At 51.8% G+C, this 69,169-nt stretch overlaps 3 protein-coding genes and 1 pseudogene across 3 annotated transcripts; 2 read left to right on the top strand and 2 right to left on the bottom strand.

The window, feature by feature from the left end:
- Positions 1–21,332: 21,332 nt before the first annotated feature.
- On the bottom strand, positions 21,333–35,619 carry LOC133101683 (N6-adenosine-methyltransferase TMT1A-like). The gene is made up of 5 exons (XM_061206657.1): positions 35,512–35,619; positions 34,518–34,561; positions 33,605–34,200; positions 26,321–26,422; positions 21,333–21,364 (listed from the first exon to the last, which is right to left on the bottom strand). Exons 1-5 carry the CDS (start codon positions 35,617–35,619, stop codon positions 21,333–21,335), a joined length of 882 nt encoding a protein of 293 aa, XP_061062640.1.
- Positions 35,620–39,930: 4,311 nt separating this feature from the next.
- KRT7 (keratin 7) lies at positions 39,931–52,964 on the top strand. Its single transcript, XM_061206405.1, has 9 exons — positions 39,931–40,333; positions 41,746–41,957; positions 44,053–44,113; positions 45,322–45,417; positions 46,858–47,022; positions 48,132–48,257; positions 50,520–50,740; positions 52,233–52,267; positions 52,638–52,964. The coding sequence occupies exons 1-9, from the start codon at positions 40,004–40,006 to the stop codon at positions 52,793–52,795; spliced, it is 1,404 nt and encodes a 467-aa protein (XP_061062388.1). The 5' UTR covers positions 39,931–40,003; the 3' UTR covers positions 52,796–52,964.
- On the bottom strand, positions 51,753–59,194 carry LOC133101526 (keratin, type II microfibrillar, component 7C-like; annotated as a pseudogene).
- On the top strand, positions 57,515–66,287 carry LOC133101525 (putative keratin-87 protein). The gene is given in 8 exon segments (XM_061206408.1): positions 57,515–57,666; positions 61,766–61,971; positions 62,598–62,658; positions 63,037–63,132; positions 63,367–63,531; positions 63,772–63,856; positions 63,859–63,896; positions 64,134–66,287. Coding segments are annotated over 8 exon segments (1,167 nt in total). The 5' UTR covers positions 57,515–57,549; the 3' UTR covers positions 64,533–66,287.
- The last annotated feature ends 2,882 nt before the right edge of the window (positions 66,288–69,169 follow it).

Below are 69,169 nucleotides of genomic sequence, written 5' to 3'. Positions count from 1 at the left end.
AGAGGAAATAGAAGGTCAAGGTCAAGAGCCCGTGGCTTTGGACAAGTGAGACTTGGTTCAAGACTCAGCATGGGGACTTCCCTGGTGGTGCAGTGGGTAAGACTCCGTGCTCCCAATGCAGGGGGCCCAGGCCAGGGAACTAGATCCCACATGCATGCCGCAACTAAGAGTTCGCATCCCACAACTAAGGAGCCTGCCTGCCGCAACTAAGACCCTGCGCAACCAGATAAACAAACAAACAAATAAATAAAAACAAAAAGTCATCTCTGCCCAAACCTAAAAAAAAAAAAAAAAAGACTCAGCCTGGCTGCTCACCACTGGTGTGGCCTCTGGCATGTTCCTTGACTTCTGTCCTAACGTGTAAAATCGGGATGAAGATACCAACCCCACAGGAGGCGGTATATGCAGAGAACTTGGGAGAGGGCTGGGTACCAAGCCCTCCATGGATGGTGGCTGAGACCTGAGCCCACCTTCCGGGATCTGAGCCTGAGGGGGAGATGGCCAGGGTCAAGTGCAACTCTGCCTCAAGGGCTATGAGAAGGTGCCCCTGCCTCCTTCCTCCCCCTTCTTCCCATTCCTCCTGCCCCTCTTCTCCTTCTCCTGCCCTGGTTTCATCTTAAATATGAAGTGTAAATAGAAAAGACACTGATTTGCTCCCGCAGAGCCTCTGATGGAGTAGCAGAGGATTCGGCCAGCCCAGCGCACTCCCTCCTGCCTTCCTGAAGTTCTGGAGGCCCCACTCTTCCACTTCCAGGGACTTCCCAGCTCTCCTGAGCCTGTCTCTTCCTTCCTCCCTGGCCTGATGTCCCTGGGTGCTCTCGCCCTGGCTGGATGGCTCTGTGTGCCCTCCCTGGACCTGGCGCACCACCCTAGGTGGTGGGGCTACAGCAGAGAGAGGAGCGTGTCTGGGAGAGACTCCGGTGGTCAGGGGTGGAGAGATCTCTGGGACTGGAGGGGGAGACAGGCTGGAGATGGGAGCTCCTGCCCGGGTCACATCGCCCCTTCCAGGCCTCCTGCCTCCCAGGCCAGACCTCCGTCCTACACAGTGGGCATTTCTGGCCCCACTGGGGCACAGGAATCTGCCCCGAGGGCACGAGTCTATCCTGAGGCTGGATACCAGGCTCTGATGCTGGGGGTGGGCTGCTGAGATACTTCTGGTCACTGCAGGGGTGTCTGTGCAGTGTCTCTGGGGTAAGTTCGGGTACCTGGGCAGTCTCCCAACCCCTCCTGACACGTGCTTCCCTTCCCCCATGCAGCGCCCACCTGCACGGCCCACCCAGCCTCCCTGACCTGATATCTGAATAACATGTGGTGGAACTCAGCACCCTGCCCGCCCCAACCCTGGCCACCCCCGTGTGCTCTGCGGGGAGGGGGGAGATCAGACAAAGGCATATGGGCTCTGCTGGGGCCAAAATAGCAGCAGACATATCATGTATGTCCCCAGTGCTTTACATGGATTAGCTCCTCTAATCCTCACGACACTCATCCTTTGTAGATGCTTTAATTCTCATCAGCCCCTGTTTACAGAGGAGGAAGCTGAGGCTCGGAGGGGTTGAGTGTCTGGTCTGTTGATAGCAATTTATAAGTAATGGATTTGAACCCAGACAATTGGAATTATGAGTCCTTCCTCTTGTCTTAGCCTCTAAGCCAGCCCTTCCCAGTCTACTCTCAGCTTCCCAGTCCCCAGTTCTGGGGCCCTCAGAAATTCTTTCCACCAAGCCACGGGTTGCACAAAGAGAGAGGGCACTGACCCAGGCGAGGGCATAGGTGTGGGTGTGCATTTTGGAGAGAGGAGGAGAGAGGGGCAGAAAACCTAAGCAGGTTCATCTGGGAAGCTTCCTGGAGAAGTGGCCCGGCCTTCCCATCATGCCCTGTGGTGAGGCTAAGAGTCTTCCTTGCCGGAGTCCCTGTCTGTCTCGCCCAGAGCCACGTCCCGCCCCAGAGCCTCAGGCAGGCTAAGATGTGCTCACTGGCACATTCATCCAGCAACTATGCATTGCTGTTCTGCATTATACCAGGCCTTCCTGGGCCAAATGGGGAAGAGGCACAGACGAGGCACTGAAACTGTGACACGGGCGTGCCATTCCCGTAACGCCATCCAGGTGGGCTGCAGGGCCAGGATGCCTCTCCTATCCCAGGGCTGAGAGATGGAGGAGCCCTGGACCAGGACTCTCCCAGAGGGACAGGCAGGCAGGGAGGCAAGAAACAAGAGGCGGATGGGAGTGAGCAGGAGATACATCAGCTGTTGGGGGGTAGTGACCTGGAGAGAGAAGCAGAAGGAAGGAGGAAGTAGAGAAAATAAGAAAACTCCCCCTTGCTTCTCTGAGGACTAATTTCAGGGGCCCAAGCCTCCCCCATTCTTACCTCTGGCCAGCCCCTGTCCCTCTTCCACCTTTTCTCGGCCTCCTGGATGACGAGGATTGCCTCCTGTCGCCAGTTACAGGGGACCAGGGGCAAAGGAGGTGGACTCGAGGTGCAAGGTGGGGGATGGAGATTTCTGTCCCTGGACTATGTAAGGATCAACCAGGACAGGGCTCCAGAATCCCAAAGGGGCACAAGACGCTGTCTCCAGCTGGGGTCACCCAAGCTCATGCCCCACCAGAAGCCCCAAGAAGGTTCGTCTGTGAGTAGATCCAGGAGGGGTTGGGAGACTTCCCAGGTACCCAAACATACCCCAGAGAGACTGAAATTTTCGCCCACCCTCCATCTTCCCTCTCCTAACCCCTGCCAGGCTTCCTGCTCCCTGGGGGCCTGAACCCCTAAGAAGTTTGGGCTCCATATCAAGGCCAGGAGAGGGTTATGTCAGGTCCTCAGTTAGGGTGGAAAGTCAGAGGTCTGTACAGTGGACCCCCAGGGATGCTAATTCAGGGGTGGAGGGAGGCATGGGTGAAGCTAGGGTAGGGAAGGAGAAGGGGAGGAAGGTGGGTCTGGGTGCTTCCATGGAGTTATGTTTGGAGCTTTTTTGCTGCACATCTTGTTCAGCAGCCAGAGCTGTGACAGCCAAAGACACCTCTATGACTGCACCCAAGGAAGCCTTCTGGGCCAGAGAGGAAGCAGCAGGTGGGACCACATCCCTCTCCCCACACGCAGCGTCCAAGGTTAGCGTGCCCTCCATGCCTCCAAGAAGCCAGGCCACCCGCAAGGAAGGCCACCCAGTGCTCGGACCCCAGAGACCGCCCTGCAAGGCCAGCCTCGAAGCCAGGGACAGTGACTTGTCAAAACACAGGGGCTGACGGAGGTCAGCAGGAGTCAGCAAGAAGTAGCAGACTTGAGTTGCCCAAAGGTGCTCTGGAGAATTGAGCATCCAACTTAAAGACAGTTAGGTGGGATCGAGCCCCAGATGGTAAGAAGACAGCTTCCTTTTCTGGCCCACTGCCCTTCCTTTCTGTCCCACTGCCAAGAAAGGGGGACCAATAGCAAGGATGGAGACATTAAGAATGGTGCCTGTGAAGCTCCCTCCACGTGCCAGGCAGGCTGCGGAGACACGGGAGAGGCACTGACCCGGGCGAAGGTGTTTGGGGCAGTGAGCAAAGGCTGGGAGGAAGAGGAAGACGTGTCCAGGAAGGGTGTGGGGAGGTTCTTTCAGGCTAAGATGGCAGCAAACTGTTCGTGTGGGACGGTGACGATGACGGGAGCCAGTGTGACTGGGGTGTCAGAGGTGCTACGGAGCTCAGAGGAGCAGCAGCCTCCTTGGGGACCCAGGAAGGCTGCAATGCAGGCATCTCATCACTTGGCATAAAGTCCTTCAGTGGCTCTCCATGGATTAAGGTCTAGAAGATTCCTTGGAATGTCAAACAAGATCCTTTGCACCTGCTGCCCTTCTTCCTCTCTGTGTTTCATCTCCTCACACTCTCCTTCTCTCCACAGGCCCTGCCCATTCCCACCCCCACCAAACTGGCCCCGCTTACCTGAACCTGACGAGCGACGTCATGTGTCCGTGCTGGCGCAGATACAGAACATTTCCATCGCCGCGTACAATTCTATCAGCCAGTGCTGATCTGCAAAGAAGGCATCTGAGATGGGCCAGGAGGCTGCAGAGCCCTGGAGGCTGTGAACTGGTCCAGGATAGACTAGGGGTCAGCATGGGGTGGTGGCAGAGCTGGTTTCTGGTCTGGGCTCTGCTACTCACCAGCTGTGTGGTTTGGGGCCAAATGCCTGGCCTCTCTGGGCCTTAGTAGCTTGTAAAATTAGATTGTACTGGATGATTTGAATTTTTTTAATTAAAAATTTTTTTTTCCAGTTTGGTTCGACAAATGTTCCTCTCAGTGTGGTCAATCCCCTTGTTATGCCAGGTACTCAGTGGTTTCCAGTGTGATCCAAGGTCTCTAGCCAAGCAGTGTTCTGGGGAGGTCAGGCAGGTATGGGCATTCTGTACTGAGGGCAGGCCTCTGGGGTCAGGGAGAGGTAAGCATAGGCTAATTACACTTTCCTGTCCTCACAGCACTTAGCCCAACTTGTGATGATTTGTTGTTGGTTGTTTACTTGTGCCTGCTTACCCTGTCAAGCTCTGTGAGCCCGGGGACCACATAATGGTTTTATGCCTTGAGGTTCCAGGGCCTGGCACAGTGCCTGGCACATAGTAGGTTCTTGATTACTATTTCCTTCTGGAATGAGTAAAAGGCCACCCTTCCACACCGGGCACTTGTTATATGATATTGCAACACAGGATACAACACCAAGAGCTTCAGATGGTGTAGAGCGACAGAGCCCAGGTGGGTCGTGGAGCAAGACGCCGAGTCCTCTGCTTGGGGTGTCACGCGCCCACTGGTGGACTCCCGGAGGCCTGGCCTCCCGCTCCTTTGGCTCCTGCTTAGCACAGGGTGGGAACTCTGATGCCCTCCTGTCATGGCCAGGTGCCTCAGGTGGGCGAGAAGATTCATGGTCCTTCTTGCAAAAGAAAGAGGCAGGAGGAAGCCTCCCTAAGCTGGCAGAAGCCCCATTAGGCTTAGACTTTGGTCAGGCATGCATTTGGGGCAGGGCAGGGACTGAGCCATAAGCTGCCCAGGTCCCTCTCCTTCCATGTAGGGTACCTCAGCCCCTGCCCAGCTGTGTGGGTGCTGGGCTCATGCCAGTGACATCCGGCGGGGTTGCCAGGCCTGCTTCTGGGTGGAGGGGGCAGGAAAGAGGATTGCACAAAGGGAAACTGGCAGGAGGCCCCGCTTCCGCCGGCTGCTCCTAGGGAGGGCCCTGCGGCATCCCCGGGAAATGCTGCACCTTCTCACCTCCTTCCTCCCCAGGAGGAAATGCCAGGTCCCAGCAACAGGGGACTCCTAGTGGCCTCCTGCCCACTCTCCATCCACCCACTGTGGCTGCTCAAACCACGAGGATGGTTCCTCCCAACAGCCGTCATTTCTCAGGCCTTAAACACTCAGCTTTCTTCTTCCCTCCCCCACGGCCCTCCCTCCCGGCTGCCTCTGAGCTTTCATGCTGGCCACTCAGCCAGCCTGCCTGCCCCCTTCCTCCAGGAAGTCTTCCCAGATATCCCCCTTACTTGTCTTTGATGGGGAGAGCTCTCAAAAGCAGCCTCTGTGGTGGTGGGACTTTGTTTTACCCACTGTTCCATCACCGCTGGCATATAGTAGGTGCGCACGGAAATAGTTGTTGAGTTAAAACATGGTGTGTCCTCTATTATTTAGCACTTGTTTCCATGGCTCTCTTAGGCAAAGGTCTCTTTCCTCCAGCACCCTCCCCCATTAGACAGGATGTGGGGACCCAGTTTCCCCTCCGGTGAGTCCCCCCACACCTGGAATCCTGGTCACTGGAGAAATCGCCAACCTTAACTACCGCGGCCAACTGTGCCTTCATTCAGGAAATGCTTTCTGCACTTCTCCTGGGCGCCTATCCCTGTGCCGAGCAGCGGGGCACATACAAAGATCAGGGTGGCAGGGTGGTGACTTGGGTGTTCTCCCCACATTACCGACCCCTCTGCTTCCCCGTCCAGCTCTTTCTGAACTCTGGAATCTCTTTCCATCCAGCCGCTGCCTCCAGGCCAGCTGCCCGGCTGGTTCCAGCCTCCTCACCCTTCCATTCCTGACACTGCATGCAGCTATTTAGGAGGGTCCTCCTCCCTCGGGCTGCTTTCAGCGAGGAACAAAGAGGGACTGGAAGGCCAGGGTAGCTGACAAAGGCAGGATGGGGGCGTGGTAGGGCATCTGGAGATGCTTATTTGTAAGCCCAGACTGCTCCCTGAGCTTCAGCTGCTGCTTTATCTGCCCTGATAATAGACCGAAACCATATTCTGCTCCCTGCGGAGCCATCAGTGCCTGGCCTGTGCGAGCTTGCGAGGATGGCAGTAGCCCAGGGTGGTGCTGGGCACTGCGCCAGCTGACACAGGCTGGACGGCCCCGGGAGGCTGCGGCCCTGTGGGTAGCCACCAACCCGCAGACCACCCCCCAGTGCAGGGATGTCCCACTCATCCAGTGCTCCTCAGTGCCCATACCGGGCACACGGGAGACCCTCAGGATGGATCTTGAGAACTGACGTTTGAGCGATGGTGGTTTGTGGTTCATTCATCTTTGTATCCGTAGCACTGAGCACAATGCCGGGCATACAGTAGGAGCTCAGGGGTTGAACATTATGCACTCAACATCTATTTATCAGGACCTACCACGTGCAGGCAGCTGTGTCCTCTCTCTCTCCATCCTTCTTTTTTAAACAAATTTATTTTATTTTATTTTTTACTTTTGCCTGCGCCACACGGCATGTGGGATATTAGTTCCCCGACCAGGAATCGAACGCTTGCCCCCTGCTGTGGAAGTGCGGAGTCTTAACCACTGGACCACCAGGGAAGTCCCTTTCTTTCTGTTCTTTTTTAAAAAAATTGAAGATCTAATTGGTTTTATTAGTGATTCATGAATTGGGCAGCATCCCCTCTAGGAATTAGAAGAGCGCTCCCTCCCTCTCCATCCTTCCATCTCTTTCCTCCAGCACCTGCTGGGGATCTCCTGATGCAGTGAGGTGGGGGGAGTCTCCAAGACAGCTGTCTATGAAAGGTCAATCCAAGGCCAGCCCTGCCCACTGTGTCTCTGGGAGAAAAGGAGGAGGAAGTCCTTCCATATGTCCCCATAACTCAGCTTAGTACCCAGGCTTACAAAAAGCGCTCCAACAGGTGACCCAATTTCATCTCCCCAACACTGCTTGGCAGGCCAGGCATCCCTGCCCCCTCATCGTGCAGAGCTGTGGGATTGGCACCTGGAACTTCTGCCTCTAAATGCAGCCCTCAGCCCAGGCTTCCTCCTGTTGATTGGAGTCTTTTTTTTTTTTTTTTAATAAATTTATTTTATTTATTTTTATTTTTGGCTGTGGTGTGTCTTTGTTGCTGCGCGCGGGCTTTCTCTAGTTGCAGAGAGCGGGGGCTACTCTTTGCTGCGGTGCGCGGGCTTCTCATTGCAGTGGCTTCTCTTTTTGCGGAGCACGGGCTCTAGGTGCACGGGCTTCAATAGTTGTGGTGTGCAGGCTCAGTAGTTGTGGTGCACGGGCTTAGTTGCTCCGCGGCATGTGGGATCTTCCTGCACCAGGGATCGAACCCATGTCCCCTGCATTGGCAGGGAGATTCTCAACCACTGCGCCACCAGGGAAGTCCTGATTGGAGTCTTAGTTCCTGAGTTAAGCTCTGAGGTTCTGGGGGAAGCTGGGAGGAGCTGGGGGCTGGGAGAGGCGGGGATGAGCCGGGCTGGGGATGGACCAGGCAGGGGTAGGGAAGGGAAGTTGGGGCGAGGAGCAAAGGCAGCAGGGTGCAGGGCTGGACCCCTACCATGGCCTGGGCTGCTGGATGGAGCAGGACCGGCCAGTGGGAATCTGATGCCCTCAGCTCCTCTCTGAGGTGGCCTGTTGCCTCTTGAGTGGGCAGACAGCGCTGGGCGAGATTGGGGCCTAATCAGTGTTTTGTAGCGGGCAATTCCTCTATGTGGGGTTTATCTTCCTGGGTCATTGTTCTGCACTCTGAACTTAGCAGGGTAATAGCAGCCTGGACTGGGGCTCCTGCCTGCCCGCTGGCCCCAGAGCCCTGCAAACAGATGGTGGCAGATGAGGGAGAGGAAGGCAGGAACAGGCAGGAGTGGCACGCCTGCTGCCCCATCCCGGGTCACTGCAGGTATGTGTGTCCGTAGCCGTGTGGGGTGGCTGCCCTCCAGGCAGGGCCTCACAGCTGCCCAGATCCCGGGACCCTCACAGACCCCCGTACCTCCTCCCAGTCCTGCCTGAGCCCCCAGAGACCCACCCCCTCGCTAGCCTCTGAGATCCCTTACCCAGCTTTCTCTGCAGCTTGCTCTTCTTCCCCTATCCTCAGGAAGCCCAAAAGGGAGAGGGCAGCGCTGCTGGCCCAGGACACCCCCCGTCCCCGGTGTGAGGCACAGAGCTTCCTGTTCATGTGGCTTCTAAATCGCCATGACCACCCATGTGGCAGGAGCTATTTCTAGATTACAGTTGAAGATGCTGGGGCTCTGAGGGGTTAAAGGACTTGTCCAAGGTCACCCAGTGTGGTAGACAGAATAATGGACCCCCCAAATGTCTATGTCTTAACCTCCGGAGCCTGTGAATATGTTACCTTCCATGGCCACAGACTTTGCCAACATGAATAAGTTAAGGCTCTTGAGATGGAGAGATTACTCTGAATGATTACATTGGGCCCAATGTAATCACAAGGGTCCTTTAAATGTGGAAGAGGGTGCCAGGAGAGTGATGCTGTGAGAAAGACTCCTGTTGCTTTGAAGATGGAAGGGGACCAAGGAAGGTGGGTGGCCTCTAGAATCTGGAAAAGGTGGGGAAGTGATCTTCCTCTAGTACCTTTAGAAGGAGCGCAGCCCTGCTGGCACCTTGATTTTAACTTATGGAGACCCATTTTGGACTTCTGATCTCCAAACCATAAGACAATGAAATTGCATTATTTTAAGCCGCTAAGTTCATGGTTACAGCAGCAGCAGGAAATGAATACACCCAGCTGGTAGCAGAGCTTGGATCTGAACCCAGGACTCAGCCGGCCCCCTGCTCCCTTCCACCTGCTGGGGGGCTCAGAAAAGTGCTTAGAAACATACCTACAGTAGATCATTTCTTGGGGGTTCAAGTAAGGCAGGGCATGTGCTAGCCATTAGGGCTGGGGGTGTGGAGGGGGTTACAATGTTAAAACCAATGTGGTCCCCACCCTTAGGGCACGCGTAGCCTGCCTGCTTCTGCACTGTGCGTGGTTTCTCTGTCCTGGGTGCTGGTCCTTTGAAGCAGGGAGTGGGTGGGATGGGAGGGGGTGTCTGAAGTCTCTCTCCTCTGGGGCCCTTGGAGGTCTGTGTGTCCATCTCAAGTCAGGGGGCGATACCTGTGTGTCTGGGTACCTGGTTGTGGAAGGATCCAGGAACCCTGGCCTTCAGATGTGTGTGGAGGGACATCCCAGATCCTGTGGACCCTTCTGGGCAGTGTGTCTGTTCAGGCCCTTTGTGTGTGTGTGTTTGTGTGTGTGTGTGTGTGTGAACATGTGAGTGGGCAAGCGTGGGAGTGCGTGAACGTGTGCTTGGGGCAGTGTGGGCCTGCTTTCTCCTCGGTGTGTGTGCACAGGTGAGCGTGCGAGTGTGTGTGAGCTGCGCTGGGGGAGGGGCGGCTCCCTGCGCCTCGCCAGCATTGCCTCACCCGTGTGACACAGCCTCTAATGACTGTTTGCCATTGTCCATGTGGCAGTGGCATCACCTGCATTAATGATAGTCTCTCCTGCCTAATGACCTGGCTTCTGCCCCATCATTCAAGGGCCACAGGAGCGCTGGGCCCATGGCCAGAGAGATGTTGACGAGCTCAAAGCATTTCCCGCTGGGGTGTCAGTGGGGGTGGGGAGAAGCATAAATCCCACCCTCCCGCACAGTCCTCCGGGGTGCCCCGTGGGCTGGGAATGTCAGCTGGCTGATGTCATTCCTGGGCAGGAAGACCCAGGTCCGGGCCCTGCCCTCTGTCTCTGCCCGGGCAGGGCAGCTGCTGCCTGGACCCAACATTGCTTCCTGCTGCCCCTCCCCACAAGGTGCCCTTGACCCACATTAGCTCCCATAGACACGAGTCTGCCTTCCAGTCCCTCCTCACCTCTGCCAATGAAGAGAGCCTCTCTGAGCAAGCCTGTCTGTGCTCAAGAGGCGCTGGTCTGGAGCTGCCCCTGGGGAGTGGAGGGGGGCGTCTGGGGCAGCCCAGGAGTTTGCAGCATCCAGGGCAAGCTACCCCCTGGAGTCTCACTGCTGAAGCCTCATTGGCTGACTGTACCAAACTGTCTTTTATGATTGAAATGAAGTTAAAAGAGCCTTCTGGACTCAGAAGGAGATGCTGGGGAGGGGCTGCTGGTCCCTTTCTGTGAGCCCTTAGCAATTTGTTCATATTCTCTTATAGCTTTGAACCTGTTCCATCCTATTGATGCTTCCCACTCACAGGTCTGCCTCCTCCTACCATAAGTTTACCTAGATAAGCAGATAAACTTAGCCCTCTGCTCGGTTTCAGTAGGGACTCACTAAAGGGTTTCTGGGTTAATGAATGCACCCCTGGAACTAGCTGTGTGACCTTGAAGTGACTTGCAGCATCCTCCTCTGCAAAAGGTGGGACTTACCTCAGCCTGATTTACACATGTCAACTCCGTTTTACTGTTGTGCCCATTTTACAGGTAAGGAAATCAAGGTCCGGAGCACTGAAATAAGCCCTCACAATTAGTATAGATTCAATCCCATGTCAGTCTCTCCCTACATCCTACTGCAGTGTCTGAGGGACCCCAATGTGTTGGTGGGGACACTGCACTAGTTCTCAGCCTAGTTCCAGAGGCCAGGAAGAGGGAACCTGATCTGGGAAGGGTTCGCAGTGTTCCAAAGTGAGAAACTTCCCTTGAGGAAGAGCTGACCTCTTCTAGATACTCCCCAGAGATTCCTGCTGGGATACAGCATTATCGTTGGCAATCAAGGCAAGAACTTGGCCATGGGGAGAAGCTGCCCATTGTTGGGAGTGAGATGATGAAACTGCCCATTTCATCAGTGAGATTGCTTGATTATCAAGAGGAAAAAATTGCAGGAAGAGAGATGTGACTTAGATTTCAGAGTCTTTCTTGGCACTCCTTAAGGGCAGAAACTAATCCTCTAGCAAAATGGGCTGAATTAATACGGGGATCCACAACTAGTGATGACCATGAGATATATAGCTTTTAAAAAAATTTTTATTTATTTTATTTATTTATTTAATTTATTTATTTTTGGCTGTCTTGGGTCTTCGTTGCTGTGCGCGGGCTTTCTCTAGTTGCGGCGAGCGGGGGCTACTCTTTGTTGCGGTGCGTGGGCTTCTCATCGCGGTGGCTTCTCTTGTTGCGGAGCACGGGCTCTAGGCGCACCGGCTTCAGTAGTTGTGGCTCACAGGCTCAGTAGTTGTGGCTCGCGGGCTCTAGAGTGCAGGCTCAGTAGTTGTGGCGCACGGGCTTAGCTGCTCTGAGGCATGTGGGATCTTCCCAGACCAGGGCTCGAACCTGTGTCCCCTGCATTGGCAAGCGGATTCTTAACCACTGCACTACCAGGGATGTCCCGAGGTATATAGCTTTATGAGAACATTTGCAAAGCAGCACATAAACAAGGGCAACTGAATACACGGAAAACTTTGGACCTAAGTCACTAGGGAGCTGGGAATAAGTTGTGGCAAGAGCTGGGTGGGGTTGTCCAGGAAAGGCTTCCCAGAGCCGGGGGTTGTGGACCAGTTGAAGAAGGACAAGTCTTTCCTGGGGTAGGGGCAGGCAAGGGGGACAACAGGCACCTAGCATCCCAGTGACATCATCATTCTGGAGCCAGCCTGTCCCCAGGAGCCATGCCTCAGAGTGCTGGCTCAGTGACCTGGTACCCTGGGAATTTGCCCCACCTCCTGGGTGGGGATTGATCTGACACACATCCGCCCAGCCCACTTGGAGCCACTTAGAAATGACATAGAAATGTGGTGCGGGCTTGAGCCAGGTCCTCCCCTCCAGGAAGTTTGGCTGAGTTTTGGCCTGTGGACCGTCCAGGTGGCTTCTCTTGGGATGTCTGGGGAAAGAGATGAGGGAGGAGTGCGGGGCCTCTGGGAGACTGAGGGAGATTCTGAGAAGTGGAGGGAGGATGCTAATAAGGCCTCCTGCCTCCTTCTCAGGGGCCAGGGTACTGACAGTGATGACGATGACGGCAGACCTGCAGTCAGCCTGTCTCCATGCTTGGCTGCTTTGGGCCTGGGCCTAGGCTTGGGGCGGTGGAGAGAAACCTCAGATTCACAGAGCTCCTGAATGGGAGGGGCCCTTAGTCTACCCACTTCCTATACAGAGAGGGACCTGGAGGGCCAGGAGTTGGGAGGGGAGGATAGATTGTGTGGGTGGGGGACGGGGTAGGATAGACCCAGGATTTGAGGAAGAGGAACTGCTGTGGTTTTCGAGGCATTCCCTGCAGGGTGACCGGCACCTCCCAGGCTGCGGTCCAAGGTGGGAACAGCAGACGCGCCTCGGGCAGTAGTGTTGGGCAGTGGTTGAGGAGGGAGAGGGGCAAATCCCAGGTGGCGCCCTGTAGGAGGGTCGGCCATGAAGCAGGGCTGAGCAGCTAGAAGGGGTAGACTGGCTAGGGCTCCCTGGTGGGGAGAGGGAGGCATGCAGAGGGAGGCTGGCTGAGGTGAGAGTGCAATGGGGAGCAGACAGAGCATCCCGAGGGACAGAGCTGTCAGCCCAAACTGAGGGCTTCACCTTTGAATCAAGAGGCAAATGGAGCCTCTGATGGCCCAGCAGGGCTCTGACTGCAGTCCTCGGACACAGATGACTCTTCACTCTGAGGCCTGGGGTTTCCACCAGGTGTCCCCGTGCGGAGTCCAAGAGTGGCAGTTTATCAACTAGAGCTGCGTGGAGGGGTCTCTTGACCCCAGAGGTGGATATTGTGGTGGGTGGAGGGGAGCTCTTGTGGGGGGCATCCTCGGGAGGAAGAATTGAAGATCAAGACTCAGGAGAGCCTTGGGAACAGGGTTGACACCTCTGGGGACAGCCTGAACCAGGACAGAGGCAACTATTTAGGGATTCATAGTCACTTTTAACTGGCATTTAGATGCGTGCCTGCAGCATCCTCAAGAATGACAACATTTGACCATCCGTCTCCCGCCCAGCAAGCTCTCCATGCTTCGAAACAGTAGCATCCTGTTCAGGGCCAGCGATTTGGAGCAGAGAGAAGCCGAAAGAGATGCAAATGGAGAGACTGACCCTTGGGGACGAAGAGGGAGTCTCTCCTCCCCTTTTCTGTTGTCCTTTGGGGATGGGTGGGCAATCGGGGGGCCTGGGAAGAGGAGCCGAGATGGGGCGTCACTAGCCAAAGGTGGCACATGGAGGCTGGAGGGACCTCGCGTCTCAGCCCCGTGGAGACGGCTCTGTTGTTGTCCCTTGCAGCCTTCCCGCCTTCTTGTCCCTGGGCTCTGTGCCCAATCCTTGCTGTCAGCACCTGCTCCCTGAACCAGCGCCTGGCAAACGCAGCTATGAGATCATGGGGCAGGGTCAGTTGGCAGGCGCCCCCAACTCCGTAGGAGCCATGGCAGGTGCTTGGTGGAGCCCTGGGCCCGGCGCCTGCGTAATCTCCCTCCTGGCCTCATCCCCTTCCAGGAAGGTGGCTCCTCTAGCCAACCAGTGTAGCCTCATCCAGTTTGGTCTCCTGACTCCAACAAAGGTGGTGCACTGACTCATACCATGGCACAAGGGCTTGAGGCTAGACTTCAAGAAGGACTTCCTACTCAGGAGATGGATTAGTGGGATAATTAAGGACACATATTAATAAGTGGGGCAGTCCTCACTGAGGACTCACTCTGCATCCTGATAGTCTCAAGCTCTTTGATACATCTTGAGGGTCCAGTGGGGCTGGCCACTGGAGGACCAGGTGGGCTCCCAAGGGCTCACTCATCCCCTAGTTTAGTGTTCAGTGGTGAATAAGACAGGGTTCTTGAGGGCAAGAGATGGAGGTCAAAGAGGCAGGAAAGATAAGAGGTGAGCTCACGTTCCAGAGGGTAGAAGTCATCCATGCAGAGGTGGGTGGGCCTGTTTGTTTGGCACCTCTTGAGTCAGAAAGGAAGCAGGCGCATCAGAACTGCAGCAGGAGGGATGAAGGTGAGACAGCGAGACCTTCTGACTTTCAGGGCTGTGTGTCACTGGCACATGAAGGGCGTGTTCTCTGGGGAGAGACAGCACTTCGAAGGGCTCAGTCTGGAGGTGAGGGGGATGGATGATCTGATTTGGGGGTCTTTGGGCTGGAGTTTCTGTGTGTGTGCATGTGTGTGTGCATGCGTGTGCACACATATGTGTGTCCACAGTCTCTAGTGGTACATTTTCTGCCCCAGCTGAGCCCTCCAGTGTATCTGTGTTTTTGTACCACAGGGACCCAAGGGAGAACAACCCCTCTGCTGATGGTCTAGAATGTACTCTATATTTGGGTGCAATGCTGTCTTGATTGGGGACCATTCTTGTTCCCCAAATGTCCTCCAGTTGGGCAGACCACTTATTCTAGTCCTGACACCCTCACCTTACCCTCAGGATGTTTTCTCTTCCCCTTCTTCAGGGACCCCCATTCCCTTCCCCTTTCCTGAGGAAGAGCTGGGGCCTGGGCTTTTAGCTTGTGCTGGACATGTCCTGGACCTTCCCCCCTGAGCCCACAATTCCACCTTGACTCATTCACCCCTGTGTTCCAGCTTCCATAGCACTGGACCCACTGCAGTGAGTCCACAGGTATAGCACAGATGTGTGGAAAAGGAGGATGCATGGGCCATCCTCGGTGTGTAACTGGGGCCAACCCTCAGTGTGTCCTGTCAAGTGCCATGTTGACTACTGACCCCTGTCTGCTCTTGGTTTCCAAGCCTGTGCCCCATGTCAATGGGTCTGGGATCAGATCCTATGTTTTAAGGCCCAGTGGCAACACACACAGTCAGAATCCTAAGATGTCAGGGCCAGGTGGGACCCTAGAGACCATCAAGGCTCATCTATCCTTCATTTACAGACAAGGCATCCCCCAGAGCGGGAAAGGACTTGCTCAAGGTCACACAGTAATTTGGAGGACACTGCGGGCCTTCCCATGACACGGCCCTTTCCACCATGTACATTGCCTCCCTAATTTTGACCAGCCTTTCTCTCTCTGTCTCTTTTTTCTCTTGTCTGTAGTTTTCTTAGACTTTCCCCTCTCAAGTTCCCCCATCCAGACCCTGCCATTCCTGAAGGCCTAGCTTGGCCCTCCTTCACTCTGGAACCAACCTGATTACTCTCCCCTACCTTCTTCTGCATTACTGGCAGCATGTCCTGCTAATTCCCACTCCCCTAATTGTCTGTAACACAAATGAATGCTTTATTACTTGATGCTCTAATGACCTGGGTTCCAACCAGGCTCTCAATTGCTTCCCGACTGTGTAACCTTGGGCTAGTTACTTAACATTCTTAATCCTCCGTTTTCTCATCTGTAAAATGGGGGCAGATGTTTGAGCCTGAGTGAACAGCGAAGCTCAGAGGGCTCGACTTGGAAAATGGCAAGATTACAATCCAAAGTGTAGTGGGTGAGGGCGGGGTGGCGGCAGAAGGCAGGCAGGGGCCAGATCGTGGGGCACCTCAGCTGGGAGACGTTATGCTCTTGGCAGTGGGGAGCCCTTGAGGCCTCTTTGGAAAGGAAGTAACAAATCCCCACCTGGAGTCTGGAGTGGCTGTGAAATGGAGTGGAAAGGGCATGGGCTTTGGAATTGGCAGATCTGGATGTACGTTTCAGCTCTTCCAGTGGTTAGCCACGATGCCACACAGATTACTAGATCTCTCTGGGCTTCCTCTTTCAGTCCGTAAAATAAGAATGATATCTTCTCCATAGACGTAATGGGAGGATTAAATGAGAAAACATCTATAAATTGCTCAGCTTGGAGTCTTGCACTTAGTAAGTGCTTAATGAGGAGTAGCCATCATGACTGTTGTGGCCGTCATCATCCACCAGCTCGTGTCCACCTGCATCCTGGTATGGCTTTGTCCCTGGGTCTGTCTGGCCCCTGGGTTACAGGATCATTCCTCACTTTCCAGCTTGGAAGATTCCCAAGGGCAGGGCTCACATGCATGGGCTCCCTGCTCTAGGTGCTCCAGGAATTGAAGGAGCTGGGAAAGCTGCTGAGGAGGGAGACGCACTTGGGGGCCTCTGGGTGGCTCTGCAGAGGCCTCAGAGACCTGCAGGCAGGTGGAGGGGGGTGGTGGTGTCTCAGGCCCTCCTGGCCACCCATTGCCCTTGTAGAGTCTGAGGGGATTAAGGTGAGCAGGGAGTTGTGTGTCAGCAAGATGTGCATCTACCCTCCTCACTGGGATGTCGAGCCAACTCTCCCAGGGATGGTCCTTGGGGCCCCAGGCACTGCAGTGGGTCTTGCCGCTTGTGAACCCCATGGAGAGAGGCAGGTGTAGCGCCCAGAGAGGGAGCATGGGATGGAGGGCTGATGGGAAGCTGACTGTCAGCTATCCCACCCGGCACAGAGCATCTCCTTGGCCCGCATTTGTGGAGAGGAGAGCCCAAGACACCATCATTGAAATAGAGTCTAATCATTATTAGCCAATTATAAAACACCTGCTAGAAACTGAGCGGTGTGCCAGGCACTGAGGATAATCATTTGGCAAAGATTGACTGGGTCTTGCCTGCGCAGAGGGAGATTCAGACGGGCCTCTGGGGGGAAGCCCAGGGGGCTACGGGAGCTCTGAGGGCGACACTCGAGCCACCATGAATGGTGGTGTGGGGCTGCTTGGCGTGAGACAGAAGCTGAGCCCGGTAGGCTGAGCCAGGACCTGAAAGCAGGGGCATGGTTGGAGAGCAGGGGTGGGGGGCCTGGGTGTTGGGGGGAGTGGGCGGAGATGAGGCCAGAAAAGTTCGCAAGTGTCTTGAATGCCAGGCTGAGGAGTGAACACCCTGTCTCAAGGTGAGGGGGGAGCCATTGAAGGGTTTTTAAGCAGGGGAGAGACGTAGTCAGATGCAGGGGCTGCAGCGCTTTGGGAATGGGGGAGGATGGAGGGGTCTGACTTCAGCTTTCCGGAGGAGGGAGTGATGGGGGATGGTGTGCTCCTGGGGAGAGGGAGGGAGCAGGATGGATGTAGAGTGGGGCGTGGGTCTGGAGCGGGGAGTTGAGGTGTGCCCACACGGGTGGGAGGGGTGGGGTACAGGGGTAGGGGTTGAGTCGGGGCTCCGCTGGAGGGGGAAGGCTGAGCCATAGGGCTGAAACTGGAGGAAGAGCAGACCAGGGGCCTGACTGTGGCCTTGGCTCCGCCTCCTCCTCCGTTTGGATCTCAGATGCTGGGCTGCTCCACAGGCCCTCAGACAAGACAGGCCACCTCTCTGAACTTCAATATTTTCATCTGTAAAATAGAGAGCACCGTACCTTTGTCCCTGTCACTTGGGGCATCCAAGCAATAAGCAGTCACTGTTCCTCCGTCTGGGCCTGAGTTCTGGGGCACAGAAGTTGGGAGAGGCAGAATCTGTGGCAAATGGCCCAAGGGGGGCTCTGGGCATGATGCGAAGCTCTTGGAGTGCTCTTGGAGGGACCGGAGGGACAGGGGTTCTGGGAGTGTATCCAGGGTGAAGAGCTGGTGCACAAGATGCTGGGTCCAAGGCCCCCTTTGCTCCTCTGCAATCTGAGCTGCTCTCTCGGAACCTTCCAGCTTACCAGGCTCACCACCTATCCTGTGAGAATTGGACAGAGCCCTCCAGGGTTGGGAGGACAGGGAAGATGGGGTGACAGCTTAGGCATAAAGGGGCAAGAACCTGGAACTTGCCCAGCTCGGAAAGTCTGCAAATCTTGGCATTTTTATGGCTCGACTTCTTACTCCACAGAGCCCTGAGCAGGAGGCAGTAGGCCTCCCTGCAGCCGGCAGGAAGGATTCCAGCAACAAGGAGAACTTCCAGCTGTGTCTCAGGGTTCCCAGCTTTCTCCACACCCTAGGGGAGCAGCTGGGTGAGTCGGGTTGAGAGGTGCTCACAACCCAGGGCTCTCTCCTGGGGCACCTGCCACCTGGGTCTTGTTGGAAGTCATCCTCACATGGGTGTCAGGTGGGTGTCAGGTTAGGGCTGGCCAAGGCACCGGGGCAGAGTACACCCCCTAGGGGATTGCTGATGGTGGGGCAGGGTGGAGGGTGGTCTAGGAGACAGAAAGCGCCACCTCCTTCCTGGTCCTGGAAGAGGGGCTCTCAGCCTCGTCGCTGTCTCGGGCGCCCTCTTTCCCTTCTCGTCTCTCACGCGTCTCCCTAACTCCTCCCTCTAGTTCTCCCCACCCCCCAACTCCCCACCCCCCCCCCGCCCTGGCACCATCCTTTCCATCTCCTTCCATTTCTCTCTTCTTCTGCCCCCAATCCTTCCCTGTCTCTTGTTTCCCTCCAGGACCTCCTGGTCTTCCTTTTCGCATCTGCTCCTTATTCCCTGCCGTTCTCTTCCACTCACTTGCCCCCATTCCGATTCCCCTCTTGGAATCCCTGCCCACCTCGGTGGGAGGTCACCCCACACACTGCGGGGAGTTCAGAGCTGTCTTCTCTCCAGAATGTCCCTCTCCTCCTGAAGAGTCCTCCTGGGATGATTGTGCCTGAGGCGGGCTCTGTCCCTGCAGCTGAGCTGGGGCTGCAGACCGGGCAGCGGCCCCTGGAGGTGAGGCTGGGGATTGCGGCTTCGTACTGGCTTTGGCTCCCTGCTGGCTCACATTCTCACCCCAGCCATTCTGAAAGTCACGCTTGTTTGTGTAGGGTGTGCCTGAGTGTGTGAAGGTGTGTGGAGACTTGGGCGAGTGTGTCTGGTGTGGGTGTGTGACTGGAGTGTGTCTATGTCTGTGTAGAGTGCGTACACGGGTGTGCGTGTGTGTGAATGGAATGCGGGCTCCCGCAGACCGTTGCCCGTGTGTAAGCCCCTTGTACACTGGTGCGTGCGCACACTCCAGAGCACGTGTGGCAGTGGAAAGGCACATGTTTCTGTGGGTACCTGGAGGAGCTTGAGGGCTCTGACAGGTAGGAGCTCATCTGTGCCTGAGGACACCAGTGAGCATGGGAGTAGCATGAGGACACGTGTATGTGTGTGTGTGTGTGCGTGTGGCTGTGAGCCCGTGCACGGGGCTGCCTACAGTGTGCACCTGTGTGTCCAAGATGGGCTGGCTGCCTGTGAGGTAGGTTTGTGGGTACACGTTATCACTGCAGTTTGGGGATAGGAGATCCCCAGAAGGGTGACTGTTTGGATCTGCAGCGCCATAGACACATGTGAGCATCAAGGAGGGCGAGGGGGAAGCTGTCTTTGGGTGCCTGTGGAGCAACTCCTCCTAGGCCAGGGGTGGGGCTGGGCTGAAAGGGGAAGTAGTGATTTATAAGCTTTTAAAGAAATGCCTCCACCCCCAGTTGGGCCCCAGTCATAGTGAGTCCCATGCATCACTCAGGCCTGACATCACCCAGGCACCTGAAACCACAGGAGTGAGAAGAGACTGCCTCCCCGACCTGCCCACCCGCCGCAGGCTGAGGCCTGGGAGAGCAAGCACATTTCCTGCTCTGAAGCACCTACTGGGTGCAGGGGCCCACTGCCCAGCTGATGCCCCAGTCCCAACCAGAGATCCCTCCCCAGGCACTGAGGCAGCATGCTGACAGGGAGTGGGATACCTGTGGGACACCTTGGTGGACCTGGGGTCCAGGAACCCCTTTCCCAGCCAAGCCAGGCTCCTCCAGGAAAGCTGGGTGGGCCTCCTACAGGCTGTCCTCAGGGACTGAGTGGCCATGAAGCAGGGGGCAGGAAGCCCTCAATAAATACTGGCTGGAGGAACGAATGAACAAACGGTGGTTCCCAGGGGTGATGCTGGCTGGCTCCAGGGAGTCTCCCAAGGGTAAGTGGGTGGCTGGCTAAGTGCATGATCTTTTCTGAATGTCACTTTCCTCCTTTCTAGGAATGACCCCACAGAGTCATTATACCAATGAAATGCGGCAGTGTGCCTGGTGCCTGGCCCCTGACAGCTGCTCTTAGCCCCTTCCACAGCTACCCCTGGACCAGCTATGAGTCAGGTATCGTGGGGCAGCAGTAATCCTCAGGTTCCCATTCTGGAAGCATGAGTCAAGCCCACGTCCTGGAGGAGGGAGGTCACACTGGGGTCAGTTGGTGGACCCAGGCAGGAGCAGGCGCGTGTCTAGCTGCTACCTTATCACAAGGCGATGCCCGTTGCCAGTAACTGGATCTCAGGAGCTGGGAAGGCAGGCCCCTGGGGCTGAATTGAGTACCCCCAGGTCTGTGGGCTGAAGGTGTTGTTGATATGGGCTTTGTGATATGTAGGTGCTTTTCAGATAGAACAGGCTGAAAAGGACCCAGCCAAGCCCTAGAAGGCTTTGCTTTCATAGCTGCTGCTGCTGGGGGTGCGGCCTCTGGCCCTGGGGCTGGGCCCGGCCTGGGGGTGGCCTCATCTCTATCAGAGCTCCTGAATCCAGCTTGTGACGTCCAGAGCCCTGTCTTGGTTCCCCGAGAGCCTCTCTTCTTCATCTAGATATCAGTGATCTCCAATGAAGACCCAGATGAACTTTCTCTAGGCTTTGGTGAACATCTGAGATGTGGAAATTCCTACTTTGAACTCTCTCTCCTATACCCGTGACTCTGGGCAGGAGGTCTGCCCTTCCCTGTCTCTGCAAAATGTGACTGTTCAGCACAACGGACAGTGCCCATGTGTTGGGTGAGCTTAGGTGGAGATGAGCATCTCTTGCAACATTCAATATTTTAGCTACACTATGCAGATCCCCCGTGCCTGGCTTCTTATCGCTAGGAGCCACTGCTTCTTTGAAGCTGGGAACTGACTGGTTTCTAAGGGCATCTAACTATGGCTTACCCATCTCTCAGTAACTCAACACACTCCAGACATTCACATACAACACATGATTTGGGATGAGATGCCTCAGAGAGCCTTTGCAGGTGGAAAAATGGAGGGAAGTTGTGTGGTGATGGGACTTATCTCTGCCACCTAGACATGCAATAAAAAGTCCATTAAATCACACACACACACACACACACACACACATACAGAGAGAGAGAAACAAAGCATTCACTGAGCACTGGCTGTGGCCCAGCCCTTATTAGGGACTGGGGAAGAGTGGATAAAACAGTGCTACTTGAGGCTGACTTTGCAGAGCTCTTGCCTATAGCAGCTCATAGTCACACAGAGGAGATACGCATGGACAAACATTTATTTCTTTTCCATTCTTGAAATTTGCAGAACTATCTCAGGGAAAACACTAAACCTATTAAAATATGCAAAAAATGAAGCAGCAACTTTGCTGGGTGGCAAAAAAACCAAACCTCACAATCCCTCAGTGACTGGTGGCTGGGACACCTGCTTCAAAGGCAGCCCTCTCCTGGTTCCCCTGTCTACTGCACCAGCAGGGTCCTGCCCACTGCTGCTGGGGACACAACACTGGGGAATGGCATAGAGGTCCAAGGACAACAAAGTTTGGTGACTTTTTATGGATTAAATATATATTTATTGGGACTTCCCTGGTGGCGCAGTGGTTAAGAATCCGCCTGCCAATGCAGGGGACACAGGTTCAAGCCCTGGTCTGGGACGATCCCACATGCCGCAGAGCAACGAAGCCCGTGCGCCACAACTACTGAGCCTGTGCTCTAGAGCCTGCAAGCCACAACTACTGAGCCCACGTGCTAACACTACTGAAGTCCACGCGCCTAGAGCCCGTGCTCCGCAACAAGAGAAGCCACCGCATTGAGAAGCCCGCGCACCGCAATGAAGAGTAACTCCCGCTTGCCGCAACTAGAGAAAGCCCGCGCGCAGCAATGAAGACCCAACGCAGCCAAAAAAAAAAAAAAAAAAAAAAAAAAATATATATATATATATATATATATATTTATTGTATCAACAATGTGACAATACCAGAAATCCAAGGCTGTCCTCTCTTCCCTCTCCTTCTCCCTCCCTGCTTCTTTCCCCCAGCCTCCTCCTTCTCTGAGCCTTTGGGGTCTGATGGGAGGGGGCTCGGTCTAGTGGGGTGTGGAAAGAATCCTGGTTTGCTTCTCCTCCTACCCCAAGTCCCAGACGCCGTAAGTTTCTGAGCTCTTCCTAAGTGTTCCATGCAGAGTTTCCTTGCATAAGCCATGGCCAAAGCTGCCATCCCAGCCCTCCAAGCCTCTGGTCTGATCCCTTGAGCTGTTTGCCCAGCCCATGCCTGGCAGTCTGTCCGCAACTGTCAAAACAAACAGGTTTGGCTGACCGAACTGGCTGCAGCCTTTGTTTTTATCTTTGAGATAAAGAGTCAGAGCTTTTGGCCACAGCTGAAATAAACTTCTTGAACTTTATTTTCTTCTGACTCATTTCTAACTTATGGAAAAGTGGCAAGAACAGTACGAAGAACCTTTTTTTCTGAACCATTTGAGAGCAAATTGCTGACCTGATGCTCCTTTACCACCCAAATACTTTAATGTGTATTTCCTACAAAGGCATTCTCTCTCTCTCACTCAACCACATTAGAGCCATCAAAACCAGGAGATTAGTATTGATACACTACTGCCACCTAATCCGCAGACCCCAGTCTGAGGGGGTCTCAGATTTTACCAGTTGTCTCAGTAATATCCTCTGTAGCGAAAGCATCCAGTTCCGAATCTTGTTACTGCATTTGGTCTCATGTCTTCTTAGTCTCCTTTAATCTGGAACAGTTCCTCAGTCTTGATTTTCATGAACTTGACACTTTTGAGGATGATAATAAGCCAGTTATTTTGTAGAATAATCCACAATTTGGGTTTGTCTGATGTTTCCTCATGAGTATGCATTTTGGCCAGGAGTACCACAGAAGGGATGCTGTGTTCCTCCTCCTGTATCCTATCAGGCAGCGCACAATTTCAATTTGTCCCATTACCGGTGATGTTAACTTTTATAATAGTCTGCCGGTTTTCTCCATTGTAAAGTGCTTTTTTCCTTTTTGTAATTAAAATGCACTTTGTGGGGCTTCCCTGGTGGCACGGTGGTTAAGAATCCGCCTGCCAATGCAGGGGACACGGGTTCGAGCCCTGGTCCGGGAAGATCCCACATGCCACGGAGCAATGAAGCCTGTGTGCCACAACTACTGAGCCCATGTGCCACAACTACTGAAACCCACACACCTAGAGCCCGTGCTCCACAACAAGAGAAGCCACCGCAATAAGCCCGCGCACTGCAACGAAGAGTAGCCCCCTGGCTCACCACAACTAGAGAAAGCTAGTGCGCAGCAACGAAGACCCAATGCAGCCAAAAATAAATAATAAATAAAATAAATAAAATTAGAAAAAAAAAAACCACTTTGTGGAAAGACACTTTGGGACCATGTAAATATCCTGATTCTCACCAAACTTCCTCCACGAAAATTGCTGATGTTTCTCGGTTTAATTATTACTATGATGGTTGACAAATCCAGGATTACTTCTACATTTATTAGTTGGCATCTTCTGTAGGGGAAAAAAAAACACTTTCTTTACTCCATATTTATTTATGTATATTAGTATAGACTCAGGGATCCCTATTTTATTTATTATTTATCTTGAGGCTCAGATTATCTCAGCTTTGGCCAGTGGGAACCCCTTCAAGCTGGCTTCTGTGTCCTTTTGACATAGTCCCTCCATTCTTTAAGCACTTCCCAACTTTCTGGAACAAGATAATCCTGACTCATCTTGTGATTTATCTGTCCCAGCCCTAGAATTTGTCATTTCTGCGAGGCAAATTAGTTTCTTTTAGTGGAGGATGGTATCTAGAAACCAAGATCCGGGCAGTAGGTATGCTCACAGCTTTTGAAATGTTGTCAGTGATTTTCTGACTCTTAAGCCAGGAACAGAATGTTACCTTCAAGCTTTAACCTTCTGGACTAGTGACTGCAAAACCTGTTCAGGTGGTGGACAACATGGACATAATGAGACTTCTAATGGAAATATATGATGTATTTAGCGAGTAAACAATAGTTTACTGAATCTAAGACATCAGTGAAGGGAGATAGGGAATATATATATATATATATATATATATACACACACACACATATGTATATGTATATACACATACACAACTTAAATCTATGTATTTTAATTTATCTGTCTAATTTGAAGGCCATGAGTCTACACTTATACCTTCAATATCAATCCCAACATCACATGGTTCATTCTAGGTTTCTCCCATCCATCATCTCCTCTTGTAGCCACTGCCCCCAGCACAGATGCCCTCTTCTGTGTAGAGACAAGCACCCGTCACTTCCTAGCCCTACAGCTCTCTGGCATGGATGCCTGCTTTCCTTGGCCCCATCTTATAGCATTGGGACTGAATTATACAGGCAGGCAGACGACATTTTAGAGTTTTTACTGACCAATGAATCGTTACTTTTCCTGATCTTTGGGAGGTTTTTCTCAAAACTTGTCCTTCAAAATGATTCTTGTTTTGCCATTTTAAATGTTCCAAACTGCATGATTAATATTTGGAAAACAGAAAAAGAGGAAAGTCATCCATAATTTTACCACTCAGATACAACCACTATTTAGTATTTTAGTGTATTTCCTTTCAGTTTCTCCCCTCTGCACGCCTGTTTTCTTTTAAATATAATTACAGCTGTAATGTTGCTACATCTTTCCATCTGCATGTTTACCTAAGGCAATAATAAAAACACTCACTGCTTACGAAATACCTAGTATGTACCAGGCTCTGTGTAGGTTGTTTTCTCTTTCTCATTTAATCCTTAATGTATCTTGCAAAGTAGGTGTTTTCCTGATATCAGAGATAAACTGAGGCTCAGGGAGACTGTTAAAAGTTACACTTCTAGTAAGTGGTTGAGCTAGGACTGGAAACCAGGTAGCTCTGACTCCAAAGTCTGTTTTGCTACCAGCCTCCCTGAAGATAAGTATTTTTTCCATAGTACAACACTAGTTCCATAACTCTGATTTTAAATGAGGTCATATTATACTAATGAGAGACTGTTTCATACTCAACTACTCCCCTACTGTAGGATATGTGGGCTGCTTACTCTCTCTCCCCCCACCCCCAGCCCCCCTGCTCTTCCCCCTCCTCTTCCCCTCCCCCTCCCCTCTTTCTTCATCCTCCTCCTCCTCTTCTCCTTCTCCTTCTTCTTCTTCTCCTTCTTCCTCTCTCTCTACACACACACACACACACACACACACACACACACACTGCCTTAATGAACATCTTCATGGATATGTTTTTTCACTAATTGTTTTCTAAAGGGTTGACCTAATTTGAATGCCACACTGAAATCACATTGGCATATTATCATTTAAAAAAGAGAGCCTATACTTTAATAGGCAAATTACTTGATTTAACTAGCATATATTTGAATACAAGTTTGTTTTTATTCAAGGAGCATTTAAGGTGTACCTGCTGTTTACCAGGAGTGATGGCAGGAATGGAAACTGCAAAGATACTTTTATTGCACAACTCGGTGAGAAAGCCAACAACAAGGCATTTCCATTAATTCAACCCATGACTAAGCCAATTGTTTTCGGGGCTGTGCTGGTGATGCTCTCCCTGAAAGACTGAGGGGTGATATGGGGCAAATGCCCAAACGATGCGCTGGTTTAGTCAGCTCAGGAAAATGTGATGGCGGGTAGATGGGATTCCCAGTTGACGGGTGTAATAGTTGTTATTGTGCCTTAGCTGCAATGTGGAGTTGCGACTTGGCTTTTCCAGCTGGCTCTGTTAGGATCTGCCAGTAGGGGGTGCCAGAGGGAGACTGCAGGGTGTTTGCTTTCTGTGGGCTTCCGGTCCGCATGCAATGCCCCAGCAATGTGTCTTCACACTGGCAGCAGCCCTGCCTTCCTGTAGCAGCAGCCCTGCCTTCCTGTAGCAGCAGCTGAATCCAGTTGGCAGTTTTCCCAACACTTGAAGAATCAATCAGTTTCATCCTGCCCCCTACTAGAGGTATCAGTGCCAGCCAAGCAGCGCCTCTGCCCCAGAGTTCTGCGTTTCAGGGGCCCCTCCTCTAAGGTTCTGAGTTTTAACACTTCTAACCTCTTCCCTTTGTTCCCTCAGCCCTAGTTACAGTATCTACTTCTGTCAGTGCCAGCTCCCTGATATCTTAGGGTTCTCTTTCAGTTACGCAGTTAACAGTTCTGTACTTAGTTAACAATTCTTTACATTGAATTCTTTCTGTTTAAATAACTAGTGTGACCATTTTCTCCCTATTGGAACCTGACTGACAAAGGGCAGGTCTTAAGTTCCTGAGATGCAGAGGCCTTTGCAGTGCCTACTGCTTTCTTTTTAGTTCTGTGTACACAGAGGTATGAGGAAGGGATAGCTCTCTGGCCAATGGGCCTGTGGGAGCTGTAATGTTGGCTGAAAGAAAGTAGCCCCTTCCAGAACATTCTGGCTCTTTCTTGACAGGTTTCAAATAAGAAGTGTCTAGCTAGGCTGAGGAATTGCTGACCAGAGAAATTCCAGCTAGAATGTTTGGCTGCTGTATGTTCCAAGAAGTTAAGGGCATCTCCTGGAGATGGGAACCTATTTTAAATAGTGTGTCTTCATAAATTCACACAAATATTTTGTCTGTTTGATGCATTAAATGGCCAAAGAACAACTTTCATTGGAACTCTATTAAACCAACATCAGTGAGCACCCACTGAGGGTCAGATGCTGGGTTAGACAGTGGGGAAATTTGACAGAGCGTCACCTGTCCTTACTCCGGCAGGTCCCACTGTCTACTTGGGGGAGTCACCTGCGGAAAGAAATAAATATGGCAGATTGAACACACATATTTACTCTCCGAAACTCACAAAAACTGCAGTGAAGTTTGTTTGGATACAAATACAGTTGGTTGTTTTGAAAATGAGAATTCATTTCAACATGATTGATATATTATGGAACGATTTGAGCCTAATGTGAATCTCACATTTGCTTTTGCACAATTTTGTGTGTAAGGCACATGGGTGAATGTGGATAACTGAGCCACGTAGAAATACACAAAATGCACACAACTCGAACAACTACCACCTGCCTCAGTTCACAACCCACACCCATCCACATTAGCTGTTACAACTTTCCATCAAATTTCAGGTAACCCTCCTCCTGCTAATAACATACAACTCACAATAACTTCACAGTAACTCACAAGCTGTAGCCCTTCCGGTGCCCATGTCCACAAGCAAATGTCAAGTCTTTTTCCAGGTAAAATGCTTTATTTATTGTAGTTGTTATGTATTTCTTAGCCATTTAATATGTGTAAAACTGTGCTACTGTTTTCATTAGGCTCCTATCTTTTTTAACGGGTCACTGATGACATTTTTGAGTATTGTGCCCCTAACCCCTTTTCCCCTCCATAAGCTCTGTGGTTTTTGTTGCATGATTTTGCACAGTATGGTGATAAAAAAAAACTTTTGTTTAAATTGAGGTATAGTTGATGTACACATAGTACGTGATTTTTAGGAATGTATATATCATGTTATAGCAGAACTGTTGTGTGTAAGACAAAGAAAACAGCAAGGGTTAAGGCAGAACACTTCTGGAAGCTAGAAAGTAGAACAAGTTGTAACTAACTGTGAGCTAATAGAAAAATAAATATATTGATCTCTGCCCCACAACCTCCCATTCCTGGCACAGAGCTCCTAAAACCCTCATAATTCCCTAAGTGATAAGAGCTTTAGGAGCATCTTTTGTTCTAATATTTGGTCTTTGACCCTGTCTCTGACACAGGGCTGCTAAAACCCTTGTAAATTCCTAAGTGATAAGAGCCTTAGGAGCATCTTTTGTTCTAATATTTGGTCTTTGACCCTGTCTGACACAGGGCTGCTAAAACCCTTGTAAATTCCTAAGTGATAAGAGCCTTAGGAGCATCTTTTGTTCTAATATTTGGTCTTTGACCCTGTCTCTGACACAGGGCTGCTAAAACCCTTGTAAATTCCTAAGTGTAAGAGAACTAGGAGCATCTTTTGTTCTTTTCAGGAGGCTCTGGGTGAGCTCCTGGAGGGCAAGCCATGATTAGAAGCTTGGAATTTTTATCTCCACCCCCCCCCCCACCCCGCATCTTCCAGAGAGGGGAGGGGGGTTGGAAATGGAGTTAATAATTGATCACACCTATGTGAGGAAGCCTCCATAAAATCCCAAGAGAAAGGGGTTTGGAGAGCTTCTAAATTGCTAAAAACATCCATGGATGGGGCTGGGGGAGTGATGCAACCCAACTCCATGGGGACAGAAGCTCCTGCTCTGGGGACCCTCCCACACCTCGCCCCATGTATTTCTTCATCTGGCTGTCCACTGCATCCTTTATCATATCCTTTCATAAACTGGTTAACATAAATGTTTCCCTGAGTTCTGTGAGTCACTCTAGCAAATTAATGGACCCTGAGGAAGGGGTCGTGGGAACCTCAGATTTATAGCAAATCAATCAGAAGCACACCTGACAACCTGGACTTGTGATTGGTGGCTGAAGGGAGGGGGCAATTTTGTGGGATTGAGCCCTTAATCTTGGGACCTGACCCTATCTCTAGGTGGATAAGTGCCAGAATGGAGTAAACTGTAGGACATCTGGATGGTGTTGCAGAATTGCTTGGTGTGGGGAAAACTTCCCATACATTTGGCCACCAGAAGTGTCAGAAGTGAAGTGTTCTGTGTGAGTAGTAAAGGAGACACATGGGAGGAGAACTCTAGGTTTTTAAATACACTATCTTAGACCCAAGAAAGTTGACTCCTAAGCCAGCTGGGAGAAAGAAGGGATCTACAGAGAGAGAGCTTCAGAAATCTGCATGGATTCTCCTGGGTCCATGGTTGAGTAACCAGTCTTGTATGCATAGAGTGATACTCCATGAGGTTAGGCAAAGAATGACTGGGGAGTTGTAAGCGGAACAATTTTCAGAGCTCATTCAAGTTAGAACCAATCAGAGAGGAGAGTCCTTCATAAACACCCGGGGCACTCAGCAGAGACCCCAGAAGGATCATGCACTAGTGGAAAGCCCAAGGTAGGCCAGAGTAAAGACTACTCTAAACTTACCCTAACAGAGCTTAACGCTGGGGGACTTAAGCTACCTAATTCCAAGACTTAATATAAAGCTACAGTAATTAAGACAGTATGATATTGGCAAAAGGATAGACACATAGACCAATGGAATGGAATAGAATCTAAAAATAGATCCACACATATATGGTCAACTGATATTTGACAAAGACAAAAAGGCAATTCCATGAAGAAAGAATAGTCTTTTCAACAAAGGGTCCTGGAAGAACTGGGTATCCATTAAAAAAAAAAAAAAAAAAGAACTTGATGCATTACACAAGAATGAACTATAAATGGATCATAGACATTAACATAAAAGGTAAAACTATATAACTTCCAAAAGAAAACATAAGAGAAAATCTTTACAGTCTTGGGGTAGAGAGAGAGTTCTTTGCTAAGACACAAAAAGCATGAAGCATAAAAGAAAACATTTGATAAACTGGACTTCATCAAAATAAAACCTTTTGCTTTTCAAAAGACATCATTAAGAAAACGAAAAGTCAAGTCAGCCTGGTAGAAAATATTCATAATTTATATATTGACAATGGACTTGAATGTAGAATACAGAAAGAACACTTACAACTTGGTAAGAAGACAAATAGCCCAGTTTAAAAATGGGTAAAATATTTGATCATACACATCACAGAATAAGATGCATGAATGGCTGGTAACCACATGAAAATATGCTTAATGTTATAAATTATTAGGGAAATCAAATTAAAACCACAATGAGATCCACCAAACCCCCATTAGAATTATTGATAATATCAAGTATTAGTGAGTATGTGGAGCAACTAGAATGTTCATGTGTTGCTGGTAGAAAAGTAAAATTGCATAACCACTTTGGAAAATCACATTGCAGTTTCTTATAAAGTTAAACATATATTTACTTATGACCCAGCAACTCCACTTCTAGGTATTTATTTACTCAAGAGAAATGAAAATGTATGTCCATAAAAAATGCATGTACAAGAGCTTTCATATCAGGTATTCAATGTAGCCCCAAATTGGAAAGAACTCAAATGTCCATAAAAGGTATGGATTGTGCTATATTCATGTGATGGAATGCTACTCAGTGACAAAAAGAAATGAAGGCTTACCCATGCAACAGCATGGATGAATCTCAAAAAACTTATGTTTAGCAAAAAAGCTAGACACTAAAGAGTACTTACTGTATAATTCTATTTATATGAAATTCTAGAAGAGACATCTATAGTGACAGAAAAGAGATGAGTGTTTGCTTGGGGCCTAGGGTTGTGGGCATTGATTATAAAGAGGCACAAGGAAATCCTTTGCGGGTAATGGGTATGTTCTATATCTTTATTTTGGTGGTGGCTACACGAGTGTATACCTTTATCAAAACAGATCCAACTGTACACTTAAAATGGATGCATTTTATTGTATGCAAATTGTACTTCAATAAAATTGATTTTAAAAATCTAGAAGATTGGTTGAAATCTATTTATGAGCCATTGGACCTTGGAATCTCCTCCCCTCCTCAGAACAGCCAGATACTGTTCCTCCCCACCTCCACAGAGGACTTCAATTTTATTCTCTGGAGATGGTTAAACAGAGGGTCTTTATAACAAGGCACAGTGGGGCATAGACACCTTACTGAAAAGATGGTGAATGAAGTAAAATTTACAAGCAAGTGCTGAGACCCCCAGCCCTCTTCTCTCATTTGGTTTCCAGAATGCTAGAAGTCAGACTTACAGATTCCAGGAGGGGGTTTGGAAGATTTTTCTGACCAGTTGCAAAGGAAAGACCCAAAACACTGTTACTGGAATCTCTCCACGTGAATAGCTTAGCTAGCTCACTCTACAGAAAGCCTGGCATTGACATGCTTCATGCATACTCATGGAACTGTTAGTGCTGCCTCTGGAAATGTGAGTAATCAGTCATGGACCGACAGTTATCTGAGAAGAGCCTCCAACATAAAAACTGAAGCTCAGAAAACAAACAGGAAAAAAAATCTGGAGGAAGCAGAGACTAAGTAGGGAGATAAAAATATTAAAAATAAAAATCTCCCTTTTATTAATATTTTCAAAGAAAAAGAGAAGATAGTTTATTCTTGAAACAAGAACAGGATACAATAAAAAATGCATAGTTAGAAAAAAAAATCAGCCCTTGGAAATATAAAAACTATGATAGCAGAAATGAAAACTTGAGTAAATTATTTTGAAAAGAATATGAAGGAAGTCTAGAAAGTAGAGAAAAAGGGTAAAGATATGGGAAATAGGACATCAAAGATAAGAAAGTTAGGGAACCAGTTCAAAGAAGTCCAGCATTTAAGTAAGAAGAGTCCCAGAAAGAGAGAGCAAGGAAAATATAAGGGGGGGGGGGGGAAAGAAAGAATCCCAGAAAAACTTCCAGAACTGAAAGACATAAGTTTGCAGGTTGAAATGGACCACTAAATCGCCAACAGATAACAAATCATTTTACTGGAAACAGAGAAGACTCTACAAACTTACAGAGAGGAGAAAAAAGTTTCATATACAGAATCTAGAAGCAGAATGACTTCAAACTTGTCAGCAGTAATATTAGCAGCTAGAAGACAATGATAACCTTAAAAATTTTGAGGGAAAACATTTTCCAACTCAGAATTCTACAGCTGTACAAACTATGAATTAGTTTTGAGTATAAAGAATATTCAGACATGCATTTTATCAACACATTTACCTCACCTTTCTCAGAAAGCTACTGGAGTATAGGCTCCATCAAAACTAAGGGGTAAACTAAGAAAGAGGAAGAGATAGAATGCAGGAAACAGGGATTCAAGTGCAAGAGAGAAAATAAGGGGTCCATCCATCCTTCGATCTATCTATATCTGGGGCATACTGGGAAAATGGTGGCTGAAGTGGGGAAGGGAGACTTTCTTTTTCCCATTGTCCTGCTGGGATACTCAACCAATAGGATAAAAAGCTAACCAGCTAATGAGTGGTTGGGGGAAGTTTGGTTTCTTGCTGGATCCCAGAGGAGATACATCAGAAGCTTTGAGTTCTTTGAGTTCTTAGAACCCTAGACCCTGGTGAAATTTCAGAACTTTAAAAAAAACAAACAAAAAAAGAGTGAAAATCCTAAAAACCCCCAGACATAAAACAATCAACAACAAAAACAGGTTATCTGAAAAGGAAAGAGAATTATACTGGCACTGAAGTTATCATCTGCAACTTGGAAAGCCCCAGGACCATGGAAAAGACTCACAGCTACCAGGGGGAAGGAATCTTGGCCAAAATATTGTTAAAGTATTAGGGTAGAAGGCAGACATTTTCAGATCTGCAAGATCCATGAACCATTCCTCAGGAACCTATTCAAGAAGGTAGTTAAGACAAATGAAAATTAAATTTGAATGAAAACAGAGACATCTCAAGATAAGAGAAGACCAAAAGCATATCAAGCAGTGGAGAGCAATAAATCTAGTAAAATCTATAGCAAGTAAATGGATGATGATAAATTGACTTTTAGCTATGTTATAAATTAGAAAAGATCTTTGAAATAGAAGACAAGGGGGAAAATCCGTAGCAGAAAGTTGAAATTAAAATGACAGATTATTTCAACCAAGCCCAGGATATGGGATGGAGAGACTGACGGTGTTGAGAGGAAAGAGGGGATGAGGATGAGGAAATAAAAAACAAAATAGGTGGAGGGTGTCACATGACTCTACACTTTTGGTATGTTGATGGGGAAGTACTGGTTCAAATATAACTTGAAATCTGAAAGTAATTATTAGTAAACTTGAGATAGATAGAAAAACTGCCAAACACCAGGGAGGAGAAACATGAATTTAAAAAAGAAAAAAACCAGAAGGACACCCACTAACATAGTGACCTGCAGGGACAGGTAAGGGGAGTGCGATTTAAAGAAGTGAAGGGAGAACTTTCATTTTCCCCTCTATGTTCCTCTTGAATTTTTGAATTCTTTTAAACAAGTAGGACACATTGATTAATTGCCTTTATAATTAAAGACAATGACGTAAGGAACTCTGAAAAGTTAACAGCGGTCAAAGATGCAAGGTGATACCATCTGCAATGTCGTTGGAGAACTGCTCTGCCCTGACTCTCCCTTTCTTTCCCAGCATGGTTGTTCATTTTCTACAAGTGATTAACGACTGTTGCTTGAGGAGAGGGCTAGAGAATGGTATGTAGATAACTCCTGAGGCCCCAAGGTGAAAAATGAAGAACATATGCTATAAATGAAGATGGCTATCTGTGTACTTAACGCATTCTCATTTGTTGCAGAAGGGAGACGCTCTGGCAGCCCTCTGGGAGGTTCAGTGCTCTCATCGTTAGAAAACTGGAGTCTGTGATGGGACTTAGGTGACCCCAGGTTGGAAGCCACTAGAGAGATGGCTTGGTGAGATCTCTGGCCTAGGTCTTCTTAACCTAGAAGTTAGGGCACCTGGATTTTTGTTGCGTCTCTGCCATTTTTATGAGTCATCTGTCTTTGTGCGAGTCCTTTAATCTCTCTGAGGCTCATTTCTCACCCCGGAAAGACAGTGCTGCTACAGAGTCAGCATTCTTTAAATGTTTGTTGAATAGATCAGTGATCAAAGGAATGAATGAAGTGGCTTGTCTAAGGCCCGTGGGAGCCGTGCCTGAAGCCCACAGGCATCTATGCAGCCCGATGCTCTAGTGGCTTAACACGCAGTGAAGGTGGTCTCTCCCTCCTCATGCCCCGCACTCACCGGCCTCAGCACTCTGCACACTTCCTGGAGGATCCGCTCCTGGTTCTTCACGGAGCACAGGACCAGTGTGCAGACCACCACATCCATGGAGTCGTCGGCCACCTGGTGCAGGTCCTCCCCGGCAGCCACCAGGAAGCGCTCAAACTGCAGGTGTCGGTTCTCAGCAGTGCTCTTGATCAAGAACTTCTCAAAGTTGGGGTTGGGATCAATACACGTCACCCGGCATCCAGGCGGGTAGAACTTGAAGTTGGGCCCTGTGCCGCAGCCCAGCTCCAGCAGGGAGAGCTTCCCGGAGGGGCCCGCGAACTCCTGTAGATTGCTGAAGAGCTCCTGCTTCTCGCTCGCCATCTGTTCGTTGTATATCACAGTGAACCTTGCCAAGAAGTAGGGGAGCGATTTTTTGCATATCCGGTTCCACAAGCCCAGAAAGTCCAGCAGGTACATGGGAAATGCCAGGATGCAGACGGAAAGAAAGAGAGGGTGGGTGAGGATTGCCAGGGGCAGCGTGCAGGAAAGAGAGCCATGGGGACGGGGGATGGAGGAATGGGAGCAGGGTGGGGGGTGGCGCCACCACCTCGGGTAATGGAACACCCTGTAAACCCCCCAGTAGCACCGAGTCGTCAAATGAAGGCCACATCATGGGGAGTGGTGTCTCAAGTCCCAACCTCCTTGGACTTCTACCAGAAAAGAGACGGTAGGAATCGCCACGGGCAGGTGCTCCAAGGCCAGCAACAACTCCCGCTTACTGAGTCCTTAAGTACATTTTCTACATTATCTTCTTCAATACTTAAAAGGACTCATGAGACAGACACTCTTAATCCCCCATTTTACAGAAGGAGAAACTGAGTCTCACAGAAGGTAGCTGCAAGGTCGTGTAGCTGGGAAGCGCAGCCGAGTCAGAGTCGTCACCTTTCACCTGGAGCTGCCTGGTTTCCTTGGAGACTGCTGATCTCCTTTAGGGAGAGTCACTGTCACGCAGACTGAGATCAGAGAAAGTGCGTGCATAGGATGATTGGGTAGAGCATTTGGTGAGAACAGCCCCACAGAATGTTCTGGAAGCAGAAATAGCCATTCTCTTAGAGTCTGTAGAAATGTCTCTGAACTAGCCTCCTCTGCCCACACCTTGGAATATCTAGATCTTTGTCCACCCTTAGCTGATTCCTGCTATAGACGTAGGCATTTGTCCTCTACACCAGGGCTGGATACCCCGCAGCCCACACTTAAATCCATCTTCCACCCCCACTCCCCTCGCTCCCTTAATTAGCTCCGCCCCCCTCTCATACTTAACATCTCTCTTTGTGGCCCTTCTCCTTCTCCTCTGCCAATCTGCCTGCTCAAGTCTCTTATCCTACAATAATCCTTTCCTTGAGTTTTCTTTCCTTTCAAGCTAATTTCCCGTCTCGCTTCCTCTTCCTGCCAGGCTCCATTAGAAATTGTGTTCGGCACTCATGGTTTCCACGTCCTCACCTCATTCAGACCTCAGCCCGCTTACATTTGGCTTCTATCCCTACAGTGCCAATGAACGTGCATGCAGACAAACGGAAGGCAGTCAGAGGGAGGGGAGGGACAGGGGAGAAAGAAAGGGTGACTGTATTAGGGAGTGGTGGCCACGGAATGGAAGCCCGTATCTGAGGAGGTGCGGGACGCTGGCATCCAGGGCGCAGGTGGAGAGACAGTCTGTCCTCAGAGCCCGGAGGCAGAGAGAAAAGATGGGTGCGGAGGTAAGTTCAGGAGGGGGAAAGAAGGTAAGAGAGTTTTTAACCAGAGGGCTTTGATTTTCTCAGCGAAGAAGAAGGCTATGATCTATTGCTGAGAATGAGGGTGTAGGGTACAGGGTGGGCGATAGGAGGAGAGTAAAGAAACTTTGCAGCAGCAACCAGGGGGGCTGGGAGAAATTGCTGACCAAAGGCAGACAGAAGCCCTTAGTAGCAAAGAGGATGCAGCTGAGCCTGGGGACTGTGAGTCGGTGGTGACGCCGGATCTTGAGGATATCGTTTTCTTCACGAGGCATTGCAGTTTAGAGCAGAGAAGGTCAGCGTTTAGGCTAAACAGGGCTGTGGGTTTATCCAGGTGGAGGAGACTGAAGGGTAGGGGCCAGAGAAGGAGGGGTACAGGAGTCCAAGCTGGAAAGAAAGTGTGAAGGAGGGTAGTGGGGGGTTAGAAAATGGAATGATTGGGTTCAGGACTGGAGATGCTGCTGTGGCTGATGAACCCATCTGCTGCAAGTGAGAGAGTTATGAATGGTACCGTGGTGTGAGATCAGAGTTTGAAACTTCAGAGACGAACCAGTTTAGGGTCTAGAGAGGGGACAAGGGCAGAGACAAGAGAAAAAGGATGAACGTGAAAGTCACCGGAACTGAGGAGTAGGGAATGATCAGGCTAAGATGCTGAGTGGTTCACGTGCCTGGAGATGAGGGTGTCAGGGTGAAGAGGAGCACTCAGGACCAGGTGCCAGAGTCCCTGGTGAGTGTGAGGGAGTGGCCAGGGGATCAGAAGGTGACAGTGGGGCCCGCAGGGACCAGCCACAGGGGGGTGGGGGTGGGCGTGGTATAGCATGAGCCTCCTGGGATTTTAAAAAAATTACAGTGATTTGTACAATCAATATATAAAGGTAGAATTTCAATCAGTATATAAAGGCTTTTCTTCTTTTCAACAGATAGCATTCCTCTGAATGTATGTAGCCCAATGCATTGAATCACATCCCACTGATGGACATTTATGTTGTTTCCTGTTTTTCGCTAGTATAAAATAATGGAGGTAGAGACCACATGTATGTGTGCACTTTTGGTGAGAACATCTGTAGGATAAGTTCCTGGCAGTGAATGTACTTGATCAAGGACAAGTGTATTCATTTCATTTGTTTTGTTTATTGAGGTAAAGGCAAATGTCTTTAATTTTGATAGCTATTGCCAACTTGCCCTCTAAAGAAGATGCATCAACAGATGACCCCGCGCACAAAGGACAGAACTTTCTGTTACCCACACACTTTCCAACACTGTTAGCAAACTAGTCTTTGATAATCTGACAGGTGCAAATGGCTTTTTATTGCTATTCTTGTGGCATTTCTTTAATTTGAATGAAGTTGAGCATTTTTTTTTATTTACTATTTGATTTTGTTTCTTTCTTTTCTTTTTTAATAAGTTACCTAGTAGTTCAAACTGCCAAGGTTCAAATCCTGGCTTTTCTACATATTAGCTGTGTGACCACGGGCCATTTACTTAAATTCGTTGTGTTTCAATTTCTTCTTAAAATGAGATAATAACGTACACTACGCGAAGTGCTTAGAACAGGGCCAGGCACACGCTAAGTAAGTACTCTATAAGCATTGGCTGATAATAGCCATGTCTGTTGCCCACTTTTCTGCTGCGTTGTCTTTTCCTTATGGATTTGTCTCTTCTGGAAAGCCTGCTGGCTGTCATATATGTGTTTTGTCATTTGACTTTATTTTTAAGATATTACATTCTATGCGAAAATATTACATGGCTTTTGTTATGATTGCAATCACTGGAATTCCAAGACAATGAAAACACATTATGCCTTAAAGATTTTTTTCTTTAGGAATTTGAGGGGGTGTTTTGAGGGGATGGACAATGAGTAATGGAGCCAGAAAGAATGTCTCCCCCACCTCTCCAGAGAGGACCAGCCAGTTCCAGCTTTGAGGGCTGCAGGACGGCGGTGTCTGGACAGGTTTAGTGACACCAAGCAGCGCTGCGGAACTTAGGCTGCTTGTTTGTTCACAGCTGGGTCCAGGGGTGCAGGGGAGGCCAGGCGGGCAGTGGGAGGACAAGTGATGTGCATGGCGGGTGTATCTGTGTGTGTGTGTGTGTGTCTGTGTGACAGAACGCTACAGAGATGGAAGCGAGCCTCTGGATTACGGAAGAACAACTGTGAAAAGGTTTTGGAAATTAATTCATCTCAAGATTATGCCCGGAAGGAGTAACAGGAGTAGTAACAGGAGTAGTTAGGAGTAACAGGGTCTCTGTGAGGCCAGCAGAGGCATGGGCTGGTGGGAGACTGGGTTTAGATGAACCAATGGACAGGGCAGTCTTGTGGGGCAGGAATTTGATCCTCGGCCTCTCGGTGTTGACACTCCTCGTGAAGCCCTCCAGAGGGTGTTTCTGTGGGCAGCCTGGCACCCAGCGGGCTCATGGCATTGGCCTAGGAATGGAGAGACAGGAAGAGACTGGTGAGGGCTGGAGCCACCAGGAACGCTTGGGGGAGGGGATGGGGAGGCGATGGGCGGATCCTGGGTGGGTCTGGAATGGGGAAATGTGGCCAGAGGCGAGGCTGCATCCTGGGCCTGAAAAGCCCACAGACCTTTTCTCCTTTGTAGTGTCCTCCCAGCTCCCTCTCCCCATGAACCTGAGGATTTCGTCTCTGGTGAAGAAGCTGTGGCCCAGGGTGGGGCAGCGACTTATTCAGGGTCACCAGCATTGCCCTGCCAGAGTTCCCAGGCCAGGCTCTAGGGAAGCAATGGGGGTGGCGGAGAAGGGAAGGATTCCTGGCATGGGCAGGGCGTAGCCTCCAGAGGGCAGATCCAGGTGGTGGGGGGGGCAGCTGTGGAACTTGGGTGGGTTTAGGGGGTGGAGGGCGAGGGGCTGGGGTAGGAGGTAGTGGGGAAAAGAGGATGAGCGCTGAAGGGTAAGGACTTTGGAGTGTATGAGTGTGTGTGTGTGTGTGTGTGTGTGTGTGTGTGAGATGTGGTATATATGTGTGTATGTGCATGTGTTCATGTGAGTGATGTGGTGTGTGTGTGTATGAATGTGTGGGAGTGTTTATGTATGCATGTATGTATGTGAGTGTGTATGTGTGTGATGTGGTGTGTGTGTGTGTCTCTCTCTCTCCCTCTCTCACACACACACACACACACACGCTGCAGCAGACACACTGAAGGTCTCCTTGGGCATCCCTCAGCCTCTGGCCTGAGCTGTCCCAACACCAATATGGAGGAGAGGGAGGGGAAGGGGCCTGGGTCTCCACTGTGATCACTGAGAAGGGGCTCCTGTGCGTTAGTCCTCCTTGTCTAACTGAAATGGAAACCAGGAAGGGCATTCTATCCCCAGCCTCCTCCACCCAGGATGCCCCCAAGGGCTTGGTCTGAAGTGACAACCTGGCCAGCTCATTGGGCGGGACTAGAGGTGGACTAAAGGCGACAACGTCCTGTCGGCTGTCTTTTCCAAAGGCTCCTTAGGCTGCCCCTCTAGCAGAGCTAACAGCACATTTATCCCCATCTTGGGCTGGGTTCGAAACTGCTGGGAATTTTTTGGTGGTGGTGGCTTCAGGTGGGGGAGATGATGAGAGCTGGGGACGTTTAAACAGGAAAGTGGCAGGGGTGGGGAATGGAGAGGAGTGTCTGAGGGCAAATACAAGCACGTTGCACAGACATTCATACAAAGGCGTGCAAGTGTGTATTCACAGACACACCTATCCCCCTGCCCCCCCCGAACATAGACGCCCACTTGTATAAGTACATTCGCAGACATGCAGACACATATGTAAACACACATGCCTAGGGTGTGCACGCAGCCAAGCCCAGGGCAGGTGCATACACACAAAAGTGTACAGACATTCACACAAAGTGTCTCAAATACACACAGGTGTCCCCTTCCTCTCCAGGGACAAATAAACTAAGTGTACAGGAATGTGATCTGGGGCGGGGGGAAGTGCAGGCCCGGGGTAACCATCACCGGAGATGTCTACTGGAGCGGGGAGGAGAGGGGCAAGAGTGGGGTCATGCCCCACTTGGCCTGGTCTCTGTATGCAAATGAGGCGTGGGGACACGTGGCCAGGGAAACCAGTTCACCCAGGCCCACCTTGAGGTCAGCTTACTCAAGAGCCGAGCTCTCTCAAGGAGGAACTGGACTTGGGACGGAGGCTGTCGGGGAATGCCTTTCTGGCTCTCAGTAGCTTGGGGAGGGGATTGGGGGCTGACTCCTGGGCTAGAACATTTTGTCCACCCCTTCCTCCAATCTTTTACCGCTTGATCTTTCTGCTCTTGTCTCAGGAATCTGGATATTCTTCACTCCTTCCCCAAGCCTCCTCCAGGGAGCCTTCCCTGACTGAGCCCGTTGCAGATCGACTGGGACCGCTGTCTTCCACCGCTCTCTGCGTCCGCCTGCATCAAGGGGTCTGAGCCTCTGCGGTCCTCCTCGCCACTCTGGACGGTTCAGGCTTGGACCGAAAGCCTGGGCCTCGGAGGGGTGGACGGCGCGATGGCGGAAGCGCGGCCCCGGGAGGAGCTGGCGGGCAGAGAAAGGTGGCCGGCGGCCAGCCCCGCCCCTACCTGTGTAAGCCTATCCGCCCGCGCCTAGAGGATAAAAGCGGCCAAGTCGCCCGGAGGTCAGCGAATTCGGCCCCCTGTCGCCCGCCGCTCGGTCCAGGCCGGCCCAGGCAGCATGTCCATCCACTTCAGCTCCCAGGTCTTCAGCTCGCGCTCCTCCGCCTTCCCGGGGCGAGGCACCCAGATGCGCCTGAACTCGGTGCGCCCCGGCGGCTTCCGCGGCAGCAGCAGTAGCCTCTATGGCCTTGGCGCCTCGCGGCCACGCGTGGCAGCGCGCTCATCCTACGGGGGCCCAGCGGGCGCCGGCATCCGCGAGGTCACCATCAACCAGAGCCTGCTGACCCCGCTGCAGGTGAACATCGACCCCTCCATCCAGCAGGTGCGCCAGGAGGAGCGCGAGCAGATCAAAACTCTGAACAACAAGTTCGCCTCCTTCATCGACAAGGTGAGCGGCCCGCGCTGCCCCAAGCCAGGATCCAGGCCCCAGCAGCCGCCCCGCAGCGCACGTGGGCCAGGGGCTGGGAGGGCTGGTGCCTGCTCTCTTTCCGCCGATATCTGGGACTGTACCCTCTCCATGAACCCTGTAGCTATTTTTGTCCCCCTCGGCCTCCAAGCCCTCTCTTCCAGTAAGCTACCCAAATCTCCCTGCTTTTTCCTCCGGGAATGTGTGCGTGGGTCTGTCCGGTTGCCCTGGTGGGCTGTGTCTGTGAGTCGGCTGGGGTTCTTGGGCAGCTTTTGTCATCCGAGTCAGGTTGGGAACTCCAGATGCCAAGGCCAGGACTTCTTTCTCTGGGCCCCCTTCTCTGAGAGGGGGCTGTGCGGAGTCAGAGATGGGGCAGGGTGAGATTCTCCCCTCCCCCCCACTTATTATCTAGCAGATGCTGGAAATAAAGGGCTGGAGGGAGGCAGGATCCTGGCCCCATCGGCCCCACCTACCTGGTCCTCCATCCTCCTTTTGGTGGTAGGAGGTGAGGTTATACTTGCCCTTGGAGAGAGCCCATCTGGGGGCACTGAGGGTCCCGGGGAAGGGCCATTTAAGAGGTGTTTTTCCTCTTATGTCCCAAAGGGGTGGGGCATAGAGATGGGGGGGGAGCGCACTTGTGGGGCTGGACCCAAGAACTAAGGGCTAGCCCCCTGGGCCCCTCTGGCCAGGGCCTCCCCCCTGGGCGTAGAGCAGGCTTTCCCTTTCCTGCCTTTGTGTACCTCTCTGCTTCCCTGGTCCCCCATGTCCTCCTCTCCTTCACCCTTCAGACTGTACACATCTTTCAAGTTCTGGGGCAGCCTCCGCAGGAAGCCCCAGGCCCAGGTTCCCCCCGCTGCTGCTCGGCTGCAGCCCCCAGATCCTGCTGCCTGAGTTGCTGGTTTTGAGGAGGCTCGCTTCCCACCACCAGTCATTTTGGTGCTCCTTAGGGACTTATTTTACATTGGCTTGATTGTAGCATCCTGTCCTGAGGATGAGGGAGAAAGAGGGAAGGGGAGAGAGGATACTGAGAGAAGAAGAGATGAGGTCTCAGCCTAAAGGGAGGGGGCCCAAGACAGGCTCAGGACACAGACAGGAAGGGGGCAGCTGTTCAGAGAGGGAGGTAGAGGCCATTGCCTGTGATGCGATGGGAAGCAGAGGAGGGAGGAGACCCTAAAGCACAAGCACTGGCACATGTCAGTGACCTGAGCCCTGGACACACTCTGAGACAGTTGAGACAGAGAGTCTCCTGGAGGAGAGAGCCAAGGGCTAGGGGCCCAGGTTGGGGGAAGAGCCAGTGGGAGCGTGGATTCTGCTGGATGGCTGGAGACCCTCCCAACCGCACTGTGGGTGGCACGGTCTGCCTCTCATGAGTTTCCTCCTCCCGCCCCTTCTAGGTGCGGTTTCTGGAGCAGCAGAACAAACTGCTGGAGACCAAGTGGGCGCTGCTGCAGGAGCGGAAGTCGACCCGGAGCAGCTGCCTCCTGGGCATCTTTGAGGCCCAGATTGCTGGCCTGCGGAAGCAGCTCGAGGCCCTGCAGCTGGACGGGGGCCGCCTGGAGGTGGAGCTTCGGAACACGCAGGACGTCGTGGAAGACTTCAAGAACAAGTACTGCCCCGCAGTACGACCTGCCGGGATCCATGCCCTGGGCCCATGTGCCCCTCTCAGCTCACCCTCTGCAAATCCTCTTGGGGTCAGGGGTCAGGGGTCAGGGGGTACAGCTGCTCAGTACAACAACTCCCAGAAGGGAAGGTCTTGATTAACACGTTCCCTGCTTCTCCTCTCTCCTCTTTGTCTCTGGGGGCCGTTTCCAAGTCGCTCTGGTCCTTTCTTCTGACTTACTCCCAGTGAAATATCTCAGCCCAGCCCTGATCTGCACTGCTCCCTTCAGAAGCCTGACCAAGGCCCAGGAAAGGGCAGGGCAAGAGATGATGTGCGTCAGAACTTGCATGACCCTCAGATTATTCTAGAACAACTTTGTTTTGTTCCCGTGAGGAATTAGAGTCCAGAAAGTTTCAGGGGCTTGATCGAGATCGCATAGTAGGTCACTGGCAGAGCTGGGGCTTGTTTTTGGGCCCCTGACTCCCAGGAGGAGACCTGGAACCAACTTGGGAAGGAAAGAAGCAGAGAGCATGATCATTGTGAGCGATGGGAGGGGTTGTGGGGGCTGGGGGTGGGTGCGGCCAGGGCAGGAACCAGAAAGGAGGCTGTGAGGAGGGGCAGGGAGTGGGAGGCTGGAGGCCGGGAAGGCTGGGTCTCGAGGACAGGCCTTTGAGGTGCCTGCTGTTCACATTGAATAGAAACCAAAGCCAGAGGCTGGGCCGGGCATCCCTGCCCAGTGGGCACTCGGGGTAATGAGTGAGTTCTGTGCTCTGCCTGGGGAGATGTATGACTAAGCCGGAGCAGGGACATTGGCTTTGACTGGAGGTAGAACAAACAAAGGCCTCTGCAGGGAGTGTCTCTCCATTCCCAACCACCCCCCATCCCCACCCCCGACTTCCCCAGGGCAACAGTCAACAGGATTAATCCCACGGCAGGTGGAAGCAGACCGGTGCAGGACAGGGAAGGCCTGGGACAACCCGTGAGCCCCTGCTGTCAGGTGTGCATGTGTGCACACATACTCCCCCAACCCAGAACCCACAGAGCACTTTCCTGGGGAGCCAGGCTGAGCTCCAGGCCGGGGCTGAAGGAGGAACTGGAAGGGGTCCTGAGTGCAGCTGCCCAGGGAGCTCCTATCTGCACATCCTCTGGGCCCAGTGGCACAGCAGGGGTGGACAGACGGCCTCGCAGATATTTTCCTAACTATTCTAGAGGCCCTGGGGGAGTGGGACTTTGGGGGTCTGGGCTCCTGGAGGGCCTCTGCCTGCCTGAGCATCCTGCTTCCCACTAAAGTTGCCCCACGTTGCTCCTGCTGTTCTACAGAAGCTCGTGGACACTGCTGACTTTCTGTTTCTGACACCTATTTTGAATCCTCAAGTAAATACTGGGTCAGGTCCACCTGCCCTCTTGCTCTGTGCCCTGCTTTGCCGGCGTCCTCCTATGGGCAGGGGGCTGGCTCCTTGGGAGAAAGAGGGATGGAGGGGGGGGCTCTGGGAGTAGCGATGGGGGCTTGTCACCAGTTGGGGGTTGGTTCTTCCTCCTTCCTGAGTCCACAAGGTTCCTCCTCTTCAGGCCTCTTCTTCACCCTCAGCGGGTGGGATTAAGCAGGTTAAGGTGTGAGCTCAGGCGTCAGATGGCCAGGCTTCAGGTCCGGGCTTTGCCACTTAGCAGCTTGGTGACTGGACAGAGTACTCAGCCTCTCTGTGCCTCTGTTCCTTTCCCTGCGAATCATAGCACCATTGTTATAGGATTGTTGTAGGGATTAACTGAGAGAATGCATGGGAAGCATATAACAGGGCAGGCCCCTTACAGAGTGGTCCATAAGCTTGGCTGTTATTTGTCTTCGCCCTCCCAGTATATGCAGCCTTTGTCCTTTGATTCACGTATGTTCCCAGCTCCCTCACCCCCATGCCTGCCAAGACTCAAAGCCCTAGGAACAGCCATATGGAAAAGTCAAGGACATTTTGTTTCATAGCTGACACCTGTTTTTTCAGGTGTGTCATTAAGGAGGGGGTAAAGGTGATGCACGGCAGACTTTCACACCTGGATATGGGGGGATGGAGGCAGAGCTGCACCAACACCATGCTCCCCTCCTTTACTGCAGGTACGAAGACGAAATTAACCGTCGCACGGCTGCTGAGAATGAGTTTGTAGTGCTGAAGAAGGTGAGGGGGTCAGACAGGTAGGGTGGGTGGCATTGTAGGAAGCACAGGGGACAGGGGACCACATGCCTCTCACCTGAGCAGCCAGTAGGGACCTGTGGTCAGGGTCTGGCTGGGTCTATAAGAAGGGAGCGATGGGCTTGGAGAAGGAGAGATCTGGAAGCCAGCCATTTATAAGCCTGCTTCGTGTACGTATGTGAACATATGTGTCTGCATGTCTGTGTGTGTGTATTTGTGTGTAGGTGTGTCTGGCGAGTCACTAGACTTGTTTCTGGGCTTTTGGAGGGATTAGAATTATGACTACAGGATGGAGGTTAGAAGGGACGATTTCAACCCCAAATAAGGAAGTGCTCTATCAGTCAGAACATTTAATTACAGATGAGGGTAGCACGTGGCATGCCTGAAATATTTGCTGAATGAATGGGATGGGGTGCCTTGAGGCAAAGTGAGCTCCCTGTCCCTGGAGGTGTGCAAGTGAGGTCAGAAGGCCTTAGGAATATCCTAGAGGGGATTGACTTAAGATTCTGATTCAAAACACACTCACTCAGTGTTCCAGGCCCATCCACAGAAATGTAACCTGCCCCGGAGTGCTGGGCCCTTGGAGATTCAGGGATGAGTGGAAGTGAGCCCTTTCCACAGGAGCTTAACCACAGCAAAGGATGGCTCTCAGGGGCCCAGACTTGCAGTGTTATCTGTTGCCCACCTGCCTTATATCATCCATGCTGCAAGCTACATATTTAGGCTAGAGATTTGCCATCTCTGGGAGCAGTGTCCTGGAGTCTGAATGATTTCATGCTCTGCCATTTGACTGATGAGAAGCTGAGGCTGACAAAGTTGAGGTGATCTGTTCAAGGTCACATAGCTAGTAGGTGGCAGAGCTGGGGGTGTGTCTAAACCACTAAAGCCTTTAGGAACTGGTAAAGCGCTAGGTTTGGGGCTTCAGGCTGCTCTGGGCTATCAGCGCTGAGTAGGCACCTCTGTCCTGGGGCTGCGGGGAGATGATGTTCCTCTCGAGCCTGGGCGGGTCCAGTGGAGGGAACTTCCCACTGTGGGCGTGTCAGGCAGCCTGGAGGAGCTGTATGTTTCTTGGTAGGGCAGCGGTGATTGGTCCTGGGGGTTGGACAGTACTGGCTTGCTCCCACGCCTGCTAAGTGTTTCGCGAACTGAGGACATGGTGTCCCTCTCCCCCTTCTCACCACCACCCCTCCCAGGATGTGGATGTTGCCTACATGAGCAAGGTGGAGTTGGAGGCCAAGGTGGACGCCCTGAATGATGAGATCAGCTTCCTCAGGACCCTCTATGAGGAGGTGAGGACCTCAGGGGTGGGAGGTAGGCCACAACCTGCATGTCCTAGCCAGGGGGCTATCTGGTCCACCCCCTGCCTCTGGGTCAGCCGGGGTGTGTGTTGGGTGCGTGTAGGGGAGTTGACCCTGCTCTTTATTCTTTCTGGATTCAGGAATCCATGGTGGGCGAGGAGTTCAGTAGGAGCTGGGGCAGCACACCAGGGTGGGGTCCGTCAAAACTGGCCTTCCAGAGATGTGGGATGATCATTTGTCAGGAAGGGGGATTGGGAGGGGCTGGAAGAAACCAGGAGGATGTTGAGGGATCCCGTCTGTGACAGGGTTCACAGGTGGGCTGGGTGGGCTTGCAGGGGAGCCTGAGTCAGGAGAGACTGGAGTGCCTGAGGGTTTACACCCACCACTCAGCCACCCTCTCTGCCTGCCCCTCCCACCTCCCCTCCTGCTCACGCTTGCCCTGCCCTGGGCTTCCAGTTCCTTTCCCTCAAGGGGATTTAAAAACCTCTTCATCCCGTCAGTGTGAGTCTCTGGCCTTAGGCAGAAGATAGGGTGGCCGATCATCTGGCTGGTCTGGGACATAAGAAAACGTGAGGCAAATTACAGACCAGTTCTCATGTCTCTTCAGTCTGGTCTTTACCTGCACATCCAGCCTTCATTAGCAACTCCGAGAGAATTTCCACGTGTGTTAATTTCAGGGGCTGGATCCTTGAGGCTGACTTTGGGTACTTCTGGTCTCAGTGTGGGCCTTCATATGTCTATCACATGTTATATATATGTGTGTGTGTATGTATATACATGTATATATAATTATTTTCCTCTCATTATGAAATACATACTCATTGCAGAAAATCTAGAAAATTAAGTAAAGCATAAAATTGAAAACAAGTTTCCTATACCTACTCTTATCATCTTGATACCTACCTTTTCAGACTTCTTCTGTGCATATATACACATAGAGATATAGAAATACATATATTTAATAAAATAGAATCATACCTTTTTTCATGTGACAGTATACCACAGATGTAGTTCCCTGTCCGTAAATACGGCTGTATCATCGGTGTTAAAGGCTGCGGAGTGTGCATAATAGGGTGGAACGTGACTTATTTTACCCACCCCCTAGTGATCCCCTTCACAACAGAGCTCAACTCCAGTAGCACCTCGCAGCCAGGAGCCACTGCAGTTCACCACACTCTGTCACTTGCTTGTCCGCTGTGATCCTGCCAGACTCTTTCATTTCAGAAGGTGCTAATGGGCTTTTCTGGGAGCCAGGGCTGGTGGAGCTATTTAGTAGGTGCTGGGTCTGTGCCCCCTGGCTACCTGGTGATTCACTCCCACTCTGGCCTCTTCTCCCTGTTTCTTTCCCTAGTGTGCGGGGAATCCCAGGATGGGCATGGGGACAGGGATGGGTCATGCCCCAAGTCTGGATGTTCTGTCTGGTCCCTACAGGAGTTGAAAGAGCTGCAGTCAGAGGTCTCAGACACGTCTGTGGTCCTGTCCATGGACAACAGCCGCTCCCTGGACCTGGACAGCATCATCGCCGAGGTCAAGGCCCAGTACGAGGAGATCGCCAACCGCAGCCGGGCCGAGGCCGAGGCCTGGTACCAGACCAAGGTGGGTGGCCGCTGGAGGCATATTTTCTTTTCCTGGCAGAGTTCTCGGTGGCGGCTTCCCTTACTCCTCACCCTGTCTCAAGCCTTTGGGGCCTGGGTCCCACTGTGCTGACAGGCACCAGGGATTAAATCTGTGGTGGTCTCCAGTGTCCTGGGAATAAGAGGAGGAGAAGGCCAGGTCCCTGCCCAGGGCAAGATTCCAGCCTAATGTGGGGGGAGATGGCAGAGGAAATGGACATGGATTAATAATTATTATAGCTAAAATCTGGCAAGTAAGCACAATGCTAGGCAAAGTTTCAAATGTTTTACCTGTATTGACTCATATAACCCACAGAACAGCCCTGTTAGGTAGGCACTATTATTATCCCCCTTTTACAGATGAAGAAACTGAGGCATGGAGAGGTTAAGTGATTTGTCTAGCTCTGCATAGCTAGCAGATGGAAGAGCAGGGACCAGATCCTGGGTCCAAGGGCTCCAGAGCAGGTTTAATCGTTATATGCACTGGGTGTGGGCAGGGCAGCTGACAGTACAGGTGCTGAGGGAATGGGCGGGGAGGGGGTGTGCTGGGGCAAACCAGTGATCTGGGGGAGGGAGCCTGAGGGTTTAAAAGCAGCATAGGGCAATGTCTCTGCAGAGATAGGGAGTCATCCATGGTGCGTGGGAGGACACATGCATGCCAATAAGGACTTACTGTGTGACACTAGGCCAGTCCCTTCTATTCTCTGGGACTCATTCTCCTCATCTGTAAAATGGGTGGTGCTGACGAAGGGGTTAATAGGTGAGGATCTCAGACTTCCAGTGATTCTCCAGCATTAGGACATAATGGGAATGGGAAGAGCCCCGGGATCAGTGGGAATGGGCCCGGTGAGCCATCCTTGTCCTCCCCGTCCTGGCTGGCGGGAAACTGAACCCCTCCCCCACCCCACTGTCCGGGAGTCTGGCCTCCTGGCATCGGGCAAAGCTTGCTGGGAGTCAGACTGTCCCTCCCTGGGAAGATAAGCTGGGAGAGCTTGTCACTCAGAACCTGGGGCCTTCCTTGGGTCGGGAGAAGACAAGTCACCTGTAATCACGGCCCACCCCTTGCCATACTCTTCTGTGTGGTCCCTCCAGTTTGAGACCCTCCAGGCCCAGGCTGGGAAGCACGGGGACGACCTCTGGAATACCCGGAATGAGATTGCGGAGCTGAACCGGGCCGTCCAGAGGCTGCAGGCTGAGATCGACAGCATCAAGAAGCAGGTGGGCACCAGCCCTTCTCCTTGGGGGGGCATGTGAAGGGCAGCCGGCTGGGACCACGCTCAGGATGAGGAGCAGGAGGCTGGGGGCGAGGGTGTCAACCCTGCCCCTGCTGCTCTGGGGACGAGGCTGGTGCAGCTCAAGTCTCTCGGGCCCACCTGTGAGCTCTCTAGGACGAAATGTTCTTGGCCAGGTCCTGCTTGACCGAAGGGAGAACAGGAGTCCTAGCTGGGCATAGAGCTTGTGGAAGGAGCCTCAGGCTGGCTGGCTAGACTAGAACCACCATTCGTTACCACATTGGTACTGAGCCCTCTCCTTGCACCTAGCTCTGGGTGCGATGTGTACCTGGGAGCAGGGGGGTGGGGGGTGGCGGGCTGGAGGCCAGCAGAGTCCCTCACTATGGCTCCCAAGGCCCCGCCCCACCTGCTGACCTCACTCCTCACCACTCCCTCTCTGGCTGTGCTCTTGCTGCTTCCTGTAGCCTACATTTGCCAAGCATCTTTATGCTTCAGGGCCCTTGCACTTGGTGTTCCCTGTACCTGGAATGTGGTTCTCCCAGCTCTGCACATGGCTGCCCCTTTCTCACCTCTGGGGTTTAGGACAAAAGACCTCTTCTCAGAGATGGCTTCCTCGGCCACCCAGCCACTCTCTCAGCAGTCTGTGTGAGCTTCCTGAAACACCTATCACTCTCTGAAATTTTCTGTCTTATTAATTTAGTATTGACTTATTAGGTAAGACTTATTAATTAAGTATAAATAAGTATTGTCCCCTACCTCCACTGGGATATTACAAATGCCTTAAGAGCAGGGGCCCCCGTCTGGTTCATTGCTCCTCCCTTCCCAGCACCGGACACATAGTCAGGGCACAGGTCTCAGACGACAGACTGATGCGAGGAGGTGCTGTGAAGCTGGGGTGGGGGGTATTGATGAGGAAGGGTCCCCCAAGCCCTGACCAAGGCATGGGGGTGGTCGGGGCAGCTAAGCCTGGGCAGGTGTCTGCAGTGGGGAGGGAGGGAAGCTGATGGGTGGTGGCTACTTTCCAGATGAGCCGGGGGACGGGATGTGCGGGTGATCTACCCAGAAATGTCCTCCCCTTGGAGCCCTGCAGGCCTTTTTACATGAGGGCGAGGGTGGAATCTGCCTCCTGGCACAAATTCAGGGCTGTGAGTCACCGGTGCAGCAAGCCAGCATCCAGCCCTGGAGGGGAGGCACAGAATAATGAATGGCGGTTTCCCAAAGGCCGCAGCTTCTGCCGCATCCGGTTCTCCTCTTACCCAACAGGGCAGAGCCAGACCCCAGAGCTGGGGTGTCTATCACCGTCGGGGGGCTCAGAGGCAGTGGCATGGCCTTGCTAAGGGGGCGCCAGTGTGACAGGAAAGGGCACTGACCAGTGGATGGGGGCAGAGGGCATCAGCCAGCCTCCTGGGCAGGACTGGGGGTGTTGGGCAGAGAAGAGGAGTGCGTGCTCTGAGGGGAGAGGGTCTGAGGGCAGAGCACGGTTGTGAGAGGGAAGGAGGAGCACTGCACTAGGGGATGGGGATGGTGGCTCCCGGGGCTGAACAAGAAGCGGCTCAGGACTAAATAGGCTCCTCTAGTGAGGGATGGGCCACGAGAGAGGGAACACTAAGGCCAGGCAGGAAGCGGCAGCTGCTGCTCACGTCCGTCGTGAATCACGCCACCCCTGCCCAAACCTGGGGCCTGTTGACTCGGAGTCTAGGGGTTCCAAGCAGCGTCTCTTTACTCCAGGTCTCCCTGTTCTGGGCCTGTTCCAAACTGGTTTCTATTTTGAAGGTGTTTTTGGTTCTGGTCAGCTGCCTGAAATTTGAGGACTAAACTAGAATCCCATAGCCTTGGAACTCCTCTAGCTAGGGGTCAGGTGTGCGGGCATTTGTAAATCATAATAGCATTTACTCATAATAGTGATCATAATAGCATTTATTAAATGCTTACTGTCTACCAGACACTGTGCCAAAGACTTTTGTATTATTTCATTTCATTACTTGCAATATCTCTCTATACATACTGTGATGACTGCTATTTTAGAAAAGAGGAGACTTTTGGCTTAGAAGCGTTGATTCATCCAAGATCACATGGCTTGTAAGTGGCAGAGCCAGAAGTGGAAGCTACACATTGGGTATCAAAACCCATGTTTGAAACCCTTGGGGTTCCCTGGGGTGCCCAGATGCTCACTGCAGTATGGGGAAGCAGGAGGGCAGTGGCTGGTGAGGCCTGCCCCCCCAGCTCAAAGCCCCACTACTCCCCACAGCGTGCCAAGTTGGAGGCTGCCATCGCCGAGGCCGAGGAGCGTGGGGAGCTGGCCGTCAAGGATGCACGTGCCAAGCAGGAGGAGCTGGAGGCTGCCCTGCAGCGAGCCAAGCAGGACATGGCCCGGCAGCTCCGGGACTACCAGGAGCTCATGAGCACCAAGCTGGCCCTGGACATCGAGATCGCCACCTACAGGAAGCTGCTGGAGGGCGAGGAGTGCAGGTGAAGACAAAGAATCTGGAAAGGGGATCCTTCTGGGGCTCAGTGAGGCCTTGCATCCACGACATTCATCCATTTGCAAGCATTTCCTGTGTACCCTCTTCTGCAGGGCACTGCGTGTGGGAAGTGCAGGGAGGGTACAGATGATGCTTGCTTCTTTGCCCTTGATGAGATGACTTTCGAGAGGGAAAGACCATATGGTGTAAGCTCAGTGGGAAAGTTGAAGTAATAACAGCGCTTTCGTGTGTGTGTGTGTGTGTGTGTGTGTGTGTGTGTGTGTGTGTGTGTGTGGCTATTAGCAAGGTTATCTTATTTGATCCTCAGAACACATCAGGTAAGCAAGACAGGTATTATTGACTCCCTAGTGTACAGAGGGGAAATTGTGGTTAGTTTCATTAATTGAGGGGACAGGGCCAGTGTGCAGTCAAGCTCTGCTGATTCCTGGTCCGGGCATCTTCCATGGCGACAGGCTGCTTCTCACTACATAACTGAGGGCTAAGTCACGTGGTATTGACTGAGCGTGGTGAGGAGGTAAATTTCCCCTGTCTCCAGACATATTTGCATACTCACCTGCAGCCTGAGATGAAGCTGGGTTGGGTTAGTCTTACAGGGAATTCTTCACAAAAAACTCCACATCTATGTCCATGAAGTTGGGTCTTCATTAGTACCTTGAGGGCTTGATTGACTCATTCAGTCAACAGACAAGTGGCCTGGAAGCTTCCTAGTGTCCCCATCTCTTGCCCTTGACCTTCACCCTGCCCCCTTCCAGGATTTGGGGCTGCAGCTGGGCTTCCCTCACTCCCTCCACTAAATTGAGGCCTCTCCTCCTCCCTGCAGAGTAAACTCATCCCCAAGGCCAAGGGCTTGGTGACAATGGGACTGTGAGTCACAAAACAAACACCCAGCTGTCTCGGATAGATTTTTTAATTTCCAGGGCAAGACCTGTTTCAGCCCCACAGCCTGCTTATAACCACCCCCTCTCCTCCCTCCCCCCTCAGTCCCGGCTGGAGCTGAATTCACTCAGTCAACGATTCACTAATTATTTCAACACATATTAAGTAATTACCGTGTGCCAGACCTCATGCTAAGGACTGGAGATGCAGGAATCAATAAGCTCCAGCCTTCTTTGAGGATTTTATGATCTGGTTAAGAGAGGCAGCCATCTACATAAACAACGAGAACAGCTACCATTTACAGAATCCTGTGTGCCCAGGGCTTTAGGTAACTTATGTTATTTAGCCCTCACAAACAACACTGTGAGGTTGGTACTGAGTTAGGCCCCATTATAGGTGAGGAAGTGGAGACTCTGAGACATTCCCAAGGTCATGTAGCCAGTAGGCAGGAGGGCCAAAGTAAAAAGGCTGAAGGAAGGCTGAACGTGTGGGGACAGAGGAAGGAACCTCAGTTCTGCTCGGGGCCTGGACGGAGGGGTGCGGGAGTGCTTCCTCCAGTGCTGAGGAGAGAGCAGCCCTCACAGGTATCTCCTCTGCCCCAGGATGACCGGAGCTGGAGTGGGAGCCGTGAACATCTGTAAGTCCTTGGCTGCGGGCCCATCACCTATGCTGTCCAGACTAGGCTGGGTCTATTGGATGGCACATCGGCCTGAAGGCCTGGCCTTCTGGAGGCTGGGAGCCTCCTTCCCTTCAATAGCTTTCAGCAGGGGCCTGCAGCTCCCATCCAGAGAGGCTCAACAGCCCAGGAAAGCCATGCACAGGACAGGGTGGGTGGGGGCAGTGTGGAGCAGCCCTCACCTCTGTCTGAGGCTCCTTCTGGGTTGGCCCCTGGCTGTTGGTGGGAAGGGAGGTGGGTGGGAGGAGGGAGACGGGCAGCTATGGCAGGAGGGTGGGGGCCTCGGGTAGTGGGCCTCATGCCGATGGAGACCTCCTCCCTTCTCTCTCAGCTGTGGTCAGTTCCACGGGCGGTGCTGGCAGCCGGCTGACCTTCGGGGGAACCATGGGCAGCAATGCCCTGAGATTCTCTAGTGGTGGAGGGCCTGGGGCCCCCAAGGCCTATTCCATTAGGACCACATCCGCCCCCGGCAGGAGCACCCGCAACTAAGCCCCTGGAGTGGGGAGACACATACCCTCCCCTCCCATCGTCACAAGAGGACCTCCATCCCTGGTCCCATCCCTGGTCCCAAGACTGCAAGGCAGTCTGAAAAATGATGTCAGAATAGCTTCCAATAAAGCAGCTGCTTTCTGAGGCTTGGGTGAGTCCATGCCTACCACCTGGTATCCTGGCTTCATTAGGCTGGGCGGGGAAGGCGGTGGGGAGGGGAGGGCTTGAGAGCACAGGGTCTGCCCTGATAACTGGGACAGCACATTGGTGGCATGGGGGTGCTGCTCTATGGAACTTGACTCTTATCCAGAGTGAGGCCTTGACCCCTCCCAGGGCTGGGCCTGATTCCAGCTCCTCTCCTGAAGAAGCCCAGAAGCCCCTGGAAGTTCTGGCTCTGCCAGGAAGTGGGCACTGGAGTCCTCTCCTGCTGAGGGGGTGGGAGAGCTGTTTGCACCCACCCGCTCCCCCAGCCAATGCCCTGTGCTGTCAGAGAACATAGTGAGAAGTGAGAGGTGAGAAGTGTGTGGTGAGAAGACCACACATTTAGCTGCCCTAGGCCTGGGTTTGGGGTGGACCAGCCAACTGGCAAATCAGCCCTTCCTGGGAGAGAGAGGGAGCCAGGCGGGGCATAAAGTTGTCCCCTGGGAGACGCAACCTCAGTCACCGTGGGAGGGTTTAGGAGGCAGGGGAAGCAGCAGTAGGTCCACACTGGAGGGGCCCTGGGACCAATCTGTCCATTAGAAGCCACAGGCGTCCAAGCCTCCAGAGCAGCCGGAGTCAGGGTTGGCTCTTTGCCCAGGGCTGGGGGAAACCAGTCATTTAGACTCTTGGGGATGGAGGGGAGCTGCCAGAGCTGCGGGCGAGGAGCCCGCCCTCCCTGGAGGAAGTGAAGAGACAAGCGGGGAGAGAGATGCAGGAGGAGAAGGCAGCAACTGGGGCAGGTCAGGCCGGCTGGTTCCTGAAGCCCTTCCGCCGCAAGCCCAGGGGTTTTCTGAGCTCTGGGACCCGCCGCCGGAGGCAGGGACGGTTGGCTAGCGGAGCGGTGTATTTACGAAGCAGGAGGCGCCAAGCAAACTGCACCAGGTGGCTGCCGCCACTGCTTTGGCCGCAGGGGGCGCACACGCCGGTGCTCACCCCCAGGTTCCCGCTGCAGCGGGCGCTGCAGACGCTGCCCGTCACCGGCCGGGAGCCCGACACGCAGAGGTCCCCGCAGACGACCCCGCCCCGGGAGCTGCTGACACCTGCGGGGGGCGGGGGAGGGGAGAGAACAGGACTGAGTCGCCTCGCAAGGTCGTCACCAGCGGCTCCTGCCTGCGGGCCAGAGTCCCCCCACCCCCTCTTCTCTTGCTCAGAGCTCCTTCCCTCTATTTCTATTCCCCCTTCCCCCTCAAACAGCCTCACACCTGGGCACTACTTCCAGTAGTCTAACCTCAAGCATCCTTGATAAACTGTTAGCCCAGGCCCTCCCTATAGGCTGAAATAGCTATTTAAGTTATCATAATCATTCACTGCCACATCCCCCTCCTTCCTTTCAGGGTCTTAAACTGTGCCCCCCGTCCCCCCCACCCCCGCACCGCCTCCTGTTTTTGTAAATAAAATTTTATTGGAACCCAGCCACACCTATTCCTGAAGTATTGGTATGGCTGTGGCTGCTTTCACATTACAACAAGCTAAGCAGTTGAGCAGAGACTGCGTGACCCGCAAGCCTAAAATATTTACTATTTGGCCCTTTAAGAAAAAGACCGACCACCAGGAGCCCCAAGCTCTTATTTCAGAACCCACAGTATAGATAACTTACAGACATTTACAGCACCAATGCCCTTAAACAACCTTGTGGGGAGAGGAAAGAGTCAAAAATTAGTTGGGGGGAGCAGAACTTGCAAATTCCCTCCTCCAAGTAATCATGATGCAAATTAGATGCAAATAATATGCAAACAGGCTCCTAGCTCTAAGCACAGCTTGGAGGATGAAGAGACATCATCCCCACAGATGTGGTCCTCACCTCTGCTCCTCGCCCTCCAGCAGGCGCTGGCAAGATGGCAATCTTGATGTCCAGGCCCAGCTTGGAGTTCATCACCTCCCGGTACTCCTTGAGCAGGCAGGCCATGTCCTGCTTGGCCTTCTGCAGAGCCTCCTCCAGCCCGGCCAGCTTGCAGCGGGCATCATTAAGGGCTGCCTCGCCCTGCTGCTCTGCCTCGGCCACGGCGGCCTCCAGCTTGGAGTTCTGGGGGACAGGGGAGGGTTATTAAGGCTCCTTCTTCTGGATTTAGGGTCAGAGACTAGGTATCCACTGACCATTGACTATCAGAGGAAGAAGGGGCCTTATTCGTTTGTTAGGTTAGGGGTTGCAAATTAGTGCTCTTGGGGAATGTTGGCACAGTGTCCTTAATTTTTGAAATTTAATGTAAAAATCCAAATTCCTGGCTTCTCTTGCAAAACCAGAGGATCCGGCCACACTGGACCTGCATTTCTGTAGGGCCTGCCTCAGTTGGATCTGATCAGCTCTGCCCGTTTGTTTTGTTTTCCAGTTTACCACACCCTAGTGCCTTCAGTCCAGCCTGCTTCACTCACTTACTAACCTCTGGGGACATCAAAGTGTGTGGTCAGTGATCTAGAACAGTGGGCCAGAGAGGTGAAATGGCTTCCCCCAGATCACATGGTGAGCTAGTGGCAGGGCTGGTTTGAGACCCCAGGTTTCCTGCCTCTCAGACTGGTGATATTTCCTCTGCCCCATTCTGCCCCTGGGACCATGAAAGCCCTGGTCATTCCGTTCCCCTCCACAGCCCTCCCCCTGCACCCCACATTCAGTGGGAACGGAGAGCATTCTCCATGGAGAAGACTTGCCTAAAGTTTGATGTTGCTCCTTTTCCCACACTTTGGCAAGGTGTCTGACTTAAATCCCCCTGCTGCAGGCCAACCCTGTTCTCTTTCTACGCTGAGGGGTGGGCCACGCTTCTGTACCTGGCACTTGGCATTCTCAACCTCAGCCGTCAGCCTCTGGATCATGCGGTTCAGCTCGTTGATCTCCTCCTTGGTGCGGTGCAGGGTCTCCCCATGCCGGATCACCGTGGCCTTGATCTCCTCGCATTGGGGGGAAGCACAGATGCTCATGGGACACAGGATATGCCATCCCATTGAGCCCCACAGTTTGCACATCGGCCACCCCATCCTGAGAGCTGCCTGCCCTTCCCTTACCCATCCCACCTAGACAAAGGCCAAAGCCCTTTTAGCATCCCTCCTGCTAATACTTTCAGCCTTTAGCATCCCTGTTCTGGGAAGGGGGCGCTGGACCACTCACCTTGCTGCGGTACCAGGACTCAGCCTCACTGATCAGTACACTGATGGCAGTTATGCTGAGTCAAGTCTAAGAGGTGAGGAACAACGGCACTGTTCATGCCAGCATCTCCCAGCTGTTGCTGGCCTGAGGATGGAGCCATCCCCAAGCATTCATGTACTCTTCCGTTCACAAAAATTTATGCAGTGCCTATTTTCCACCAGGCACAGGGCAGAAGGAGGAGGGAAGCCATTGGCCAGATGGGAGTAACCTTGGATGGTGAATGATTACCCTGCTTGAAGCAGGCAGTGTACTCTGATGTCCAGGGCCACCCAGGGAGCATTGGGGCATTTGGGGAAAGAAATAGGGGAAAGGTTGGGCTGTGTGATTCTGGGGAAGTTGCTCAGCTTTTCTGAATCACAGAGAGCTCCCTCTGCCTCTGTCCTTGGTTCTGAGTTGTGGGACATGTATTCTGGGGTCACTCACCTTCTTCGGGGCCACAAATTCATTCTCAGCGGTGGCCCTTAGTGCCACTTCCTCTTCATACCTGGGGACAAAAAGGGCACAAGTTTCAGTGGCTAGAATTTCAATAGGCTGGGATTTGAAGAGAAAGAAAGAGAATGAAGGCCCAGACAAACACATTCCAGGAACTGGATTTTTTTGGAGGTGGTCATAGAATCAAAAAGTGTCCATTCCTTTCCTCTGGGTACTCAAACCAACCATGTCACCCACTGCTCTTCCTGTTTCAGGGCCAGGGTTGGTGCCTCGCACATTTTTGTAGGGCTCCTCTCTGCTTCTTAAAGGTAATTCCCTGGTGGTGGTGGTGGGCACCCTGACCTAGTTCTGGTGGCCCCTTTTCCTGTCCTCCTTACTTCCTTATCCCTACCCTACTTCAGGGCCCAACACAGCACCTGGAACATAGAATAGATGCTCAATAAATGTTTGATAAATTAAAATAAAATAAACACCTAATGATGAGGTAGCTGGAGCAGCTCAGACTCTCTCCAGTGTTTCAACTCCCATCCCAGAAAAGAAAAATTTCCCCTGCAGGTTTCCTGTCACTCTCTTCTTCCTAGTGGAAAGTTCTTCTTGTGGTCTAACTGAAATCTATCTTGCTTTGACTTAACCCCATTTCCTTTCTCCACACCTTCCTCCCCATACTTCTTCTTGTAGCCCTCCAGCACCTCCTGCACGTGGCTGAGCTCCGAGGCCAGCCTCCCGCTGTCGGCCTCCACACGCTCAGCCTCCCGCCTCAGCGTCTGGATGTAGCCGTTGAACAGGGGCTCCAGGTTGCTCTCGCAGCACTGGCGGTTCTTCTAGAACTGCCGCTTGGTCTCCAGCAGCTTGTTCTGCTCCAGGAAGTGCATCTGGTGTGGAGGTGGGAGAAACTCGGTGGGAGGAGCCAATATCCCCAGCCTTCCGGACAGAGCAGGCAGAATAAGAAGGAACTAGCAGCGAGGTGTGCAGAGGCAAAGGGTGGATGGAGGGCATGGCCCCTGCTGGGCTCTCCGGGCCTGAGGAGGCAGCTGGAGAATCCTTGTTTCATGACTGCTTATTCAGACCTGAGTCAGGGTCTGTCCAGGTGGGCCTGGATGGGGTGAGTGAGAAACTGAGGGGCATTTGGGCTGTGCTGGGTTGGGCTGGGGGGTGGGGACAGGTAGGGGTAGAGGGTAGTGACAATCAGGGAAGGCTTCCTGGAGGAAAGGAATGTAGAGCAGGGTTGGGAGGGAGAGAATAGGAGGAAAGCCTCTATTTTACTCATGATTTACCTATAAATGGATTTGATTAACATTCACACTTAAATGGGGCTAAAGGGGTAACTTTATATTACCACCATAATTGTAAAACCAGTATCACTAGTCATACATAAGAGGAAATCGGAAAGCATGAAATTCTAGCTGAAACTGTTGCCCCAGACATCTTTGAAGCTGAGGCTTGCTCTCCTTTATTAAAAGCGTGAGAGTAGCAAGTATTAGAGGGATATTAAAGACATATTAGTACCCAAGGAGATTTTCTCCATTTGATCTTTTTTTAAATATAAATTTATTTTATTTTTATTTATTTTTGGCTGCGTTGGGTCTTTGTTGCTGCACGTGGGCTTTCTCTAGTTGCAGCGAGTGGGTGCACGGGCTTCTCACTGCGGTGGCTTCTCTTGTTGCGGAGCACGGGCTCTAGGCAGGCGGGCTTCAGTAGTTGTGGCTCGCGGGCTCTCGAGCACAGGCTCAGTAGTTGTGGCGCACGGGCTTAACTGCTCTGCGGCATGTGGGATCTTCCCGGACCAGGGCTCGAACCCGTGTCCCCTACGTTGGCAGGCGGATTCTTAACCACTGCGCCACCAGGGAAGCCCTCTCCATTTGATCTTAAGGAGTGAAACAAACTGAAGAGATGAGTTTTCTCATCAGGTGTTTCAATGTTATTTAACGCTTTAATAGACCACCTAAAAATATCACACAAAATATCAGCAGTCCCCATTCCCATTTCTAGGAGAGACTGGCCTGGAAATTCTCAGGTCCTCCCAGGAATTCCAGGCTCAGGAAGGGTGGGATCAAGGACACTCATCTTGTCTGTGGGGATTCTGCCCGTCTGGACAGAGGTTGTATATAATAACAGTGCTCTAATCAGGAGCCCCTTCTCTACACTCATCTCTCTGTGTCTGTCTGTGCCCTGAATGTGTGTCCACTTCCTCCATCAGACTCGGGGCTCACCTGGGCCACATCTCTCCTGCCCCCCGACTACCCCAGTGCCTACCCAGGAAGGGAAGGTTCAGGAAGGGTGTGATCAAGGACACCCACCTTGTCGATGAAGGCAGCGAACCTGCTGTTGAGGCTCTTGATCTGCTCCTTCTCCTCGTGCTTCACACGCTGCGCGTTGGGGTCGATCTCCAGGTTGAGGGGCGCGAGGAGGCTCTCGTTGACCGACACGGTGGTGATGCAGGGCGGGCTGGGGCCGCACACGCCGCCAGAGCGGTACCCGAAGCTGCGGCCGCAGGAGCCGGCGCGGAAGCCCCCAGTGAGGCCGCGGTAGCAGGAGATGCCGCAGTGGCCAGGCCGGGGCCCGCAGGCTGAGACGCAGCTGAAGGCGTGGACCCCGCAGGGGGCGCCGAGGCGCGAGGAGAAGCAGGACATGGTGCGGCGGCGGTGGCAGCGGGCGGCTGGGCCTCGAAGCCCGCGCTGCGCCTTATAACGCGGCCCGTGGGCCGGAGGAGCGAGCGCGCGGCCAACGCGTTTACATGCTTGGAGGTCGGGCCTGGCGCCTCTGCGAGCCGGGAATCAAAGGGACCTGGGCCGCCCGTCCGCCTCTATAAAATGGCGTTCGCCTCCCGCCCGCGCTTTATGGGGCCGGGAAGCGCCTGCTCAGCTCCGTCGGCCGTGCGCTGCCGGCCCCGGGTGGGCCGCCTGCACCCCTCTGCAGGGACTCGGCTGGGTAGCACGGGTCATTGGCTCTAGTCCCAAACTGGGCAGCTGGGCACACCCGGCCTCCACGTCTATCCCAGCCGGCGCCATCCCCCTGCAGGCTGGGTAGCTTTGGTCTTAGTTACCTGTGCATCTCTGCATGGTGGGTGCGTGTGTAGGGGTAGGAGGGGGAGTGTGTGTGTAAGTGTTGAAGGGGAGGCGTCTTAGAGGTCAGTCCTGGAGATTCTCGTTATGAGCTGGGACAGGTCAATAACCTTTCCGAGCCTCAGTTTCCTCATGTGCAAAATAGGGATCCTAATAGTACCCATGGGAGAGTTGTTGAGAGAAACTAATGGCACAACGGACTGGAAAGCGTTTAGGGCCGTACCTAGCACTTAATAAGAGCTCCAGAAATGTTTGTTTGTTCTATTCATTCTATTATTAATAATTTGCCATTCATCCTGTCTCCCTTGGGGCAAAAACGTTCTCTTCTGTTTCTCAGAACTCAGCTCATAGCCCCTCTCCTAGTAAGGTTGACTCCCCCACCCCCATCCCCTATCCCCCTCTCCACTCTGCCTGGGGGAGGGGAGGGGAATTTGCATTTACGGAGTACTTACAATGTGTGAGGACTTTATAATGCATTATCTCACCCCCAGGGCATTCTTCTCAGGTCAGAATTATTGTGCCCGTTTACCTGATTAGGAAGGGGAGATCAGAGTGGTCCAAGGACTTGTTTAAGGTCAAGCACAGAAGGCTCCATAGAGGGGCAGAATCAGAATCTGAAAGGAGGCTCCCAGCCCTTCCCCAAGCTGGCCCCTCTCAGGGTCTGAGTCTTTGGGACTGAGTGAGGGTTAAGTTCCTCCTGGAGTCAGGAGCCCAGACTGCTAGGCTTTGGCTGCCTGGCATCCCATTTCTAGGGAATGCCCCACTGCACCCCCCTTGCTGTCTTTCCCAACACTCTTCTGGGCCTGAATCCCTTTGGTCCAGCTTTGATTTTGCAGGGGTTTCAGTGCAACCTTAGTGCCATCCTCTGTGGAATATGGAGTGCAACTCCACAGTCGTCTGTGCTTCCACTTCCAGCTCCAACTGGGGTCACCAGCCGTGTGATTAATGGCTTCAGGATTATGAATTTCTACTCCAATTTTCTTCAGGGAATAGTAGTATTGGAGACGTCTTCCCTTGGTATCTCTCTCACAAGAGGAAGTGGACTTACCCCAAAGCATTTAATTTCCTTAATTTAATTAAAGATTTAAATTAGACTTATAGGAGCACTTTCATGAGGCTTGCTTGGACCTCTTTCTGGATTTTGGTGGGTGGATGGAGCAGACTTTCTGTGCTATCACGATCAGTGAGGAAGTTAATAATCAGCTTTTGTTCACACTGATAATTACAGTGTATTTACAGTCCCGAGAGACCGGAGGGCTGCAGGCTGAGTTGTGCTCTCTAAGAACACAACTTGAAGGGGATGAAATTGACAGGTTTGACAGCTAGAGCACAGTGGTCCCCCAAGTGTCAGTACTAATCCCTGACCCAGCCTCAGGGACACAGGCTCCCTGGTGTCCCCTTTATTATTCTTGGAACCCAGTGGGGAGAAATGGGCTAAAGCATGAGAGATCTCAGACACAATCAAGGACAGACTTCCCCATAAAGAGGGGTGGTAGTCACAGGTGCTGGGGAAGAGGAGAGCTGCTCCATTTTCAGCCAGATCTTCTAGAAATCGTTCCCTTGCCCCCTTTATCTCCAACCCCCCGGTCTGTTGATGAAAAGCTAATGCTCTGTCTTGGTGCTGTGTTTCTTTTTTACCCCACCGTGGGCCCCTGGAGCTAATTCAAGGCAGGGAGCAAATAGGCACACAACAGGAGCCAGGCTCAGAGCCCAAAGGAGTCTGCAGTACCCAGACAGGGCAGGCACACGCAGAAGACCTTAATACAAGGCTGCAGGGGGTCTGGCTCTAATGCAGGAACACCATGCCGCCGGGGTCAGCTGAGGCCTCCTGCGTAACGTTCACTTCAGATGGGTATGGGCCAGCAGGAGGGTTAGCCAGGGAAGGTTTCCCGGGGAAAGCTTGGTCACTGGGGAGGGGGTTCTGATCCCTGGCATGGTGAAGCCAGGCATGAGAAAGGACTTTTCCACTCGATCATGGGATACTTGGACTAATACCTGCAGCCATTTCAAACAATAGAGAGAGGTCCTCGTGCGTATGTTGGCGTGGGGAAAGGGCTGGTGTGGAAGCTGGGGCGGGGGGATGGATCCTGCAGGGTGCTGGGATTACAGGGGTCTGGATGGCGTTGCTCTGGGCGGCAGGTGCGCTTCCTGGAGCAGCAGAACAAGCTGCTGGAGACCAAGTGGCAGTTCTACCAGAACCGCCAGTGCTGCGAGAGCAACCTGGAGCCCCTGTTCAACGGCTACATCGAGACGCTGAGGCGGGAGGCTGAGCGTGTGGAGGCCGACAACAGGAGGCTGGCCTCGGAGCTCAGCCGCGTGCAGGAGGTGCTGGAGGGCTACAAGAAGTGAGTGTATCGGGGGAGGTCCACTTCTCTCAGAAGGGGTGACATGATATGACAACTGGGGAGCCACTGAGCACACTGGCCTTAGACATTTCTTCCTTCATTAACCCACTTTGTGCTTTTGTCAGCTTTAAAGGCAGTGACAGGAAGACACATGTAGAGAAGCTGAAATGTCAGCAAAGAGCCTTTTTCCACTGCATTATGAACTTCTTAGGATAGGGACCATATCCCTGTTCATCCATCCATCCATCCATCCATCCCATAAGCCTGTTCTGAGCACTTACTCTATTCCTTTATTGTGCTAGGTACTAGGGGTACAAAGAAGTGACATCACCTCTTCTCCACCTTTCACAACCACTGGTTCAAGTTGCTAATTCCATCCACCTTTCCAGGCAATCCGTTTATTATATTAGAGTAATAACAAAACCAAGATCTTTAAAACGGATCATGCTTAAGTTAGAGAAATGTACGATAAGGGATGTGGGTGAGAGGGATGTTTCAGACACCCTGGGGGAGGGGTGTGATGGATCAGGTGGGACGCTCCTTTCTATTAGGTTGGGCTCTCCTTTCCATTACTAGCCAAATCTCTGAATAATTTCCCTTGTTCCAAATCCCCTTCCCTTGTGGAGGTATGAAGAGGAGGTTGCCCTGAGGACCACAGCAGAGAATGAACTTGTCAGAATCAAGCAGGTGAGTGGGTCTGCCTGTGGGCCAGGAGCCTGGGAGTCTGGCAGCTCTCAGGGCATCAGTACACCCTTGTTCAGTTAATAAGCTCATATTTTATTCCAACCCATGGAAGGGCATTTCCATTCTCACACCCCAGGAGATCAACAGGGCAGGAATTCTCTGGCTCTTCCTTTACAGGGCCACCCAGAGAGATGGAAGGACTTTCCAAAGTCACATATGACATTTTGCTGGAGTTAGTGGGAGACCTTAGCTCCCTGACCCTTGACTTCTGGATCTATGCCTATGATTTGCTTTGCAGGGCTGGGGATGGGATAGGGGCAGGTGGAGCCCCCTGGAAAGCGTCTGCAATGACTAGGGACTGCTGTGTGTTTGTGTCTCCAGGAGGTTAACTGTGCCTACGTGCGCAAGGGAGACCTGGAAGCCAGTGCCCACAGCCTGATAGAGGAGGTGGACTTCCTGAAGACCCTGTATGAGGAGGTGAGCACCGGCAGGGACGACATTACTCAGCCCTCCTCTCTGATTCCCAGGCCAGTCTGTGTACAGAGGAAACAAACAGGGGGGTCTACAGCTTGAGGGCTTTGGAAATGGTGGGCTTGTGTGAGTGTGCGTGTGTGTGTGTGTGTGCGAGTGTGTGTGTAAAGGGGGAATGTGAACTCTGCTTTACTTGGCTCTGGATGGTGTAAGTAATGTGAATGGCTGTTGGCTCCACAGGAGATGAGAATCATGCAAGCCCATATTTCAGACACCTCGGTCATTGTCAAGATGGACAACAGCCAGGACCTGAACATGGACAGCATTGTGGCCGAGATCAAGGCGAACTATGATGACATTGCCAGCCGCAGCCGAACTGAGGCTGAGAGCTGGGACCACAGCAAGGTGAGTGTCCCAGGGCACCTGCCTCCTTGACATGGTGGGAGGGATGTGAGGTATATATTAACAAGGCTTCTTTTGTCCAGGGGTTCTGATCCCTAGAGGTGGTGAAAGAAGTGCAGACAGCTCTCAGGTTATAGTGGCAGGACAGGGCTCCCAAGTATGGTTGCACAGGCTGAGCACTGGACAACCTGCACTATCATCGGAGGTATCCAGAGCTTCATGAGCCTCTCTGCTTCCCTCCAGTGTGAGGAGATCAAGGCCACTGTGATATGGCATGAGGAGTCCCTGCACCGCACCAAGGAGGAGATCAACGAGCTGAACCGCATGATCCGAGGCTGATGGCTGAGGTCGAGAATGCCAAGTGCCAGGTAGGGGTCTTTGAGGCCCACGCAGGGTCCCACAGGCAGTGTGTGTGCCCACCTGGATCTCACCATTCATTCTCCAGCCCATTTGCATGACTCAAGTCCCAGGTTGTAGCCACTCAGGGAGACCCAGGTGATGAAGAGGAGAGACCTGTTCCTGGGGTGATCCCAGCTGGGTGGAGAGACTGGACACATACAGGAATTGGACACAGAGACCCACCTTGTTCTCTTCTGGACCCTTAGAACTCCAAACTGGAGGCCGCAGTGACCCAGGCTGAGCAGCAGGGCGAGGCAGCCCTTAATGATGCCCGCTGCCAGCTGGCCGGGCTGGAGGAGGCCCTGCAGAAGGCCAAGCAGGACATGGCCTGCCTTCTGAAGGAGTACCAGGAGGTGATGAGCGCCAAGCTGGGCCTGGACATCGAGATCGCCACCTACAGGCGCCTGCTGGAGGGCGAGGAGCAGAGGGGGGTGCAGCCAGCACAGCTGGGGCCAGAGCCTCATTTGCATAGACCTGGGCCACTTTTTTGCTGCATACTTCCCCAGCCCCCATTTCTCCTTCTGCTTCCATCTTGGAACCCATTCTGGCCCCCTCCCTTCCCCGAGGAGAGACTATGGGGAATAATCTTAGTTGAGGTCCACTGACTGATTTCCAATAGGCTCCTACATGATTTAGTTAGGGACAATGGTTTGCTGGTTCTCTGAGGAAGAAAAGTCTCCAATTTATAATATTTGCTGATTTCAGTAGTGTAAATACTTGTATCATGGCTGATCCCAAGCTACCACTGTGACTTCATGTAGAGTTGGCTAGAAATGTACAAAACCGGCTCTGTGAACTGGTAGGAGCTGGTGCCAGAACACCACTGGATAGGGGGGCAGAATAAAAATGGCCTCAGACTGAAAGGGCAAAGAGAAAAATATATTTCTATTAGAGAGATGAAAAACCTGTGGCCCAGGGAGACTGGATTGTTCACAATGGTAGAGCCAGTCAGTAGGGGTGGGGGAGGCAGTCTGGAGCTAGATTCCTGGGGGCGGGAGGAGAGATCTCTGTGTCCTGCTGCATTTTGGCAGGACCTGCTTCCCAGAGGCATCTGGGAGAACGTGCCCCTTGTGTTCTTCTGGGACAGAGTTGGGGAGATGCTGAGCTTTTGGAGGTGCTGGACCCCAGACCTTCTCCTCTGACCTTCTTGGGAAGGACTTGGGTGGCTCCTTAGGTGACTGGGTTCAGAGCTGGTGACCACATGACTTCTGGGATCATTGTCAGGGACTAATGCCCAGTCCTAAGGCTCTTTTCTCTCCCGTATCAGGCTGTGTGAAGGCATCAACGCTGTGAACAGCAGTGAGTAATTCTGGCTCCGAAGGGGAGACACTGATGTTAGACAGCAGGAAGAATGTTTTAACCCTGAGGGTGGAGAGACCCAAGGAGAAGAGCGCCATTCATTTCCAGCCACACAGTTACAAAGAGGGAGCTGGTTGACAGGTCATGTGTGGAATAATCCCTCCCTCCAGACCTGTTAGAGTGTCAGTCTTATTTTTCCCATCATAGGAAGCTCTGACTTTCTCCCTGTCCAAACACACTTGTCCATGCTCCAGGTGTCTTGTTCTGGATCAAAACAGGTATTTCATCAGGGTGGCTGTCCCCAGGGAGGTCTTTGTGCAATCAGCTACAGAAGAATAGATTAAGAAGGGATTGCGATCACTCCCTGCCAGTGAGGGTGGGAGTCCCAAGGACAGACCACATGGAAGCTCACATTGTCTTTCTCCCGGGAGATTTGGATGAGCCAGAGCCATCCTCCTGGGTGCTCTTGGCTGGTACGGAGGGAGTTGTGTTTGGGACCAGCTCCCCCCAATCCCCGAAGGTTCTGACTTATCATTAATGTCCCCGTGCAGGTGTGAGCAGTTCCCAGGGCCGTGTCATATGTGGGGACCTCTCAGCCGCCCACACCTGTGGCATCAAGTCCCGTGGGATGGGAGCCTGTGGCAGCAGCTGTAAGAAGTGTTAAGTTGGCAGGACTTGAGGAGGCACCCAAGACCCCAGCCCATCTCACCCTCTCTGAGGATCCCAGCTGGCCCATCCGCCCAACTCTGCCACGTGCAGCCCGGGGGTGGGATGCAACTGCTCGATCTCCTCCTGACCCACCTTCTCTACTATCCTCTTCTCATTTCCTGTTGTGTGGGAATCCCCCCCTCCTTGTCTGCTGCCTCCCTCCAGCTGAGGAAGGCTGCTGCAAGGAGGAGTGACCCATGGATGGATTTTCTTTGAGGATTCTGGGCTGCCTGAGCCCATGAAGAGGGCAACCCCTTAGCCCCCCTCCCACCTTCCTTTCCCTTGCATTCTTGTTCTTCCCTTCCTTTCCCAAATCTTCTTTCCTCCTTGCTCTCTGTGCTTAAAATAAAGTCACCTAGTTCCCATCAGGTGTGTGCATCTTTCTGTCCATTATTTCACGCCTGGAGGGGGTGGGTGGGATCTCCAGGAAGGCATTCAACCTGGTGGCGGCTGCTACTAGGGCCATGTCTGCTCTTTATGCAGTTGTGTGCTCAGGGCTGGGGACGTTGAGCAGGGGTGCTCTGACGGCTTAGGGCTCCCCGAGGTAATTCTACAGTGCTAGGGAGTGTTTGGCACAGTTTTGGCTCACAGCAGGCACTGAGCAATGTTAAGAGAATGAATGAATTCATCTCTAAGCAATTGCCCACAGGGCATCACACTTGAATGTTGCACTAATAACTGGAATTCAAAAGGCCTTAAAAACACCTCATCGTTTTCCCCTCTACTGATGCCCATTCATCAGCTTTCCTTCTTTCTGTCAGTTCTTCTTAACATCTCCAGCTTAAAACTCTTCGATACCTATTTTCCCTGCCCGAGTCACCAAACTTTGTGAAATTTTTCTTTGACAAATGCCACCAGCAACTTCTTTTCTTGCACTATGTCAGACTAGGAATTCTGAAAATAACTTCTGTCATTAAAATTCTAGATAACATACTTTAAAAATATATTTTAATGCACCATGAAACAGCAAGTAGATATAGGAGATGATCAGAGTTGAATAATAAAAAGAAAGCACGACTCCAGGAAAGTATGTGAATGATGGAACCAGATGGCATGGTGGGGGCATCTGTTGGTCACTGGTGGTCAGTGGGTGGAAGGGAAGCCCACTGTTGTCAGGGGACAGGACACAAAGCCTAGGCCCGCGAAAGGAAGAATTGGACCCAATATCCCTAATAGGCAACTGGATGATCCTCAGTGAAAGGGGAAGCAGGAAAAGAATCTGCAAAGAAAGAGGAAGGAAACATGCATGTCTTGACCTTGGCTTCGGGTAAAGGAGAGAAAAGTTTTCCCTGATAACTCTAAACCACAAGTTTGCCCTCATCCAGCTCTGGGCTGGTGTTCACTTTTTTTTTTTTTTTTTGGTGGCAAATACCCACTATAACCAACACGAGAACATAGTTTACAATGAGCCCAGGTTGGTGGTTCTCCCCCAAATCCAGCAAAAGCAAATACAAATCCTCTCTAGAGGAATGCCATTAAAACCCAGGCTGCCAGGAATTCTTCCAGAGAATGTTCCAACAAATGCAAGCTCACAATTAATCAAAAATCATGAAACATGAGCCAAGATGCCATCATAAGCGGGAGCGAGCAGAAGCATCCCACACCAGCACAATCCCCAGGAAGACTACAGATAACTGGAATTAAGAAGAGTCAGAGAAAAAAAGTGGGTGTGTCTCATACATTTTTTATTTTTTAATTTTTTAAAAAATTTATTTATTATTTAATTATTATTTATTTTTGGCTGTGTTGGGTCTTCATTTCTGTGCGAGTGCTTTCTCTAGTTGTGGCAAGCAGGGGCCACTCTTCATCGTGATGCACGGGCCTCTCACTATCGCGGCCTCTCCCGGTGCAGAGCACAGGCTCCAGACACGCAGGCTCAGTAGTTGTGGCTCATGGGCCTAGTTGCTCTGCGGCATGTGGGATCTTCCCAGACCAGGGCTCGAACCCGTGTCCCCTGCATTGGCAGGCAGGTTCTCAACCACTGCGCCACCAGGGAAGCCCTCATACATTTTTAAAAAAAAAGGTATTAAAATGCAACCTAGGGGACTTCCCTGGCGGTCCAGTGGTTAAGACTCAAATGCAGGGGGCGTGGGTTCAATCCCTGGTTGGGGAACTAGGGTTTCACATGCTGCGTGGCACAGCCAAAAAGAAAAATTATTAAAAAAATAATAAAAGAATAAAATGTAACCTAGGAATAAGAGCTTTTTAAAAATATTAATAGACTGATTTGAAAAAGAATCAAATAGACTTCTAGAAATGTAAACAATTGGTTAAAAACCCAATGGATGGTTAAACAACACATTAGACCCAATTAAAGAGAGAGTAAGTTGGCAGATAAATCTGAAGAAATCACCTGGAATGCAACACAGAGAAACAAATGGAAAATATAAAAGAGAAATCAATAAAAAATGGATCCCAAGATGGCTTAGATATTTGATTTAGCAAATGAAGACTTAAACACAGCTATTATAAATATGTTCAAAGAGCTAAAAGGATATATAATCTTAATGAGTAAATAGAGGAATGGAAGTTATAAAAAAGAACAAATGGAAATTCTAGAATTGAAAAGTACAAGAACTGAAATGAAAATTTCAACAAATGGGCTTACCAACAGATTGAAGATGTTAGAAGATAAGGTCAATGACCTTGAAGACAGATTAATAGAACATTTCCAATCCAAACAACAGAGAAAAATTATTGAAGAAAAAATGACAGCCTCAGAGCCCTGTGGGACAATATCAGATCATCTAACATATATATCAGTAGGTATCTAAGAAGGAAAAGAGCAAGAATGAGATGGAAAAACTTATTAAGGAATCATTTCCTATATTTGATGAAAAATGTCAACTTACAGTACAGATCTCAGGGAGCCCCAAGCACAATAACTAAAAGATATCACACATAATCATATCATAGTGAAAATTCTGAAAACTGAAGAAAACAGCCAGAAAGAAACCAGAAAAAAAAGGACACAGTATATACAGAGGAACAGTAATACTCACTGCTGACCTCTTATAAGAAACAACAGAGGCCAGATAACAATAAACCCAGAATTCTATAACTAGCAAAAATATCCTTCAAAACAAAGGTGAAGTAAAGACATTTCAGAAACACAAAAGTGGAGTAAATGAGTCATCACCCGACCTGCAGTACAAAGAAAGGATAATGGAGATTCTTCAGGCTGGAGGGAAATGACACCAGATTGAATCTCGAATCTACATGAAAGACGAAGAAC

The sequence above is a fragment of the Eubalaena glacialis genome, chromosome 11 (assembly GCF_028564815.1).
Source record: "Eubalaena glacialis isolate mEubGla1 chromosome 11, mEubGla1.1.hap2.+ XY, whole genome shotgun sequence".
Lineage (NCBI taxonomy): Eukaryota > Metazoa > Chordata > Mammalia > Artiodactyla > Balaenidae > Eubalaena > Eubalaena glacialis.
This window is presented reverse-complemented; position numbering and strand designations above follow the sequence as displayed.

What these genes read in the sequence shown, in the direction of transcription:
- LOC133101683 (XM_061206657.1), bottom strand. Translation starts at nt 35,619, where the DNA reads ATGCCTCGTGAAGAAAACGATATCCTCAAGATCCGGCGTCACCACCGA. An exon ending in CAGGCAGCTCCAGGTGAAAG is followed by an intron (nt 34,201 to 34,517) that starts GTGACGACTCTG and finishes GGGGGTTTACAG; the next exon opens with GGTGTTCCATTACCCGAGGT. An exon ending in CAGAGTGCTGAGGCCGGTGA is followed by an intron (nt 26,423 to 33,604) that starts GTGCGGGGCATG and finishes CATCTCCAGGAG; the next exon opens with ATGCCCTTAACTTCTTGGAA.
- KRT7 (XM_061206405.1), top strand. Translation starts at nt 40,004, where the DNA reads ATGTCCATCCACTTCAGCTCCCAGGTCTTCAGCTCGCGCTCCTCCGCC. An exon ending in GTGGAAGACTTCAAGAACAA is followed by an intron (nt 41,958 to 44,052) that starts GTACTGCCCCGC and finishes CCTTTACTGCAG; the next exon opens with GTACGAAGACGAAATTAACC. An exon ending in AGTGGGAGCCGTGAACATCT is followed by an intron (nt 52,268 to 52,637) that starts GTAAGTCCTTGG and finishes CTTCTCTCTCAG; the next exon opens with CTGTGGTCAGTTCCACGGGC.